The 72089-nt window shown below is 32.6% G+C and overlaps 1 protein-coding gene and 1 long non-coding RNA gene across 2 annotated transcripts; one reads left to right on the top strand and one right to left on the bottom strand.

The window, feature by feature from the left end:
• Window positions 1–12910: 12910 nt before the first annotated feature.
• LOC128200742 (lysozyme-like) lies at window positions 12911–39786 on the bottom strand. The gene is made up of 5 exons (XM_052895086.1): window positions 39362–39786; window positions 24555–24640; window positions 24021–24081; window positions 14660–14792; window positions 12911–14045 (listed from the first exon to the last, which is right to left on the bottom strand). The coding sequence occupies exons 1-5, from the start codon at window positions 39492–39494 to the stop codon at window positions 13910–13912; spliced, it is 549 nt and encodes a 182-aa protein (XP_052751046.1). The 5' UTR covers window positions 39495–39786; the 3' UTR covers window positions 12911–13909.
• On the top strand, window positions 35996–38944 carry LOC128200743 (uncharacterized). Its single transcript, XR_008252856.1, has 2 exons — window positions 35996–38063; window positions 38128–38944. It is a non-coding gene; the product is annotated as an uncharacterized LOC128200743 (long non-coding RNA).
• Window positions 39787–72089: the final 32303 nt, after the last annotated feature.

A 72089-nucleotide genomic window follows, 5' to 3' on the forward strand; every position in this document is an offset into this window, starting at 1 on the left:
ACGGACGAAATTTTACCAGTCATATTATGTTTACCGTAAGTAGGTAGGTGATATATCGCGTGTGCGTAAGCAATTATAATAATTGCATTTACAAACAAAAGTTATACACTAGTGGAAAAAATTAAGAGATCAGAAAAAAATGCAAATTTTTGAGATTTTTCAAGTATCTATATTTCCTTTAAAAATGGTCGTATTGGATTTTAAATAGAAAGGATTTTAAAGCTCAAAGTTTCTAGTTTTGAGATCTTATGATGAAAAAAATTTTTAAGCAACGTGTTCTGCTTAATCCTAATGATTACCGAAACGAAAATTTAAAAAAAATTTTTTTAGTTCTTTTTTTGGTCTATGAACTTGGACAAAAATTTCTAACTTAACCACTATATGGATCGGATAGCCTAGAGAGATATAGATAGTTATAAAAACTATTAATAATAGTAGGTTTTTTTTGTCGTCGTTAAATGTACATGTGTGTATGTACGTGTGCATGTGCGAACGTGTGTTTTTTTAACGGATGATAATGGAATGGTAACATCACCCGCGCTATCGGTATACACCGGCAGGGCACCAGTGAAGGATGATAGGTGAGGATGAAGTAGGTCAGTTAGCCCATCGTAACGAATTCAACAAGAATTGTTCACGATGGTTTCCAGGGGGAACCACGTGGAGGTCAACCTATTAAGGCATATTACTAGCAAAGGGGCTGTGAAACTCCATTGCTAACAATCCCTTTCACCCTGCGAGCGTGTGTAAGACTCAAATCTCTGTTTTTTTTTTGCTAAAGTAAATATACCTATTTCGATAGAATATTTAAAATACACTATCAGGACGTAACGCAACGAAAAATGCAGGTAAATAGTACCTACATATTTGATTTTTATTGCCAACATTTCGACGTGGATTGAACTGCTGTACAGGTAATAGTGCTACTATATACCTGCAACTTCTCATCGCATTAAATCCCAATAGAGTATTTAAAATAAGTGTCAACAACGCGAAAGTTTAAAATTAACAAAATATCCACAGCTATGGAAAATGTTTCGAGATCAGTCGCGATTAGAAAAAAAAAACTAAAATATTTTATAATAAAAACAGTGGAACTAAGTACTTTTAATACCATAATAATTGTTTACAATAGATTTTCTTTTGTTTCCCAGTTAAATCTTGCCGAATGTTGTAATTATATAGTATTTCTTAGAAATAAGTCTTCGAAACACCACCGTCGGAAAGGTTACTCTCAGCTTTTGTTCACTAACGTAACTGAGCTACAATAAGTTATTCAAATTACTTCAATTTGCATACAAAATTAAGTCGAGCTCTAAAAATACAAAGTAAATACGACATTGTTCAAATGTTCTATTGTTTTACCGTTTCGTAGAATCAACTAAATTAAATATATATGTATATATAAATGAAACATTCGTGTGAAATTTTCTATGTTTTCTCGCGTTTTCACTTTTTTTTTCCTTAAAATACGTTAATTAAACTGTATATTTAAAAAAGTCATTCAAAATCCATATATATATATATATATATATATATATATATATATATTGTATTATTAGAATATTTAAAATTACAGAAAGGCAGTTATATCTACACTGAGCAACCATGTAGAGTCAATATTGAGAATATACTCAACATATATTTATGGGAGTATTTTATCTGTAAAACTTAATATTCTCAAAGAAACATGGGTGTAAAATTTACAAAAAGAAATATGAATACTAACACGGCTTTTTTAATTATGCTGCAACTAGCTTTTACCCACGACTTCTTCCATGTGACCGAAATATTGACTGCAATAAAAACTAGACTACGCCATTCTTAATCCCATACTCGTATAATACCTGTACATCAAATTTCAACGTGATTGATTAGTCAGTTAAGGGGCTAAGAGATAATAAACAAACAAACTTACTTTCACGCTTATAATATAAATAAGGACTAAGAATTTAAACACCGCTCTGTACTGATAAGTTTTATCCTAATTCACACAGGCAAAGACGCGAGGCGTAATTAGTATAACATCTTAACGCGTATATACGCATTAATTACTATAAATACCATAATGTGTTTATACTATTATCTTCATAATAGTAATGTCTTAATTTCATTTATTTCATCCCCGTCATTGAAAGATACCATATTTCACCTCATTAAACATGCGAAGGTAACAGATGCAAAAGGAAATTCACGCAGGCAAAGCCGGGAGACGTATGTAGTATTACATCTTAACGTGTATGTACGCATTAATTACTATAAATACTATAATGTGTTTATACCATTATCTTTATAATAGCAATGTCTTAATTTCATTTATTTCATCCCCGTCATTGAGAGATACCATATTTCACCTCATTAAATATGCGAAGGTAACAGGTGCAAAAGGAAATTCACACAGTCAAAGCCGCGAGACATATCTAGTATTACATCCTAACGCGTATGTACGCATTAATTACTATAAATACCATAATGTATTTATATCATTATCTTTATAATAGCAATGTCTTAATTTCATTTATTTCATCCCCGTCATTAAGAGATACCATATTTCATCTCATTAAACATGCGAAGGTAACAGGTGCAAAAGGAAATTTTCTCTTCCGCTTCAATTAACTTCATAATGATGATAAAAAGACAAACTCGATCACAGTTAATTTTAACACGAACACTGTGATTCGATAGTATAATTTATTATCTAGTTTTTGACCTCGGCTTCGTCCGCGTGTCTTGACCTGAGATATAAAATAAAATGATAACTATTTCACCTAAGTGAGACATAACAGAGTATATTTTGTACCAGACATTTTTTTTGTAATGTGGTCAATAAAGCATAAATAAATAAATAAATAACAGAGTATACTGTTTTGCCCATGATACCCCCCATGCCCGTTGCCTTTCCTGAGGACTCAGGTGTTATTCCTTCGTACCCAGTAAATTCACGCCATATCCCACCCTTCAAACCGAAACACAGCCATGCAAACACAACTGTTTCACGGTAGAAACACGAATGGGACAGAAGTACCCAAGCAATCGACTTTTGTACAAAGCCTCCCTCTGGTGAGGGAGGTACTCGTAATTTTAATGTTTTTTTTTTTTAAATATTAATTTTAAATATTAAAATTAATAATACAGGGACCGTTATAAATTTTGCCATTATAAGGGTGGGATCACTCTGCATTTATTAATTTCATGTTCCAACTCCAAACACTTCCACCCTAAGACAAGCAGTAATCTATAATCAATAATTCCTTGACACCGAGGCGTTAGTCCTTTGAATTTACGTAAGCTCGACCACGCAATAATGAAAATATGAAAGGACCTATCTGCTTTTTGTTGGATAACTTCATTAAGAGACTTTAAAGCGAGTTCCCGACGTTGATGGATAGAGGGTTCGCGAATGATGCAGTAGTGTTGTCTGATAATCGATTATCAGTTGATCGATAGTGGTCACTCGGATTATTCCAATATCGTTTCTCTTATCAATCGTATCGATACTATCGTTCATAGTGACAATTTAAAGTTTCACGCAATTTAATCGATTATAATCAATAGTGAGTTCAGAAACAATACTATCAGAAACAATACTATCAGTTACATTATATTACAATTGATAGAATTTTTCTGGTATCTACTATTGATATTATCGATTTATATTAATAATTAATAGTATCTTAGTCAATTATAAACAATATAACTTTTATAATCAACTATATATTTAAAGTTTCAAGCAATTTAATCTTTTATTATCAATAGTAATTAATAAAATTGTTCTGATATCTATTATTGATATTATCGATTTATATCAATCGATTAATATTATCTTAGCCAATTATAAACGATGTAACTTTTAAAATCAACTATAATATTGTAATTTCATATTGGATTAGTAGATTTATAATGAATATAAAAGAATGGTAATGGAGTAGTAAATAGTAACCAATAAGAATTGATTAATTTACTAAAATTTGTCATAATGCCTTCATGGAGACTGCATAAAGATCGACCGGACCTCGAACAATCAATCAAAATCGAATACAATCGAACAATCGATTAAAACCGATTCTCAACGATTACTAGGCAACACTAATATCCATGGAGTTCGTTTTTGGATTCTCTTATTTTATGAATTATGAGTGGTCGCATTGACGTTGATGGTAATTTATTGAAATGTTATATACAAGACGTAATCGCGGTTTTAAAACGATATCTATGGACAAGTTTTGACCCAATCGAATAGGATTCAAATTGATCCTTTTCAGTACCAAAAATAGTAACCCTCGCCGTATTTAGTAATAGTTATTGTAAATAGCAGGATGCAGTAATAAAACCTCGTGCCGATAACCAATTTTTAATAATAATAAGCTCAGTTCGATAAATAATAAAATGTTTGTATTTTGTGAAGTTTCGAAGAGAATAGAAAACTGTCAGATAAATTATTACATTGTTATATTTTTGTATTTGATATTTTGATAGAACATTAATAAAAATGATTATAGAGTTTTTACAAGAATAGTGCCTCAGTGGGACAAAGGTACCTAAACAACCTAGGTAACCTAAACAGACGTTTATGTAAGTACAGATTTTCCCTCTGGTAAATATTTTAAACTCTGATTTTTTTTATACAACTTAGAATGGCAAACAAGCTGACGGCCCACCTAATGGAAAGCGGTAACCATCGCCTTTAGACATGAGCAGTACCTAGAACATAATAGACTATACTGTTTCGCCCATGATACCCTCCATGCGTTGCCATTCCTGAGGACTCAGATATTATTCCTCTAAATTCACTATAAATTCACTGCCATATCCCACCCTTCAAACCGAAACACAGCCACATGAACACAACTGTTTCACGGTTGAAACAAGAATGGGACAGAGGTACCCATGTAAACGACTTGTATACAAAGTCTCCCTCTGGTGATGCACGTAGATAAATACGTACAGTTCTATGCAATTGCTGCTTAGGAATATCGTGATGTTAGAACAAAAAACTTGTTTAAAAATGGGAAATTAAAAAAGGATTTATCTAACCATTGGAAATTTAATAAATAACCTCATTGCCTTCCAACAAAGTTTAAATTGCTTGTTTACGCATGCGTTGCCGTGAAGCGTGAGTCCAGGCATGCACGTCATGTAATTTGGTATTTATGCAAATTCAATGAAGTTTTCATTGTTTTAAAATAATTTCGAACATTTCTAATATCGCCCAGTGTTGTTTTTAATTTATTTACTACGTTTATCCGCGAATTCGTATTGTGATTGGAATATAAGTATAAATATTGGCCTCGATAAAAAGAAGTCTATGTCCTATTTCGATTCAAATAGTACATCTGTATTATTTCTATTTATATTTTTCCGAATATTTTTCTTTACGTAACTTACTTACTTACTTAACTAATTAACTACAAACAAACTGACGAGCCAGCTGATGAAAAGTAGTAACGGTCGCCTATAAACATGAACAGAACCATGAAGATAAGCGAGTATACTATTTTACACATGATACTCTTTATACGTTACCATTCCTGGAGACCAAGGTGTTATGCCTCTGTACCCTATATATAGTAAATACACCTATAACGGCCTTAAGCTTTAGATATTTTGCATAACTTAAAAATTAAACTTTTTTTTTAATCTGTATTCAATTAAAAAAATATTATTAGTTGATTAAAAATTAATACTGAACTTTAAGTGCCTTACGCTAACAAGTCATATGATTCTAACACCCTACAACTTGGCATCAAAGGGCTAATCTGTTAATAGCATTACCGCATGAATTATTATAATAAAAAGAATCCCATAATCTTAATCCAGGGTAAGTATGACAGATGCGTCATGCCAAATCCGTTCAGGCTTTAAGCGTGCTCCGGACACATCATATAAAAATAGGCATGATCGATGGCTGTCGCTACCACATAAACAGATTACATTCATACGCACAAATGTATATACGTACCAAACAAGACGCATTCTTTTTGAACCAACTTAAAAAATTATGTTCTTCATTCGGTTTTTTTAGAATTTTGATATGTTTCTTATCTCACAACTCTATCTACACTAATATTATAAAGAGGAAAGATTTGTATTTTTGTGTGTATATTTGTAATGAATAAACTCAAAAACTGCTTTGCCGATTTTAAAAATTCTTTCACCATTAGAAAGCTACATTCACCCTGAGTAATATAGGCTATGTTTTTTGCTAGAAAAGATTAGGGGTCCTTACTAAATCTTTAATAATGTAACTCAAGGTGTAAAAAAAATATTAAAAAATATCTTTTATCCGAGCAGTAAGTGCTTTATATTATTGTCAATTTTGTGTATTATATTTAGTATATGTCATATATGTGTAAGTATATTTGCTATTCATATATATTTGTTCGTTTACATATGTAATTTTAGTATGTATGTATATCAATAATTAGTAGTACCGCATTCAAGTATTCTTCCCTATGGTTGACTGGGAGAGAATGCTTTTAGCATTAAGTTCGCCATATACACATATTTGTACTAATGAATAAATAAAAAATATCTTTCGTCACCTGCGCTGCGGAAACTATTGGTGATAGAACAAAAGTGTTCTACAATATTGAAGAAAATATCAATTACTACAAAAAACTTCGCGATACTATATGTCCAATTATTATCGTTATGTCACGATAACCACTTTTTAAAATGTCGTAAAAATGTCCACCTGTGGGAAGCCGGGACGGGCCGCTAGTCAATTATAAACTGATTTTGAACATTCTTTTTCTTTTTATCTGAAAGGATGTACTTACAGATTGGTCTTATTGAAATTTTATAAAAAATGATTCAAAAGTTTAGTTTTTAAATGGGAACAACTGGTTTTGCTACAATTTAAGTCGGCTTTTTTAAATAACGTAATGTTATTCAAACGGTCTGTGACAGTCACAGAGGGAGGAATTAAGTCTGCTCATGAGAAAAGTAAACAGAAGTAGGTAAGTAATACTTTCTAATATTAATGCAGATTGCCAGTCCCATTGCTACCAATATACCCTGTCAGGTCGCCCCCCACGTGGTCCACCTTGAAAACCATTGTACTGAATCCCAGGTGTATTCACCATAATGAGCTAGCTAACTTGCCTTTTTATTCTCACTTATCATTCCTTACTGGCGGGGCATCAGCTATACAGCCACCAGCGTATACCGTTAGCGCAGGCAAGGTTACCATTTCGTTATCATCTTTTAAAAAAGACTATTCCTCACTATTTATGAGGCATTCACATACTCACTCTGTTCTATGAGAAACCAGATAACGAATATCTGGTACAATTAAGAATTTAATAAAGTTTATTTCCTGAATTGGGCCAACCAGATATCAAAAATGATACGTCATATATCAGCATCATCATCATATCAGCCTTTAACTATCAACTGCTAAACATAAGCCTCCCCCTTGGGGGGTTTTTCTAGTAATTGCCATGTTTGCCAGGAGGATTGGCAATCGCAGTTAAGCTTTGGAGATGTTTTAAGAGGGACGCTGCTGCCCATCTCTCGCCCTTCCTTAGCCATCTCTTGGCTAAGGGAGGGCATGGGTATCCTCCCATGAGAAAGGAAGGGGTGGCCTATTTTATGCCAGGACCACACGGCCACCTCATACATACAAAGCAATATATGTATACATACCACAACGTCACTGAGATCTTCAGAATATTTCAAGTTTTCCAAGGTTCATATTATTCTTATTTATAGTCAATTGAAAGCTGCGTTCTTGATAAATCTGCGAAAATCTAATCTATACGGTGAGAAGGGATTATAAAGAAACCAGGAAAATAACACGTGGAGTCACTCTTGTCGCGTACCTTTTACACGAAATTTGTGTCGTTTTTATCAAAATACCGTATACCAAAATATCCTAGAGCAATAAATTTATTTCTCGGCGAAGGCACTCGGTTCAAATGTTTCCCCATATTTATACAATACGCCATTGTTTGGATTTCCCTGATGGGAAATCAAAGAATAATAATGGAAAAAATATATTTGGCGTACAACCAAACTAAAGTGCGTGGTATTATTTAATTAAAAATATAAAAATGTCATGTTTTTTTTTTTTTATTTTATATCCTATTGATCTTAAAAGTATAAAGTATTAATAATTTGGATTTACGTTTGATACTAAAGACAGTAAATCGTATGAAATTTGTAACTTTATTTTTATTTCGATTTTTACTTTCATTATATTGATGTGTGAAGGCGTCAGCCCTGCTAATAACAGTATAGTATGGGGTGACGTTCTCCACGCCGGGTCTACTATTATAGGGACTCAATGGTAGCAGGTGGTGCAGGACTGTTACTTATGAGAGTCTATGGGAGATGTCATATAGGAGATGGGTTCATGTTCAGCAGTGGATATGATAAATAGCATCATAAATTTTGAGAAGAATAAGAAGAATTTTGGGTAGCAATAAAATGTCAATATCGAAAAAATGGCTATTAATTTATCATAAAATACAGCCCTGCATAACTTATGTCCATCGAAATTTTAACTACAGTTATATTATTGTTCATTAATATATAAGTTAACACATTTTAGCAAAAATTAAAAATTTATAGTCAAACATCTAATCTACTACAATCATAAATCTAAAATTATAAATATGGCCTCACTATCGCAAACCCTTGTGCACTGCCATACCCACATAAAGTTACTCAAATTGCCGCCATTAAAATAAGCATTACTTTAAAATAATCCTCTCAACGCTCTCGGAGATATAGTGGCATGAGGTTTCGAACGTACATGTGCAGTGTTCTCGCTGGAAAATTCACCAATTAACTAGTTTAGTAGGCTGACTCTATAACAAATAGAAATAAAACACATGCTGAGAGCTAAAGGCATTGATTGTTACATCTTTGGTGTATTATTACAGTATTATTTCTGTATTAAATATATATATATATATATATATATATATATATATATATATATATTTATGACTGTAATATCTATTGGAGTAGTCAAAGACATTTGTCGATTGTTATTGTCGTGTGGTATATAATACCCACTGAATCGAAATCTTTTTTTCTATACTACCGACATGGCAAACAAGCATACGGTCCACCTGATAGTAAACGATTACTATTTTTTTAACAGACCAACACTTGCAACGTATTAGCAACTAGAGTACAGTTTTTGGATTGAAAATGAATCCTTCCAAAACTAGCAGGTAGTCCTAAACTTATCCAATAGATCCAGACGTTAGTGCTAATAACTTTTAATGGTGTAGTTATCCCTTTCAGTGCATCAGTGAAAGACCTGGTTATGATCATTGACAATTCTCTAACTTTGCGGCCACAAATTGAAACGATCAGTAGGAAAGTTTTCGGATCCATTAACTTACTGCGAAGATTGCGTAATTTCTTACCTACACCTACTAAAGTTGTACTATTCCAATCCCCACTTCTTTCAATTTTTGAGTTTACCGACACTTGTTATGTGGATATTACGGAAGACCAGCTTAATAAACTTGAGCATTTTTAAAACGTGTTTGTCAGGTTTATTTTCATTCTTATAAAATATGATCATATTTCTCTGTTTCGTACTAAGCTCAAGTGACTTCCCATTAGTTTTCGCCGGTACACTCACATTCTGTCACTGTTCCATAATATCCTTTTTAATGCTTCTTCTCCTTGTTATTATATTTGTATTATATCTTAATTTAAAATATAGATATATAGCAATTACATGAACAAAGCTGCAGGAAATATTTTACGTAACATTCACAAAAAAATCAAACGAATTAAAAGCCTCATACTTTTTAAAGTCGTTTTTCCAATAACTCGCCTCCAAATTTCCAGAATGTTCTTGAGTATTTCAATTTGCAATGGTATTTGAAGAAAATATATAGGTAAAAGGAGGCGAATTAAATAGGAAGCGTATTATCTTAAGGTAACGGGTGTTTCCCCCGGGAGCTTGTAGACACAGCGACACGAGTCACACCTGCGTCACAACACTCCCGTTTTATTGAAGTACCTACTTACAAACAAGAGATTCTCACAACCTATTCTGCTTTTTAGAAGCAAATGCCCAAGATATAAAGTCGATGTAATATATTTTTATGAGAAATCAATAAAGCCCTTATATAAATTAATGTTATAAAACAATTTTGAAAGTAGCATTGTTCGTACAATAACATACAAAACAAGCAAAAGGTTGTTTTGTTTGATATTATTTCTTAGTGCATTAACCCTCTGACCGCATTTCTTTCACAACAACAAAACACATCACTTTGACAACAAATAACAGTACGAGTATTTAACCATCCAGCGATATTCTGAGGAACAATATCAATCTACCAAAACAAAAATCGCGGGATAACAACATTAAAAAATATAAAAAACTGTCAGTACGTTGAAATCGCGGGATGTGTAAAATTGAACTAGTAGATACTGCACGCGGAAATCGCGGGATGCCCGGTCAGAGGGTTAACGGCTTAATCCATCGTGTAATTATAAAAATGACAGAAGTTTTATTGTGTCTTCGATCAAACTGTTTATAATAACTCCTCTCAATCGAAAGGTTGCCTGGAAGAGATCGCTTTTAGCAATAAGGTCACCCGTTATTTTCTCACTGTGATCATTTCTTGAAATTGTTTTTATCTAAAATAAGTTTGCTATTATAATCTTTTGGAGGAAACAATATGACGTATCTATCTATCTACCTAATTTTGATATATGCATTTGTAATATTTAAATAGAAAAACGAAAATTACTTCATATCTCAATCTGTCAATACATTCAATCGATCGACAAATGAATTTTAAACGAACAAACGAAATGGACAGTACACCAATCACGGCTTAGTTCGTGTGACTAGGTAATTTTTTTTTTTTATATATTTATATTTACATAATATTAACACGAACAATAACAAGTAGATGACTTAATGGAGAAAAGTTAAACATCGCTTACAGATATGAACAGTTTTAGCTAGTAAGTCCACCTTTCAAACAGAGTTGCTTATCGACAGAAATGCGAGTGGGACAGAGATATCCATGTGGATGATATGAAAAACAAAACCTCAGAAGGTTTCATACAATATTTATTTATTTGATCAACTGAGTAAGTAGTCTCTCAATATGCTCACGCAAGAAAACATCAGTACAATAACAAATGCTTCAAATAACAATAGGAATAAATACTATATAAAAAAGACTATCTTTATCCACCTCATGAGTAAAGGTAAGAACGTGAATTAAAAATATATATCTTGAGAAAGAACAAATATTTATTCTAACATAAATACTTTTTCTCAAGGTTATCGGCGTAACAATGAACACACCTGTGTCACTACAGACCTTATTCAGTGCCTAACAAAACGTTCTTACAGATATGACATTTCATCAGTACATATTTATTAAGTAACACAAAGCAAAGGGAAAAAATAAATTGTACTTTTTTATTATTTATAAATTATATTTATACATCCCCTTCCTTTCCCGTAGATGTCGTAAGAGGCGACTAAAGTAACTTACTGTTTAAACATTATCAAAGCCTGTTTAATCATTGCAGTTGCCAACCCGCCCGCCAAGTGTGGCAACTACTAGCAAAATCCTTTAATAAGCAGAGGTCTATGTTCAGCAGTAGACAGTTAACAGCTTATATGGTATACTTATAAATAAAAAATATTATTTATCCATAAACAAAATTTTATTTATTTAAATAAATAATATTTTTGATAAATTTTGACAACATTTTGGTATTTTAAAAACAAGGAGATTCTCATTTCGATTGTTTTTTTTTTTATGTTTGTTACCTCATAACTTCGTCAGTTCTAAACCGATTCGGAAAATTCTTTTTTTATCTGAAAAGATATAACTTACAGATTAGACCTATAGAAATTTATTTGAAGCGGTTCAGTAGTTTAGTTTTTAGATCAGATCAAGTTCTTTTTTTTGTTTAGCACAATCTATAATAAAGCACGCGATGGTTTTTTATTTTTATACAACTTAAAATGGCAAACAAGCTGACGGTCCACCTGATTGAAAGTGGTAACCGTCGCCTATAGATATAAGCAGTACCATGGACATAACAGAGTATACTGTCTCGCCCATGATACCCCCCATGCGTTGCTATTGCTGAGGACTCAGGTGTTATTCCTCTGAAAAACCCAGTAAATTCACGCCATATCCCACCCTTCAAACCGAAACTAAACACAGAACTAAAAAACCGAAACACAGCCATGCAAACACAACTGCTTCACGGTTGAAACACGAATGGGACAGAGGTACCCAAGCAATCGACTTTTGTACAAAGTCTCCCTCTGGTCCATTTATCAAATCACATTTAGAAAACTCAATTGTAATCAGGTTATGGAGATAAGCGTGAACAATTATTACACATTCACATTTCGCACTAAAATTATTTTCCACTTATTTAGACAAAGAAAAAAATTGTAATTAATTTTGAAACTAGAATAACTGAATTATTTAATCCTCCACCTACGCCGATGATATGCTCGTGGACCTAATTATTCTTGAAACGTATCACTTGATGCGTAAACGCGCAGATGTGTCCCCGGCAGCTGGCTGCATCCTCTTAAACTCTTCGCTGTTCTGCTCGAAGCTATTTTGAAATGGCTATTTCAAACACGACTTCCACGTCTAGGCAAACTTCGTCAATTGTAATAATGTCAAATAGAAAAACAAAACCTAAAAACCTAATAATATCAATACGACATTTAGGTATTATTTGCCATCAGGTATATCAAATAGTCTGCCATTTCAATAGCAAAAAAAAATATTTTGTCAATAAAAATACGTCGTATACATAAACAATAAACAGCGAAACCGGCCAGGTTTTTATTTATTATGAAACCTTCTAGGTTGTATATAAAATAAAAACTTTTTTTGTAAAAATATACAAGTGTTTTTCTAATAATATCAATATACAAATTTCCACCAAATGCCGTCAGTCACAATCAATAAATTTAATAATAACTGATAACCCAATAGTATCCATTTATTATAGACATGAGTTTTTTCAAGTAGATGCTGGCCAGATGGCAAGGCATAAAGTTTCATATAAATTGCCTTCATACAAATTTTATCATTATCGTTGCAATAGTTTAGTTTTCAAATCTAAATGACTAGTTTTATAACAATTGAAGTAGGTTTTTTTTTTTTGTGAAACACAATCAATTACGAAAAATATTAACTATTGGATATTATATTCTCACCTGATCTAAAGATCTATGTAAAATTTCAACCCAATCGGACTATCAAGAAATATGTCAAATATAGCTTGCAACAAACTAACATATATTGCAAGTTTAAAGCTTGCAAAAATTCTGTTTTCGTTACACAATCTGTTTATGAGAAATTTTATATTATTCCTTACTAGTTCGTCGTACTCTTTACAAATAATATTATAGTTTCCTGCTTCGTGAACTATCCGTCTTTCCGAAGAAATATCGAACAGGGGGCAACAGAAGTTTATTGTTTCCAAGTTGGGAAGTGTTGACGCCTGCAATTATTATATTTTGCATACAGAGACCGTACGTTACTTAAATTCGTTACAAATTTTATATTCGTGATAAACCTTTTTTTATTTTTTAATATAGAATACCACTTGTATCACGTATTGTACAGATTAATGGAAGTGCTAATCTTAGACTTTATTAACATAAAAATATATTTATTACTATTATTTTATATTTACCGATAGAACATTACACTTTACTTCAATCTCAAGTTATTAGTGGTGACTATGGGAACAAAAATTATTATACCAGTACAAGAAAAGGAATATTGAAGGTTCTGTAAAATCTATGGTATTATTTATGTACTCGTATGTAGAGGCCAAACAAAGCGTAACAAAGTGTAACAATATACACGCTTTGTTACACAGTAAAAAATATATTTATCTAAAAAATATATTAAAAACTTTTAAATTAAAAGAACCAATTTATTCCGTAATAAGTCCTCAAGTCGGAGTGATTTCTCATTTTGTCTCGTTGTTCTTTTAGCTTCAGAATTTCTTCAAGATCGTTTTCTCTGCTAATCCGTGGCGAAATTAAGTCTGGACATCTGAAGTAGATAATCAAGATTGATATGAGTACCTACAAGTTGAAAACTGAAATATACATGCATCTTCGTAACATAAAAATATATTTATTTTCATCCAAATGTAACTTAGAAAAATAAGAATATATATATATATATATAATTGGCGAATTTATAGGGAAATCTTTAAGAATAATTAAAAAAATTTGCTACAAAATCTTTACAATATAAATACAATAAAAGGATATTGTGAGGGTGTTTTAATAAGAATATATCGTCATAGCCGTAGAATACTGACGGATATAACAAATATTATATATATATATATCCGTCAGCATTCTACGACTATGACGATTTGAAAAGGAAGTCCTTTTGTGACTTATTTATATTCAATCATTTCCATTGTAATATGTGCGAACTAATAATATGTAAAACTATTCCAAATTTAAAATAATTAGCATTAATATTTGCTAAAATATAACACTGTGACAGACAAACGGACGTGACCATAACATGACGTGACAAAAGGATATCTTTGTACCTCTTTGCTAAGGAACCTTAAAAATAAGTACAATAAACAAAAAAATCATAGATTGGGACGAGGTATTAAGGAAGACCTATAGTTTTGTTACACTTACTTGTAAATTTCACCAGTAATGAAATTGTCATTCTTACACCTCACCATCCACTGTGACCAATACTTGAAGCCTTCCTTCTCATAGATATGAACTGCGCACTCTGTATCATCACGGATATCATCGTCTAAGAGAGCTGTAATTATTATGCAACAATGTAAAATTTGTGAAAAAAATTATGTTGAGATGTTTGTTACTATGTATATCACGCTTAAATTAATGTCGTCCGTAGCAGTACCATGGACATAACAGAGTATACTGTTTTGCCCGTGATACCCCTCATACGTTGCCATTCTTGAGGACTAAGGTGTTATTCCTTTGTACCCTGTAAATTCACTTTATTGATTGAAAACAACGTTACAACAATCGCTAAACTTGAAAAGGAAAATGCAGAATTGAAAACTACTGCAAGAGATCTATCATCAAGACTTTGTTTGGCTGAACAGCACCTTCGTGAGAGTAATATTGAGATAGGGGGCTTAGTCGAGCACAGATCTGAACATCTCCCAAACACAGTGGTCCAATTGGCAAAAATCGTGGGCAGTCCTATTGAGGACGTCGATGTCATGCAGGCGGTACGGGTAGCAAAAATCAATAAAAACAGTGATAAACCTCGTAGTGTTGTCGCAAAATTTCGTAGTCCACGAATTCGTGACGCAATCCTGGCTGCTGTTATCAGATACAACAAGGCAAATCCTAATGACAAGCTTAGTTCTCAACATTTAGGCTTGGGTGGGCCTCGTGTCCCCATATTTATATCAGAACACCTGACCCCCTCAAATAAGCAACTTCACGCTGCCACACGAAAAAAAGCTAAAGATCTGGGATACAGATTTGTATGGATTCGTAACGGACGTATTTATGTCCGTAAAGATGAGTCCTGCCAAGCACTTTTGGTGCGTAACTACGACAGCTTAAATCTAATGATGTAACTTATTATTACTATATTATTCTAATAAACTTTCTGGTAAATACGCTTCTCAACTTGCTATATTATCTTTTGGATTTTTTGTTTATTTTTTTGTTTTGTGTTTTGTATTTCTTTTTTTTTTATGGATATATATTATCAAAATACTAGAGGTCTAAGAACCAAAGTAAATGAATTGTATCATAATATTTTGTTATGTAATTATAATGTAATTGTATTGACGGAGACTTGGTTAAATTCTAACATTCGCAGTGGGGAAATAATCGATCAGCGATACCAAGTGTATCGTAGGGATCGTGTGATAGCTGCGGAGAGCTCGAAAAAAGATGGTGGCGGTGTACTTATTGCAGTGGATAAAACTATTAAATCAAATCGTATGCAAAGCTGGGAAAGCGATGTCGAAGATATGTGGATTGTAATGGAAATTATGAAAAATAACTCATTAAAGAAGGTCGCAGTCTGTGTGGTATATTTGCCTCCCCCTGTCAAATTGGAATCTCTCTCGAATTTTCTGAACGGTGCTAGTGATGTCTTGAATCAGGTTGACGATGTAATAATCCTAGGTGATTTCAATCTTGGTTTTGTTAGTTGGACCACTAATTCAGATAACACCCACTTGGTCCCCCAGAATTATCAAACACCATTGGGGTATGCTTTGACCGATTTTATCTCCATAAATTGTCTCCGGCAAGTCAATGGCATTTGTAACGATGAAGGCAAGATTTTGGATCTTGTCCTTACAAATATAGAAAGTTCAAATAGTGAAATCTCGGATAATGTATTGAGTAGGCTAGATCCAAGACATCCGTGTTTAATGCTACATATATCATTTGGTAAATCGGACAAGTTAGTTCCGAGGTATCGTAATACTTTTAACTTTTTTAAAGCAAATTACACTGGAATCGTTGGGGAACTGGGAGGGATTGATTGGCAGAAAGAGTTTAAACATTGTAAAGATGTCAATGAAATGGTCTCAGTATTTTACAGCGTTTTAAATCATACAATAGGGAAGCATGTCACTAAATATTCACCAAAAAAACAAAAATATCCACAATGGTTTACTAAGAAACTTATCAAACTTCTATCTGAAAAGGAAAGAAAACGTTTTATATATCGGAAATTTAAAAATCCCCGAGATGAGATCGAGTACAAGCTTCTCCGCGATCGTTGTCATAAGTTATTGCGAAAATGTTACAGTAACTATCGACACCGCACTGAAATTAATGTAGTTAAAGATCCAAAATCGTTCTGGCGTTATGTTAATGAAAAGAGATCGAATTCAAATTCTATACCATCCTGTATGCGTCTACGGGATTCAGTGGCTGATAGCGGGGACCAAATCGTGAACCTTTTCGCTCGGCATTTTTCGTCCGTTTATGAAAATATCTCATCTAATAATACCAATTACTCTCGTTCTTTTCCTGACAACCTCGGAAAATGTACTGGTACTATTCGGATTGCTGTGAAAGAAGTCTTTAAAAAAATTAAAAAACTAAACATATTTAAAGGGTCTGGACCCGATAACATTCCTCCATTATTTATAAAACGCTGTGGGTCTGTGCTTTCTCTACCGCTCACTCTGATATTTAATCGTAGTCTAGATGACGGAGTATTTCCTGATGAATGGAAACGTGCTAGAATTGTACCCATCTACAAAAAGGGGGATCCTAACAATATAATGAACTATCGGCCTATATCGTTATTATCATGTTTCTCAAAATTGTTTGAATCTTTGGTTTGCCCAATTGTCAGTTCTCAAATTGCCAATTTTATTTCTGTTGACCAGCACGGATTTAGGAAAGGTCGCTCTGTTCAGACTAATTTGGTTACTTTTACCAACGATTTAAGCCATGAACTAGATAAAGGACACCAAATCGATGCTATATACACTGATTTTAGCAGCGCTTTTGATAGAGTTAACTATGATATTCTGCTGAAGAAGTTGGAATATTGCGGATTTCATGGGAGACTGTTAAATTGGTTTGAGTCATATCTCAAAAATAGGACTTTAAATGTAGCTGTCAAGGGATATGAGTCAGAAAGTTATCATGCTCTATCAGGAATACCACAGGGCTCCCATCTAGGACCGATATTCTTCTCTTTATTTATAGATGACATAACTACTGAAATCAAGCACTGCAAATGCTTATTATTCGCAGACGATTTAAAGCTTTATAAAGTAGTGCAATCATTGGATGATATGGCATTAATACAAAGCGATCTGATCGGGATGGAGTGTTGGTGTAAGCGCAATTGCATGTCACTTAACATCGACAAGTGCAACCACATAAAGTACACCAGAAAGAGAAAACCCCTTCAGACCTACTATACTATTGGTGATAAAGTGCTAAGAGAAGTAAACGAGGTCAGGGATTTGGGTGTACTAATGGACAGTAAATTAACGTTCACATCCCATATTGAGTCTGCAGTACGGAAATCGACTCAAATGTTAGGCTTCGTAAAACGCACTTCCAGGGGATTTAAAGCAAAAACTAAAATTAGCTTATACAACTCCTTAGTCCGAAGTCAGCTAGAGTACTGCAGTGTGGTTTGGAGTCCATTCTACTCGTGTCATTCACAGCGAATAGAAAGTGTACAGCGTGCTTTTACTAGGCACCTGGCTTGGTTTGCACAGAACATATCGCATAGATGCCCATACAACCAGCGTCTTAAATTCTTTACTATGCGGACCCTGTTCGATCGTCGCCGCCTGCATGATTTGGTATTTCTTCATAGGATTACGCATCATGATATGGACTGTCCTGAGCTTTTGAGTGAAATTAAATATGTAGTTCCTCACGGTATCCCTAGGTATCCCATCAATAAGATATTTTATGTGCCACTGTGCAAAACTAATTTGGGATTGAGTGCTCCTCTTGCAAGAATATGCAATAACTACAATCATATATGCGGTATAAATCCGGATATAGACGTAAGCCATGACTCGTTGGCAGTGTTTCGCGGTAAGATACTGAAGACCATGTGGATTTGATGATATTGTCCAGTCTTGATTTATATTTAATTGAATTGAATTTTTTTAATAAAGAATATGTAATTGTAAATTTAATTTATTATATTAATTATATTATGACATTTATATACATATAATCTGTAGTCAATGTTGTGTACGCCTGCTATAGGTATGCATATCAGCATACTACATAAGAAATGTTTTTTAATTTATGTATAATATGTATACTGTTGGTGTGCCTAATTCAGAATAAATAAATAAATAAAAAATAAATAAATAATTCACTGCTATATCAATAATAGTGCCCAAAAGGAAGATTTTACCAGAGGGAGACTTTGTACAAAAGTCGATTGCTTGGGTACCTCTGTCCCATTCGTGTTTAAACCGTGAAGCAGTTGTGCTTGCATGGCTGTGTTTCGGTTTGAAGGGTGGGATGTGGCGTGAATTTACTGGGTACAGAGGAATAACACTTGAGTCGTCAGGAATGGCAACACATGGGGGTATCATGGGCGAAACAGTATACTCTGTTATGTCCATGGTACAGCTCATGTCTATAGGCGACGGTTACCACTTTCCATCAGGTGAACCGTCAGCTTGTTTGCCATCCTAAACTGTATAAAAAAAAGTACGTATATCAGTATTGTGAAAGGCTAATAATAGTTACAATAATTTAAAAAATGTGTAAACAATGTGAATGTTTAAAATTAACTAATAAACCTCTTTAATAAAAGCGTCTAGAGGTAATAGAAACATCGTACGGCACTCCGATTGAGCATTCGACCGATTCGGTACTAAACTAGTGAGTGGAAAACGCAGAAATAGATCAATATAGAATGAATATAATATTTAAAAATCCAATTATTGAAATAAATTACCTTTCAAAGTTTATTAACGCGATTATTTAGGTAAACTATAATAAATTACTTGGGTTATCTCGACGTTTCGACGTATCTCGACGTTTCGACGTATCTCGACGTTTCGACGTATCTCGACGTATAAGAGAATATACTTCAAATTAAACCATGTAAATTCTATCAAAATCAATTCAAAATCGGTTTTTTTTATGGATGATAATGGAATGGTAACCTCGCCTATGTTAGCACAGGCGAGGTTACCTGGCTGGTATAGTGCTACTGGCGGGGTACCAGTGAGGGATGGTAGATGACAATGACAAAGCAGGTCAGTTAGACCATCGTGATGAATACACCCGGAATTCAGCACTATAATTTCCAGAGAGACCCCGTGGAGGACGACCTGACAGAGTATATTGCTAGCAATGAGAAAGTCTGCATAACAACCAAGTTATATAGTTTTCTGTCTTCATCTACACATTATCCATCTACAATTTTTCATAATAATAACTTGTAAAGGAATTCAGTATATCGAAATTCTAAAGTAGTTCTTTTTTCTTTTGATATAAAATTCAATAAATAAAATATATCAAGAGGTGAAGAGACTCGCTGAAAATCGTAGTGAATGGCAAGAGCTCCACTGACAAGAGCGCAGCTCTTAAATAGGATAGATAGATAGATAAAATTTAACTATATTAATATCATTACTTATAAAGAGAAAAGATTTGTTTGTTTGTAATAATAAACTCAAAAACAACTAAACCAATTTTAAAAATTCTTTCACCTATAGAACGCTACATTAATAGCGAGTAATTTAAATAATTTTCTCACCCAGTACAGAAGCAATTGCTTCATAATACGAACTTCTACTATTTTTAACGACGTATGTAGTAGGAATAATTAAATGGATATATTTAATAGAAGCAGCAGTTATATAAGAAAAATCGTCGCAAATTATTCATTTTGTGATTTAAATGATGTTTAGTTTGTGTTTGCACACTTATTAATTATCTAGACTGTAACTAATTCAATTTTCTTTAACTATATGTGGTACTTTTAATTAGCTTGACGTTGTCATGTATATTTAATTATTAATTTATTATATCTGTAAGCTTCCTTCAAAAATAATAAATAAATAAGATTATTTCTTTATTTTTTATGCAACTTAGAATGGCAAACAAGCCTACGGCCCACCTGATATAAAGTGGTAACCGTCACCTATAGACGTGAGCAGTACCATGAACATAATAGAGTATACTGTTTCACCCATGATACCCCTATGCGTTGCCATTCCTGAGGACTCAGATGTTATTCCTCTGTACCCTGTAAATTCACTCCCATATCCCACGCTTTAAACCGAAACACAGCCATGCGAAACTATCATTACATATATTTAATTATTAACTTATTATAGCTGTAAACTTCTTTCAAACATAATAAATAAATAAATACGATTATGTGTATCCCCGCGAAACCAGATGGGATCTTAATTTAAATATAAAATTATTGTATCGCATTAAGTTATATGCATGAGTACCTGTGTCCCTCGTGTTCAACAAACAGCTGTATTTGCATGCATCGCCGTATTTCAGTTTTAAATATAAAATATTATAGTGAAATTAGATACAGGGTTAATTTTAAACTTTCACGTTGTTTACACATCGTTTGAATACACAGTCGGGACTTAACACAACGAAAAAAATTTGACGTGGATTGTACCACGTTGTGTGTGAACGTGTTGAGGAGTGGTCCTGTCGTGACCACGACGTGGTGCAATCTACGTCGAAACGTCGGAAATAAAGAGCAGGTATGAAGGTACTAGTACTAGGTCCCGATTGTGTATTTTAAATATAAATACAGAGTTATAAGACCTTACTTATTAAAAATGCTAACAAAACAAATAGTAATAATAAATACCAATGAAAAATTTACAAAATGTCATCTAGTACTAACCTAAGCAGAACTAAAGTAAGTTGTATATAAAAAAAAAAAAACTAGTATTAATGAATATTAAACAACTGATGACTGAATGACATATTTATTTTATCATAAATACGTGTAGATAGATAGGTAGATAGATACTCTTTATTGTTTCCTCCAAAAGATTACAATAATAAACTTATTATAAATATAAATAATTACAAGAAATAATCACAATGAGAAAACAATGGGCGACCTTACCGCTAAGAGCGATCTCTTCCAGGCAACCTTTGGATGGAGAGGAGTAATTATAAACAATTTGGTGGGAGCCACAATGAAAAATTTTGGGAGATGCGACACATAAATGTAATAATATAAATATTATCCCTACTCATTATTATATAATACAAACCAAGTTTTTCTCCATTTTTACAATTTATTTAGAATCGTCATCATCATATCTACCATTATCCGTCCACTGCTGGACATTGGCCTCCACCATAGACTGCCGTAAGTAACGGTCCTGAGCCACCTGCATTCAGTGACTCCCTGCAACGCATTTGAGGTCATCTTTCCATCTAGTGGGGGGTCGCTACTCAAGAACCTTTATTCTCCATCGTTTTTCGAGCTATGTAACCAGCCCATTGCTATCCTATCCTAGCTTGCTTATCCTTCGGGTTATGTCAGTTACTTTGGTTCTTAAATGGGTTAATTTGGTTTCTAATACAAATCTAAGACAAAAACATATTTTGTACCATTTCAGTAACTTTAAATCTATGAAAACAGTCATAATAAAATACAACACGGCTGGCAAAATATTGCTTGTTGCCATATAAAATGCATTGTGCAACTCTCTTGTCGAATTAGAAACTTTGTTTTATTTATTTTATTGTAAATCTTAAAAACGACACGTTTATTGAGGTGTTAAATCTTTATGCAAGTGCCTTTTGTTTTATTTTTACTTTTTCATTTGTATTTACTATATCTCATGTCTCGTAGTAAAAATGTTTAAGATATTTTCGTGAAGAAATTCTTATATATAAAAATGTTTTATGAGTTCTGCTAATTTAGTAACTACCTCTCATTTTCTTCTACATATATATATATGTTGCCGTACGTGACAATTATTGGCAGAAACCCTCTCAATAGAAAGAGCCGTAGTTCAGCAATGGACAGCTGATGACTAATAAGATTGCGATGATGATATTGTTGAAGTTTTAATACTGGCTGTTGACACTGAGTTTTTTTAGAACAATGTTTTATTTTTAAGTTTGTTCGATTTTAGATTTTTATAAGACATGTCTCGTATTTTTTTCACTAAACTTATTATTTTATATCACAAATACATATATATTTTATTACTGCATCCTGCTATTTACAACAGATATCTCGTACATCTATATACAAATTAATATAGAGTTTAAGATTTTGTTCCACAAATAAACTAGACTACGAGTACATTCTTGAAAAAAATTTATAAGGGACTAAATCAAAATCATTAAATTTTTATGGTTCATTTTCGAAAAAAGATAACTAAAAAAACAATCGAATTGAGAACTTTCTTTTCAAAGTCTGCATTTCAGAAATCCACGTAGAGGAAGCTCTAACAGAGGACATTGCCAGCAATAAACAGCTAATCTCAATTACTAATAAGTCTCATCACTAACTATCCCCTCTCCTATATCAGATATTACGCGTATGCTCAATTTTACAACGACTGATAAATCGACAAACAAATAAAATTTCATATTTATAATATTAGTTAATAATAAAGAAGTAAGGATAAACATAACGAAGTTAAAAAAAATAAACACCGATATACTCGTATTTTTAATAGCTCTCCGCCAAAACTGTACGTGACTTTTTTTATTCCTTTGGGAAATTGTGTTGAATCATTAATATTTTTAAACAATATCCTGAAGAGCCACATAATTATTTGAAAAAAGATATTAATGTATTCAAATAAATCCTCGTTGCTTAAGTAGTACAAAATCACTGTTATTGAAAAATGTATATATATTTTTTTTTTCATACAACTTAGAATGGCAAACAAGCTGACGGCCCACCTGATGGAAAGTGGTAACCGTCGCCTATAGACATGACAGTACCATGGACATAACAGAGTATACTGTTTCGCCCATGATACCCCCCATGCGTTGCCATTCCTGAGGACTGAGATGCTATTCCTCTGTACCCAGTAAATTCACGCCATATCCCACCCTTCAAACCGAAACACAGCCATGCAAACACGACTGCTTCACGGTTGAAACACGAACGGGACAGAGGTACCCAAGCAAACGACTTTTGTACAAAGTCTTCCTTTGGTCTTCTTTTTTTTCAATTTCCATCACAAATTAAAAGTTATTCGACGAACTAAAATGAAAACTAAATCTTATTTCAATTATTGCAGGTGGCTCAGGACTGTTCCTTATGGCAGTCTATGGAGGAAGCCTATGTTTAGCAGTGACCAGATAAAGGCTAAGATGATGATGCCGATGATGACGACGTCTCAACAAATGGACTCACATTTTTTAACTATCATTTTAAAAACTTGTAAAATCTTTTTTTCTCATTTATTTTTCTGAATTTTCTATATTATGAGCTATACTAGTTTCTCTAATATAGTGCTTTAATAATGACGAAGCAAACAAAATGTTTCCTTTTGACAATTGTTTACAAATAAAGTGTACATACCTTCACAAGCTATGTTGCATTTGCCTCCACGTTTCCCATTTTTACACCACACTTGTGGTATCTGTAAACGTTGAATACTTTTGTTTAACGAATCGAAATTTATTAAATTAACACATGAATGATTGAACGAGATAATGAAATAACAACTGCATTAATTAATGAAAAATATCTTTGTAATAAAAATAATACATTCAACCCTTAGATTGTATAGATAGATTGTCTCCATACAAATGCTTCGAGGACAGTGGGTCAACTTTTTCATACAATTGTGCGTGATAAATAGATGTGAGTGATTCCTTCATAACTTTCATATTTATTTCGTTTTATAATTTTTGCATCTTTTTAATGCGTAAATATTCATTTCATTTATTTAATAATACGTCTAGATACATTGCATGCGTAAGTATATAGAACACTGATAAAAAAACGAGTCAGCTATTTATCAAATTAAAAGTCAAAAAGTTGTCCCATTTTTGAGGCTCAATGCTCTACCTATATAATCTATAATTCAACTGTTTGGCCTATGATATATACCTGATACAATCCATAATATTTTCTGGCACCAGACTCCCGGTATGCTGCTGTGTCACGTTGACTTTCTTTTTCAATCAGGCACACCCCTGTAAAATCACATATAATACTTAATCTTACTAATAAGTATTACAATCAATGGAACGGCTCCATTTACAACATAGATATAAAATGTATAGTAATATAATTGTGTGATGTTGTATTAAATTTAATTGTTAAGATTTATAAACATTAGCAAAAATAATGATATAAAAATTTATTTATTTAAACTTTAGTGCACAGTAAAATTCTACATATATTTGGCGGATTTAACGCCGGAAGGTGTTCTCTACCAGTCAATCATTGGGCAAACTGAGAAATAAGCGGGCAGTATTGAATAGAGAAAAAATAAAACAGTACTTGATATATTCATATATTCATAATTATGTACATGATTCAGCCGATGATATTAGTAATAGATCAGTTTATGGTAAACTACTTCACCTTTCGATATTTGTAAGTTCGATCCATGCACTATGCAGATATAATATTGTATTTAAAATACCAATCTATATAAAATATAAAACTTATATTTTCGCGATTATCTTTACATAATTATGTATATTAAATACATAATTGAGCCCCTCCATTAAATATGCACACTTTTTTAAATTGGTGAAAATGGAATGGTAGTACCGCTTGGTCTATTTGTATGCGCTGGCGGGGCACTAGTGATAGATGATAGGTGAGGATGTGGGCAGGTCAGTCAGCCCATCGTGAATAATTCGACAAGAATTAACCATAATATTTTCCAGGTAGAATTGCGTGACGGTCGACCTAATAGGGTATATTGCTAGCAATAGGGCTGTTAGAACCCATTAGTAGTAATCTTTTTTCCCCCCAAAATGCACACTTACGTACAAACAGAAAAAAAATATTCATATTAGTTAAATGTCTCGACCTACAGACCCCAAAAGCCATGAGTACAAATCTGGTTGATAGCAAACTTTACATATAACAATTCTAAATATTTAAATTACATAAAATAATCTCTAACATACTAGACTCCCCAGGCATAAGAAGTAAGGATTTATAAAGAAAATGTAGTCTTTGCAATGTATTCTAAGACATTCATCATAATTATCACCAAATAAAAAAAGAGAGTACTGAGTACCCATTATTTTTACAGTTTTATCCTACAATTTTATCGACTAAGTAAACAAATTAGCTAACAGCATTCTTAATTTAAATAAATAATAATTTTAAGTAAGCATTTATTAAATATGAAGAGCATAAGAAGCTTATTATTTAAGACAAGGATTACACCCAATTAGGTACTTCTTCTTGAAATCCTTTTAACAAATGTATTTAGTATAAATTCTTGTTTATTATTTTATAAATACAATTTCTATATTGTTACAGTAATTTTAAATTAATCATTGTTTTGTGTGTTTTATCAGCTGAATACCGAATAGATATATTATTATTCGAGTCCCATTCGGTACTCACTGAAGTGCGTGTAATATCAAATGGTTTATTAACCATGTTTTTCTATTTTATATTCACATGTAAAATACCGAATAAATGTTTTTCGATTTCTATTTTTATAAATAAATATGAATTTTCATATATATGTTATAATATTTATACCTATTATACTCGCAGTAATATTTTTAAACATTTATTTATTAATTTTTATAACACTAATATTAATAATTTTAGGAGAGTCTGTCTCTCTAAAACAAGTGATGCATTGCCATTTGCGAGTCCTCAGGAATGGCAATGCATAGAGTATCATGGGCGAAACAATATACTCTGTTATGTCCATGGTACTCCACATGTCTATAGGCGACGGTTACCACTTTTCATCAGATCTGTCGTCAGCTTGTTTGCCATTCTAAGTTTAATAAAAAAGTCTTGTATGAAAATCGTTAAAATAAAATCTAAAGCCATTGCCACCTAAAACTATGTTAGTTGTAAAAATAATCTAAGTAATAGTAGAAGTATATAAGGGAAAAACAAATACATAAAAGAGAACAAAAATGTGGGAGCCAGCTAACCTGTATGTCTATTAACTAATTGGATTGTTATCTATTGTGTTTACCTATTCGACCGTGACCTTTGTGAATTATTTATTTTCAACTTACCCGCCTTTTACACTAAGTCCTCTGATTTCCAGATTCTTTCATCGTATCAGACTTTAACTGTCCACTGCTGGACATAAGCCTCCCTTAATAAAAGGAAGGTTTTGCTAGTAGTTGCCACAGCTAACAGGTGAATTGGCTACTACAGTTATACTGATGAGTTTTAACTGCGGTTAGGCTTTGTTAATATTTTAAGATGAACCCTGCTATCCATCCCTCGACCATTAAGTTCCCTTAGGCGTCCCTTACGACACCTACAGGAAAGTAAGGGATAGCTTATTCTATACCAGGACTACACGGCTAAGGTAATAAATTAGTAATGGTAAAGGGCAGAGACAGGCAACAATGTCTCTCTTAAAACCACCAAAAGTCAAACTGTGGTTGCCAACTCACCTACCAAGCGTGGCAACTACTGGCAAAACCCCCCGTGGGGAAGGCTATGTTCAGCACTGGACAGTTAACGACTGATGCACACTGTAACCAGGTATAGTTATTATCAATTATCAAGGAAATAAATTAATAGCATATGTATGAATACATGCACATACTTCTTTATCGAACGCAATAGCTTTTAATAGTACTTTCTGTTATCTACAGCCTAATAACATCTAACATAATAATAAATAATCAGAATACATGTGTCATTTATGTACTCCCTTTTGTGAGTGCCCCGATGCCTACAAAATGTACCCCACTTCTCCTCACTCATATAGGGTTGTCAAAAATTTATACTCATTTAATAAATTATTTTGTCAAACATAAAATAATACGAGTAAAAGGCAATCAGTTATCGTATCAATAAAGCGATATAAAATTCATAAATGGCAACCTTGTATTTTTTTTATACAACTTAGAATGGCAAACAAGCGGAAGGCCCTCCTGATGGAAAGTGGTAACCGTCGCCTATAGACATGAGCAGTACCATGGACATAACAGAGTATACTGTCTCGCCCATGATACCCTCCATGCGTTGCCATTCCTGAGGACTCAGGTGTTATTCCTCTGTACCCAGTAAATTCACGCCATATCCCACCCTTCAAACCGAAACACAACTGCTTCACGGTAGAAACACGAATGGGACAGAGGTACCCAAGCAATCGACTTTTGTACAAAGTCTCCCTCTGTTCAGCAGTGGACAGTTAATAGCTGATATGATTTTAACGAAACGTAAACAAAATACAATCGGATTCACAACTTTCTTACTTTGAAAGTCGGTTGAAAAAGAAATCGCAAAACTTCGTATTGGCCGCTAAATGAATTCAGAAAACAGGTTAACTGTTTATTTACAGAATTGTATTCTGTAGTTAGGGCAACTCGAAAGGAGGCCCGTGGGAACTAATCTATTGCTAATTGAATCCTTGTTCTCTTCGTTACACTCAATTTGACCTAAAGGTTAATTAAAGTATTAATACTGAATGTAGGTATAAAACTATATAACTAAATAGGGTTTACTAAACAAAATACTATTTTACTTATTATTTATTATATAATGAATCACTACACAAAGTTACTGGATAGATATAATATTATTTAAATTTAAACCAGATATATAGAAAATATGGAAGAAATAAGAAAAAAGTTTGTAAATAAAATATATTTTCCAAAAATCGATTTATGAATACAGCTACTAATTTAACATTGTGGGTTTGTTACAAAGTCTATGTAAAATGTCTATTATATAGAATTAATGATTGATTAAAGAATTGAAATGATTATTTGACAATTTAGCAACAAGTTTAAAGGATGACTTAAAAAGTCGTGGATGGACTTTGTGAAAGATGATATCGTCATAGTCGTAGAATACTGACGGATCTGACAAATATTACATATATAGATCCGTCAGTATTCTATGACTATGACGATATGGCCTAAATGGGAGTGAATATGAGAATAAATAGATGAGGAAAGCTTATTACGCCAACTCGAATTAAATAATTAGGTGTATGAGCTGGAAAATGATGAGGATTTTATATATTAAATAGTTCGTGTTACTGTAGTAAACTTATTTAAATACACTATCGGGACTTAACGCGATGAAAATTTTTTGCAGGTAAACAGTACCTACATACCTGCTTCTTTATTGCCGATGTAATAGACTTGCTAACTTTATGGCAAGTATATTCACTTAAAAGACAATAAAGTTACTCTGAATACCCTTTACGTGATTACGACCATTAAAATAATGTTTTACTTGGCTAATGTAACGATACAACAAGTATAACAAGTTTGTTTAATAACATTTTTAAAAGCAACATTTCATAGGTTTCACTATCAGTCTCTAGACGTTACACAAAGTTATGTAAATAGTTTTTCAACTAACATCAAAAAGAAGGAGATTCCCAATTCGTTTGTATTTTTTTTTTGTTTTTTGCGTCATAACTTCGTCAATCATAAATAAATTTGGATTTTTTTACTAGTGTTGCCATAGGTAATATCTATTCTTTTAAAACCAGTATTATGTCAAAGCAACTGAAATGAGAAAAAAAACTCGTCAATTTCCATTAAAGCATTTTGGGATGTAAGCTACGTCAATAATTAATATAACTAACATATACATATTTAACTAAATACAAAAAACATCATATTACTAGTTCTGATTAATTTTAACTTTTTACAATGACAATTTGTTGTTTTATGATCAATCGTAAATGGCAACCACATAAACTATGAGCAGAGATAAATGTTTTAGAGTAGGCAAATATTAAAATATCAAGAATTAACGCGATAATTTTAAAAACTATGATCATTTACCTATAGAACAATGAGTGAGTAGAAAAAAATACTTCTGTATCAGAAAAGGTAACAACGTTATATCAGTCTACTCGTGACCATGATCGGTGTAATCTGGTCGAAACGTAGAGATAATTCAGGTAAATTATAATAGTTTATCTAAATAATTGCATTAATTCATTTCTTTGAAAAAGTTTAAAAGTACCGCAAAAATGTTAAAATTTATACTAAGTAGCAGTCATATTCAAATTATGCAACATTATTATTGCTTTGCATTGTATTATAATGTTTTTAAACCGATATTTTTTGAAAAAGTATGTTTTAAAGCAAGTTAACTTTATAAACTAATTTGGGAAATTCTTTTTTAACTAAAAAGATATACTTACAGATTATTTTTAAATTCGCACTTGTATTCTGTATTGAAAATTAATTGCTGTTTGTAACTTATCACTTAGTGGCTTCTGTGGATTTCTAATATGTTCTTCTAGGGCCGACATAAACTCCTCATGATCACAGCTGACCCAAAGGTCCCCATGACACTTGCGGCATTTCCGCGTTCGATTGCCAGAGATATCCTTTGAGCCAGATACGAACCGGAACGACGATCATGGCTCCTATCCGTAATGCGCAGACTCAACTCTCTTATAAAGGATTTTTATATTAATTTTATCAAAATCGATTCAGTAATTTAGTTTTTAGATAAAAATAACAGATTTTTCCAAAACTGAGTAGGTTTTTTTTTTGTTTTAACGCTAAAGTATATAATAAATATGTATTTCAAATATTTTTTTACAAAGAAACATGTACGTAACAAAACTGCATTGAAGTGCCAAAATTTTAATTTAATAACTATCTACGTAATTCTCTAAAACTAAAACAATATACACTAATAATTTGCCATACATAAAACCAATGTTTAAATATAACATCAACATTCAAATCGCGTTACAAACTACAGCGACGCATTTGTTTGGAAATCACCTCTATTGTATCAACCTCGTGTTATATAAACAGTAACCCTGTATTCGAGACACGTAGGGTAAAAAAGTTAGGGTTCCAATCAACAGATTTGTTTCCTGCGTAAAGGAAAATCTCCTTTGTCTTTTTTTTCTCATAAGCACCAACCGCTAAATATATAGGCTCAGTTGTTATTGAAAATCTCAATTTTTGTTTATTTCACTTGCCAAATAAGATGTCTTTGCATTGTTTTAATTGTTTTAATATTTAAAAATATGCCGTTACATGCCTGCACAAGTTGTATTTACTGTACTCTCGTACAAATTATAGGTGCATACGTACAGGTGTATATGTGTATGTGTACGTATATATGTATGTGTATGTGTACCTATGCGTATGCGTGTGCGTGTGCATGTGAGTGTGCGTGTGCATGTATGTGTGCGTGTACGTGTGCGTGTGCGTGTGCGTGTATACAAAAAACTAATATAATTTAGCAAGAATTTAACATTAGAAACTATATTTAGCAAGTAAATGTATTTTTATTCTATTAGCAACACAGTATATAATGTAATGACAAGAATTTAAAAACAAAAACTCGACAATCAACCGACGAATAAAATTAACGGCCATATTTATTTTACACCATACTCATGCAACCTACATTATAAAATTTTTAATGTTTTCGTAAAAACAATCAAGAAAAATAACATAATGGCTAAAAAGAAAGAATTTAATATCGAAAATTACATTTCGTTGCATGCAAAACCGCGTATCATGAGTAATTATTATTTTAATAAATGTACAATTACTTCCTTACACGGACTGACTAATCGCTTTAAAAGTTTCTTAATATTTATGGTTCCGTTCATTTAAAAAATTGAAATAACGGAGGCAGCTTAGCACGAATGTTGTCTACCCGGGTATCTCTGTCCCACTCGTGTTATTGGTTTAAAACACCTGTCATCATCATCATTATTATTATGTCATCTTTTAACTGTCCACTGCTGAACACAAGTCTCTCTCTTGGAGGGTAGCCAGTAGTTGCCACGCTTAGCAGGCGAATTGACAACCGCAGTTAGACTTTAGAGATGTTTTAAGCGGAACACTGCTGCCAATCCCTCGCCTTCCCTTAGTCGCCTCTTACGACATCCACGGAAAAGGAAGGGGTGATATATTCTATACCGGGACCACACGGCAAAGCAATAAAGCATTTGTGCTTGCATGTAAACAAACAAATAGGTCTCTAATGAATATATTTATTTATTTAAAGTTTAAAGTACAGTAAAATGCTCATGTCTATAGGCGACGGTTACCAGCTTGTCTAGCAGCCGTCAGCTTGTTTACCATTCTAAGTTGCATAAAAAAAAAAAAAATCTATGTACATTTGGCGGACTTAACACCGGAAGGTACTCTCTACCAGTCAACCATTGGGCAAACAGTAGAAATGCGTAGGCGGTGCATTATTGAATAGAGGAATATTACATATCACATGCAACTATATGTTTTCTCACTATACTGAGTTGACTGGAAGAGAACTCTTTCAGAAATTAGTCCACCTTTGCTCACCATATTTATAAATAAATTTATATATATAATCTATGTAATTTTTTAATGGATAATGGAATAGTAACTCCGGTTGCGCTAACTGTATACGCTTAAGAGGCATCAGTGAGAGATGATAGATGAAAATGAAAAGGCAGGTCAGTTAGCCCATGGAGATGAATACAACTGGAATTCAGTACAATGATTTCCAGGACTACGTAGGTCGACTTGACAGGCTATATTGCTAGCAATAAAACTGGTAGTCCGCATTACTAAAAATCCCCTCCCCCCACCCTATCTATATAATTTACAAGTAGAATAAAAAATCTATATCACAGCGCCATCTTGTTGAAACTAAAGTGTGTTTATAATATCAATAATACGGGGGAAGGGATTGTTAGTAATGCGGAGGTTAGTCGCTAGTGCTATCAATACGCCCTATCAGATCGACCTCCATGCGGTTCCTCCTGGAAACCATCGTGACTAATTTGTCGTTGAATTCATCACGATGAACTAACCTACCTTTGCAGCCTCACCAACCATCCCTCATTGGTAGCCCGCCAGTATATACCGATAGCGTAGGTGGGGTTATCATTCCATTATCATCTATTAAAAAAATATATCAATAATAGTCAATTGATATATTTATATTATACACAATTACCATTCTTTTTACACACAGTTAATATAATACGGAACCCTATATATTCCAATTATTACTTTATGGTTTTTTTATTAATGTGACACGATTTTATTTAGTTCAGTTACTTACTAGGAGTCTCCCATAATAATTACTTATGGAAATGTTACATGCATTTCCATAACTGTACACGACATAACAGAGTTATACAATAATATTAAGTTACATTACCGTGTGATCCTGCCGCAGAATAAGCCACCCCTTCCTTTACCGTGGATGTCGTAGGAGGCGACTAAGGGAACTCAATAGTTGAGAGATGAATCCCTCCCTCAGGCAAAACCTCGCTTATGAGTGAGGCTATGTTTAGCAGTGGGCAATTAACGGCTGATACAACAACATCTAGTCTGTCTGACTGTATGTTTATTTGCCACCTTCTTGATATAAAAAAAATATAGACCCAACCTGCTGTACTGGTTTAAACTGATGGGATAGAAAAAGGTGGTTATTTAATAATCGAAATAACACTGTCTTAACATTATAAGTATCACCAAACTATTTAGTAGTTTTTTTTTAATTAATGATAATGAATGATGACGATAAAAGTATTCAAATATATTAATCGATCCAATAATTTATTAATATAAAAATTTATCTTTTTCTCGTTACTTCGTACGTATGAAAATCCACAATCTATTTATCTATTATCAAGTTTTGACATCAAAAATAGGAAACCAACGTAATGACCACTTCTAGTTGATACCTCAATCAAGATAAAATATATATATTTTTTAAGTTAAACTTTCAGGAATACAACTGTAAAAACAGTACCCAATTTAGCGTATATATATATATATATATATATATATATATATATATATATATATATTTTTTTTTTTTGGTAGATTGATATTAATAATAAAATTGAATTATGAATAGAGGTACTGCTCATGTCTATAGGCGACGGTTACCACCATTTCCATCAGGTGGGCCGTCAGCTTGTTTGCCATTCTAAACGCATAAAAAAAATCTAGTTATTATTTTATTATATTAGTAATAGATAAAATGATAAGGTAATGATGAAGGATATACAGAACCTACTTATGATAAAGACAGTAAAATTAATGGATAGATATCAAAATGTGATTTACACTATCATTTATGTAATAGAAATTATCCTATTATAATTAGAAACACGTTTTTAGATCTCTTTCATATATAAAAGCATATTACTAAAATGCATATTGTTAGCATCTTTACATTTAGTATACCAATATTTTATTATATTTGTATCATAACTGTTGTCAAGTGCCACTGTTGCTGATTTGATTTAACTACAAAATGGTGATTTGTCATTTCCGGAATAATTATTTACCCGCCAAAACAGTCGACATAAAAACTAGAAGTAACAACGAACAGTGAACAGTTGTGGATTGAACATTGATCAGTAAAGACGTATAATTTGGTAAGTCGCTTTAATACAAATGTATTTTAATTGCAAAGTTGTGGAACTGTTAATACATGAGTTGGATTCCCCTATAATGACACGAGTTTTATTTCATAACCACCGACCTCTTAAAGGTCAGAAGTGGGATCACATCCAGGCAATATAGCCTTGATGATAAACTTAGCGCCCAATAATATATTGAAGCTATTGACAATTATAATAAATACTGTATTCTTTATTGAGTATAGTGTAAATTAAGCAACTTATTATTAAAAAAAAATTGAATTTAAAATTACTTTTTTTATATATGACTATTCAAATAAATGTACCCCACATTTTTTTTTCTTTTGTAAGTTAATCATTTATCTTTTATTGCAAAACTTTAATCTTTGTAAATTGTTATAAGTTTGTCACTTGCATGTGACATTATTAAATATCTAATTACTAATATTTTCCTAACGAACAGTTACTTTTGTAGTATTTTTACAATTTTCCAGTATAAAATGGGCAGAGAAAAGAGATGTAAGCGAACTAAACGTCATGATGTTTCTACGAGTTCTGAATCGAGTGGAAACAATTTTCGTTCGCGACTTCGTAGTTTTGGTTCAACAAGGGAGCAGCGAACACGGCGCAGCGAAAGACGTAGCCGGAGTCCTCGGCATCGCAGTCCTCAGTGTCAGTCGCATGAGACGAAGGGCAACAGCGAGCAAGTTTCATCGACACCAGTGCCACCAGTGAGTACGTCAACGAGTGGCTCTTTAGAGTTAATAACAATATTTAAAGAAGTGTTACAAAATATGAACTATAGTAATAATGATCGTTTTCCGGTTATTAATGTTATTCCTGAATTTGATCCAGCCAAACGAAATCAGACGATAGATACTTGGATTTTAAAAGTAAACGAATGTGCTGCTATTTATAATTGGACAGAGCGCCAAATTATTCACTATGCTTTACCTAAGTTAGTAGGGTTAGCCCAAAAATGGTATCAAGGTTTACCAACATTACTTTTTACTTGGGAGGAATGGCAAAATAAGTTACATTTAGCATTTCCTAGTGCTGAAAATTATGGGCAATTGTTAACGGAAATACTTGCTTGTAAGGCGCGATTTGACGAGTCCTTAGAGGAATATTACTATGAGAAAATGGGATTATTAAATAGGTGCAATATTACTGGGAAAAATGCAATTGACTGTATTCTATTAGGTATAGAGGATATGTCTATAAGAACTAGCGCTGAAGCAGCACAGTTTTCTGAACCCGATAAATTATTAGTTTTTCTTAGAAATGTTAAAGTTATTCGGAAAATTGAAAGAAATGGAGTACCCATACAATCAAGCAATTCCGAAATTAAACGCCCTAAAATAAAATATAATTTGTCCAATGTTGAGTCTAGAGTAAACTATAAATGTTATAATTGCGGAGAGGACGGGCATTCATATTTTAAATGTAAGCAACCAATCAAACGATGCGACGTATGTCGTAAAGTTGGGCATTTGGCTAGTGATGGCTGTGATAAGAAGGAAATTACCCCTAGTACTAATAAAACCGTCTTACGCATATCTTAAGAACAAGATAATGATTCCAAATATTTTAGTAATAATTTATTTATTAATAATTTTTCACAGTTAACAGTTTCATAGTCAAATTACGATGTTAAAAGAATCAGTTGCAAATAAATTAGTAAGTTCATAGGAAACGACGGAATTACCGATATTGAGGGGTTTCCGTAATTCCATAGTAAATTGTGTAGCTAAATGTAAAGTTAACATTGAGGTAGATTCTGTAACTGCTATAGTAGAATCACTTATTGTAACAGACCATTTCATACAAGTACCCCTCCTATTAGGCCAGACCGAACAAGAACCAGAGGGAGAAGTTGTACAAAAGTCGATTGCTTGGGTACCTCTGTCCCATTCGTGTTTTTACCGTGAAGTAGTGTTTGCATGGCTGTGTTTCGGTTTGAAGGGTGGGATATAGCAGTTCGGTTTGAAGGGTACAGAGGAATAACATCTGACTCCTCAGGAGTGGCAACGCATGGGGGGGGGTATCATGGGTGACACAGTATACTCGGTTATGTCCATGGTACTGCTCATGTCTATAGACGACGGTTACCACTTTCCATCAGGTGGACCGTCAGCTTGTTTGCCATTCTAAGTTGTATAAAAACAAAATGAGTAAAAATGAGTAATCTTAATGACACTACTCCAGTAGTTTATCGTCCATATCACTTATCTTATTCCGAACGAGAAATAGTCCGCAATATAGTACATGAATTAGAGAGCGCTGGAATTGTTAGATCGTCTACGTCCTCATATGCATCCCCAGTTCTGTTGGTTCAAAAGAAAATTGGTGACTATCGTCTATGTATTGATTTCTGTGCTTTGACCAAAAAGACTATAAAAGAACACTATCCATTGCCAAGGATAGATGATCAATTAGATAATTTATCAGATTTTAAATATTATACGGTTTTAGATATGGATGATGTCATCAGCCCATTAAAAATGGGTATAGCCGGTATCTTACTCCAAAGGGCCAACAAGGATTTACCTTTAATGCCGTATCCTATTATAGCAGACATACATCTCCTGAAGAAACCCGGTTTAGTTTTTATGATCTAGAGACCTTGGCCGTAGTAACCTCTTTGCAGAAATTTAGAGTATGTCTATTGGGCATCCCCTTTACTGTAGTTACCGACTGTTATTCTCTTCGTGCTATGTTCGAAAAACGCGATATATTACCTAGGGTTGCCAGATGGTAGAGTGCCATGCAGGGATATAATTTTAAGATCATTTATAAGCCAGGTACAACAATGTCCCATGTTGACGCCCTCAGCCGTAATCCTATTGAGGTCCCATTGAATTGTTCCGAAGTTCGAAATATTAGCACAGATTGGATAACTACCGTTTAACAAGGTGATTCAGAATTAATGCGTATTATAAACATATTAAATGATAACGAGACTAATAGTAATTTAGATTCAAAAAAAAAAAAAAAGAAAAAAAAATGGTGGTAAAGAAAAAAGGGGGTTACTTTGTAGGAAAACGGCTGACGGTGATCGTTGGGTTGTCCCTAAGGGGGTAAGATGGCAGATACTAAAAGCTAATCATGATGATATGGGTCACTTTGGATTTGATAAGACTTATGATAAAATACATCCATGGCTCGTTTAAACAGAACCGGGAATGATACAGATTCAAATAGTGCGGACGACAACTAGTCTGATCGTTTGATTGATTGCATATTGTTTAAATTAGTTTATATACATATATGTACATATTGTTAAGTTATATAACTATCAAAATAATGGTACTTATAGTGATTTAAGTAGTCAATTTATATATCAAATGTCATTGAAATTAGTTGTTTAATTGATTGAATTCTGTACACTATATATATAAATGAGATTATCAATTAATTTATATAAAGGATTAATATTTTTTGGAAGAGTTTAAGTATTGTTTAATTATATTAACCTGTATACTGGTTTTACCAAGTTTCAGAAGGACACGTTGAAGATATGTATGAGGCTTTAACGTGATATTGTTGTAGACATGAAGGGGCTACAACAATTAGTATAGTGATTTAATTAGATAATTAGAGACACATTGAAGACATGAAGGGGCTTCAATGTGATATTGTTGTAGACATGAAGGGGCTACAACAATTAGTATAGTGATTTAATTAGATAATTAGAGACACATTGAAGACATGAAGGGGCTTCAATGTGATATTGTTGTAGACATGAAGGGGCTACAACAATTAGTATAGTAATTTAATTAGATAAGTTAGAGACACATTGAAGACATGAAGGGGCTTCAATGTGATATTGTTGTAGACATGAAGGGGCTACAACAATTAGTATAGTGATTTAATTAGATAATTAGAGACACATTGAAGACATGAAGGGGCTTCAATGTGATATTGTTGTAGACATGAAGGGGCTACAACAATTAGTATAGTGATTTAATTAGATAATTAGAGATACATTGAAGACATGAAGGGGCTTCAATGTGATATTGTTGTAGACATGAAGGGGCTACAACAATTAGTATAGTAATTTAATTAGATAAGTTAGAGACACATTGAAGACATGAAGGGGCTACAACAATTAGCATAGTGATTTATTTAGATAAGTTAGAGACACATTGAAGACATGAAGGGGCTTCAATGTGATATTGTTGTAGACATGAAGGGGCTACAACAATTAGTATAGTGATTTAATTAGATAAGTTAGAGACACATTGAAGATATGAAGGGGCTTCAATGTGTTATTGTTGTAGACATGAAGGGGCTACAACAATTAGTATAGTAACTTAATTAGATAAGTTAGAGACACATTGAAGACATGAAGGGGCTTCAATGTGATATTGTTGTAGACATGAAGGGGCTACAACAATTAGTATAGTAATTTAATTAGATATTTCAGAGACACATTGAAGACATGAAGGGGCGTCAATGTGATATTGTTGTAGACATGAAGGGGCTACAACAATTAGTATCGTAATGTAATTAGATAATTTAGAGACACATTGAAGACATGAAGGAGCTACATATATCAATAATTCAAGACATATAATATGAATAGCATTATATAATATACTTTTTTTTTCCCTATTCTATTTCACGAGACGTGAAAATGTCAGGAAAGGCCGATTGTTAGCATCTTTACATTTAGTATACCAATATTTTATTATATTTGTATCATAACTGTTGTCAAGTGCCACTGTTGCTGATTTGATTTAACTACAAAATGGTGATTTGTCATTTCCGGAATAATTATTTACCCGCCAAAACAGTCGACATAAAAACTAGAAGTAACAACGAACAGTGAACAGTTGTGGATTGAACATTGATCAGTAAAGACGTATAATTTGGTAAGTCGCTTTAATACAAATGTATTTTAATTGCAAAGTTGTGGAACTGTTAATACATGAGTTGGATTCCCCTATAATGACACGAGTTTTATTTCATAACCACCGACCTCTTAAAATATGTTAAACATTAATCGTGCACTCCTGAGCATAGACCTCTCCTATAGACTGCCATAAACTATGGTATTGAGTCACCTTTATCTACCGATTCACTATAACATATTTGAGATCATCGCTCCATTTAGCGTTATTTAACAATTTCAATTCAATTCTTTACTTTATTTTTTAAATTCTTATATTTTTAACTAGTTTACCGGCGATTTTGTCCACGTCACGAGGATCAGAATTACTCTATCTCTTTCTTTATCTCAAAAAGTAAATGTATGTCAAATATTACTAGAATTGGTTGAGCTATTAAAAAGCTAAGAGCTAACTAACAAATAAACATTTCCACATTTATAATAATACGAAATATATTAGTTCCAGTACATACTTACAGCTTCCAAGAAAAGTTTTTTCAATTGATTTTATTTTCAACAATTCCCTCACGAGTTTGCATCGAGTAAATTTAACACTGTGACATTGAAACACACTTGAAACTATTAATAAAGTTAATACATACACTCTCATTTTACAAATATTTATTTAAACTTGAAAACACGACGGAAATATTGAATACCACTTATCTACATTTGAATTAACTTAAATTTAAAAATAAACAGAATACTTTATGTTGTAATCTTATAGCTTAAAACTATTAGTTTTAGCCTATATTTCTTTTTTATCTGATTACACTTTACTTTCAACTGTCCACTGACATAAATATTATGATTATTATAACAAAAATAAACTAAGACTGTATAGGTAGTTACATAAACAAATCGTTAAACACTTGTACCATCCAAAGGGTAACCGATAAGGAACTAAGATAGTGTTTATTGCTATTCTATCCAGACATGGTATTACAGTTAGATTTATTGTAAAGATATTATTTTGATAAGATAAATCGATTGCTTCTAACTAAACAAATACAACAAATTCTAGTAAATAATTATAAACGGTAGCTATACGAGTAGAATAGTTAAATATATTAGAATAATATAGATTAAAAATTATTTAAATGTACTTGTTTACATACACTTAATATGCCATCATTTTATGAATCTACCGCTGGATTTGAAATGTTGTTATTCAGAAAACCCTGCAAAAACTCAATAATCACTCTTCAAATCAATTTAAATACTTAATGTTGATTAACTGTGATTTTGATTGTTAGATTAGGTTATATTTGCTGTTAGTATTTATTTATAACTGGCTATCCACTTCAACTTTGCACGATACTCGTGCAAAGTTGCCTCAACTTTTTTATGTAGAAAATTTTTAACCCAAAATGTTTACTTTTATGAACGACATTTCGTCATAAACATTGTCCTAACAATTATAAATGCAACAAAAAAGAATTATCCAAATAGATGCAACCGTCCTGAAGTAATGGTAATAATAATATGGCATACATTCGGTAATTGATTTTTATTTATATAGATTATTTTCAATAATCAATCATAAGCAATAAATATGAACAAGCTAATCTCCAGTAGCAACCATTCAAGAGAACGACGAATAATTCAGCCATCATTTTGTTCAATCGAATTTTAGAGGGTACATACAAATATACAAATACATTTTTATTTGATAAATCAGTTACGAATATGCCCTTTTTTTTGCAGATAAATAATACCTACATACCTCTTTCTTTCTAGAGTCCTGTCATAATTATGATGTGGTGCAACGTCAAAACGTCGTCAATAAAGAAGCAGGTACGTAGATACTATTTAGTCACAAAAAAACAACACATTAACAATTACAATTGTAACAAAATTATGTAAAATGTTAGTGTTAAAAATTATCCTATTCCATATATAACATAGGAGTAAACTATTACGATTGTAAAAATTATCATCAAAATTGTAACAAAAATAATCAATTGTAATTCTTCTTATTTATTTTACACTTTATTGCCCCATTTATGAAATAGTAAATACATTTCATTGTAATGAAAAATAATACATAAAATAATACTAAACAATCTCTTCCAGACAACCTTTGGGTAGAGGACATAGAGAAAAGAAAAAAAAATTAAAATTAAAATTATTTTTTAAATTAGTTGATAACTTGAAGGAGCAAGTTACCCAATTCGACGCATATACATACATACATTTTTTTTACGTACGCCTAGGATACAGATAACTTTTTACCGGGTAATTCAATTTTGACGATTCTTTTTTTTTTATTGCCTAAAAGAACACATGCCTAAGTTATTCAAAGAAATTCCACTCATGAGAGTAGGAAAATAAGGGGTGAAATATTATACTGCACTTTTGTTTAAATAAGTTAAATAAAAAAAATGAATTTTTGTTTATGACTATAGTTGAATGCATGATTTGGTTATATGTGCTTTATTTTTGGAGCCTTTTCTTTTTATATCCTGTATTACTCTTACATTAATGACAATTTGTATTATAAACAAAACTTTGTCTGGGATTATTCAATTAGAATTATTTTGTGACCGTGTAACCGTAAAGCAGTTGTGTTTGCATGGCTGTGTTTCGGTTTGAAGGGTGGGATATGGCGTGAGTTTACAGGGTACAGAGGAATAACATCTGAGTCCACAGGAATGGCAACGCATGGGGGGTATCATGGGCGAAACAGTATACTCTGTTATGTCCATGGTACTGCTCATGTCTATAGGCGACGTTTACCACTTTCCATCAGGTGGGCCGTCAGCTTGTTTGCCATTCTAAGTTGTATAAAAAAAAGTTTCATTGTACTAACATTAGCATGTACGAGTATACGACTACTAACATTTATAAATTGACTACTATTATTATCAGTAGAAGTTCTACGACCTTCCATATTGTTCGTCAATCTCCTATCGTTATCCAATCCACGCACATGTTGCGAGAAGTGTTTTATTTCTAAACGATGCATCTTCAACCAAATTAATAGATCGTTGCTGGAAACCAAGTATTGATCGTTCGGCGCCCAAACTATAAATATAAGACTAATCGGCTAACCAGCGATGTGGACTTTCGCAAAATAATACCTAGTACAGTAAAACACTATTTATCTATATAAAATCACAATTTCTAAAGGAACAGGCAGCCTGCCTTTCCAATTTATTTTTTTAAAATATCGTTGCCAGTTTTCAAACGAAGATGCTTTTTTGTTATATTAAATTGTTTTTATTAAATTTAAATCTTGAACAAATAAATATTTCAATCTGTATTTGTTACTGTATTTCGCTTAAATTATTCACTTGTCATTGTATATTTTTATTTATGGTGCAATAAAGAGTTAAATAAATAATAAATATTTTTTGTTACATTTTTACCTTTTAGTTTCATTATACTGAAAGGTAAAAATGTTCCGTTCATTAAAATTTCACTATCATATCCACCCTTCACACTAAAATACAGACATGCAAACACGGCTGCTGTAAGATAGAAACACGAATGGGACAGAGTTACCCAATGTTTATTACAACTTAGTGTCTTAACAACTCAATCATCATTATTATATTGGCAAAAAAATAGTACTTGGGAGGGAACTATAAAGGTAACTTTTTATTCTTATCACACGATCGGAGTCGTGATTAAAACTAGTAATGTTATTTAATAAAATAGGAATATATGTAATGACTGTAGGAGATTAGGTCCGTCCATACACAGTTTTATTACTATTGCCTTATGATTAATGAGAGCTATAAAAGAAATAGTGTATAATTTCTTTTAGGTAAACACGAGTGGGCTATTAGTGGGGCGTGGGACCGGATATTAATAATGTGTCTCGCACAGAACCCTAACCGTCTTTACTTGTCATATATTCAGGCATGTAGCCCCGAAATTCATTGATATATATTGATATAGATAGTCAAAGATATCCAACCAGAAATTAAGAAGCGAAATTAGCGCACATTCAACCAAATTATGCACTTTTTTTGTGAACTATTTGTTGCTGTTGGACGCAGATGGCTTTTACAGCTTCCCCGGAAGAATATTTTTATTTAATTTATATAGTTTGTTATGAAACGTGCTAAATATTCTTGTACACTAAGAATACTAGCTTTTATCCGCGACTTCTTCCATGTTACCGGGATATGTTCACTAAATGGAATAGAAAGATGCTAATGTCCTTCCGCATTTCATATAACACCTGTATACTACAAAGTGATTGGTTACGTTAAAGCACCAAGAGGTAACAAACAAATAAACACATTCAAAATATTAGTACAGATAACGTCTCGACATATAATTATATATATTTACTATATAAAAATATGTAAAAAATGTAATCTATCTATTATATACATACTATGTAATTTAATATTTTCAGTAAATATTCATATTATACGTATGTTCTACTATGAGAACTTATTTTTAAAATTCCTTTGAATAGGAGGAAGTATTTTGTAATTGATATGGTGTTCCCCTGTGTTTATTTCATAGTAACTTTTGTGACGATTGAAGTATTTTTCTTAAATTTTATAAAAAAATAGTAACTACAATAAAAAAAATCATTGTTCTCAAATTACTATTAGTATTAATTTTAACTACTCGTGTAAGTTTTGTATAAAAATGTGCATCTTGAATTTATCTTCATATCGATGATTATATTAAAAATATTTTTATTCGCATAGAAGTATATGAAATGAAAAATTATAATAATTAGCGGTATTCTTATTTTAATTCTATGTAATACAGTATTTGTTATATGACGTACTCTGTAGTATATACTAAATTCTATTCTCTGTTGAACCACGTTACAATAATAACAAAATGTACAACAACAAACCTGTTAGACTGCAGACATGAAAACATGGTATAAATAATATAATGAATTCTTAAAATATATTAAAGCAGCATTAAACTAATGTCTATATTTTTTTCTAAAAATGAAGACTGCTTTTAATTAAATGTACAACATATACAACCACGCTTTAGAATCAACTTCCAGTAGCAGTATTTCCGAACCGATACGACAACATAATCTTCATGAAAAGAGCATATTCCTTTTTAAAAGACCGGCAACTCACCTACAATGCCTTTAATGTTGCGGGTATTCATGGGCGGCGGTAGTCACTTACCATCAGATGAGCCACATGCTTGTTTGCCCTCTGTGTTATAAAAAAAAAGGAATTACATGACAATTCGGGATGCTTATTTTCACAATGACTCAGTCTGCACAACGAAACGAAACGAGGGGTCTTCAAATTATAGTATAAAGTACAAGACAGTGAAAAAAGAGATTGACATTAATTGACAATAATATTGAGTTAAAAAGTCCTGTTGCTAGCAATTCATAGTATATCTGACGACTTCCATACGGTTCTCCTTGAAAACTATCCTAGTTAACACATTAAAGGCGGGGATCTTGACGAAAGTATGCTAGGTAACGCTCCGACCGCTTCGTTTCATTTTTCGTCTTAAAGCGAATGATATCTTGTGTAATCATAAAAAAATTCTGACTTAATAAAGTTAATTTAAATTCTTAAAATTAAATCGTAATTAACTAAATCATATTACTACGACTCCCGCCTTTAATGTGTTAATTCTTGTAGAATTCGTCACACTGAACTGACCTGCTTTTGTCCTCACCAATCATCTCTTGCTGGTGCCCACAACAGCGTATATAGATAGCGCAAGCAGGATTACTACCCTCCCAAAATTAATTGTATGATTTATGTTATAATGCATAATTTACAAATGTGTGCATTTTGTGTTTATTTTATGATTATAATTAATAAGTTACATCATGTAATGTAAGTTTTTATGTTGTGTAGAATTATAGATACTTGTATCTCTATTTTAAATGTTCGAAGGAGTGTATAATACTCGCCAAACGATTTATGGCTAATTGTAAATTCTAGGCTTATGTACACTGGAATTTATTATATTTGTAATCACTTATGATAAATAAAGAACTTTTGAAAACAAAACTAACAATCATCTCTCGCTGGTGCTCTTAATAGCGTATATAGATAGCGCAAACAGGTTTACCATTCCATTTTTACTCATTAAAAAAAGTACAAAATACTATTCTTTCTACCTGCAACTAAACGTCAAACAGGAATAAAATAAACCAACAATCCGAGTACAACAAAACTGAAAATACACGTGTAGTGAAAAGTTTAACAATGATCGCGTCATAACGACTGCGGCGGAACTGAAAACTATTCCGCCGTACAATGTTAGTCCGCTATCCACTTTTCAAATTGACGTCGGACGAAGAATGCGATATTCGGCAGCGGATCGGACAAAGTTGAATAGGGTTGATACACACTTTAGAAACGTAATTAAAAATTTATATTAAAATTTCCTGATGATTCAAAATAAATCCATAATTGATTGATTTATTTATTTCATCAACTTGGTGAGTTTAATAATATGTTTATCGTAAAAAGTCACATGACTTCTCTTTTCTTTTAGTTCACAGACTCTTACTTCAAGGCGACAGTAAAATTATTTCTTTTAATACATTCATTAATTAACTAGCGCTCCGTCCATTCATTGTGCGAATTATATTATTTATTTATCGTATCACATAAGGTATTAACTATCCACTGCTGACTTTCTCCTTAATAGAGGTTTTAGCAGTAGTCGCCACGCTTGACAAGCGGTTTGGTAACCGCATTTAGACTTATAGATTTGTCCCTTAAAAATTTTATCGAAATCTGTTTAGTGGTTTATATTTAAATCAAAATAACTGGTTTTATCCAATTGAAGTCGGTATTTTTTCTAGGATACAATCTTTAGTTATTTAAAACGTTTAAAATATTGATAAATCAAAGTGCATTTAAGAAAATTTCATCAGAGGTTATATTTACTATAATAGATAGATACATTACTTATTTACCATTACAAGCATATAATTACTACCTAATATAAAATAAAGTCGTTTTTCGTCTGTCTGTCCATATGTATGCTTAGATCTTTAAAACTAAGCAACAGATTTTGATACGTTTTTTTTATAGATAGAGTAATTCAAGAGGAAGGTTTATATGTATATATATTATACAAGTAAAGAAACACTAATAATTTTAGAGATTTCTAATGTGATGTGATGTAGTGTGCACCCATTCAAAGCCGGGGCGGGTCGCTAGTTTATAGATAAATGAAAAAAAAATTTAGGTAGTTTGAAGATACCGCGGTGAAAAGGCGCTCAACATTACATTGTGGAGTACTCGCAGCGCTATTATTGCTGGTACCCTTTATATAATACTACTTACGATTGAAATAATAAACAACATTTTCCAAATTGTCATATAAGAATACTTAATGCATTTTTGTTAATTAGTTTCAAATATATTAAAAATTTTTTTCGCTTCTGTGACAGCCCTACAGTGCGAGTATAACCCGAAGTCAAAGAGATAACTTTTAAGCCTCGTCCTGTCGATGCTTCTGAAACAGGGTTTTAGAGCACGAGTTGATCTGACTTGCTTACCGGTTGATTTATTATCTTAAAGTGTACTGTTCATGCAACTTTTCAGTATAAATACACAGTAAAATTAGTTTCTCTGTAGGTAATCTATATTTTCTAGTTTCAACCAAAGCTCTTATAAAAGGAATTCAGTGTTGAAACTATGTACTTTATAGATGCATTGATGCATGAAGGATATCGTGGACGACACGATGTACTTTGCTACGAGTATGTTCATGGTACTGTTCATTTCTATAAGCGGTGATTGCCACTTGCCATCAATTGTACCGTCAGCTTTTTTTGTATTGTATTTGTATTGCCATTGTAAAATATATAAAAAATTTAAAAAATGTAAATAATCTATGAATGAACGATGAACGAATGAGTATACTTTATTTGCATTATACAATATAGGAAATAAGCAAGACAATTAACAAATATAACGATACAACTGTATAAGTACAGCAAGGCGGTCTTATTGCTAAGAACAATACATATCAAACTAGCGACCCGCTCCGGCTTCGCACGGGTGCAATGCTGCACCGCTAAGTCCCTGTATTTTAAATCTGTAATGTCTTCGGAAATAATCATTTAAATTACACACTGTAAAAGGCCATATTGATCAATATTAAACATTGGACAATGCATTTAAGGTACCTAATTGGATAAAAATTAATAATAAGCTATTTTTTTCCCGTAAAATGTAAAGGATAAAAAATGGTTATTGTGCTTCAAAATCCGTTGCGTAGTTTTAAAGATTTAAGCATACATAGGAACAGACAGACAGCGACAGCGACTTTCTTTTATACTATGTAGTGATAATGACAACTACATACTTCAACAACAATTTCATTTTTCTCCGCAAAAAATATAAATGTCATCATATTATATCAACTATTAACTGTCCACTGGTGAACATAAGCCTACCCCATTATGGAGGCTTGCTAGTAGTTGCCATGCTTGGCAACTGCGACCGCAGTTAGGCTTTGATAATTTATAAAGAGAATTCCACCTCTCGATCATTAAGTTTCCTTATTTGCATTTTAAGAATGGGCTATCTCTTCCATTCCCGTGGGTGTCGTAAGAGGCTACTAAGGAGAGGCTGCAGCGTCCCTCTTAAAACATAACTAAAACCCTAACTGCAGTTGTCAACCTTCCTGCAAAGTGTGGCAACTACTGGCAAAACCATCTTTTTGGAGAATACCTTTATTTAGCAGTAGATAGTTAATGGCTGATATGATGATATATATCATGGTCAAATAAATAAATAAAATAAATATATGTGTACATATTCACATCAAAGGTTTTACAAGCTCCGATAAATTTTTACATCTGATTACCTCTGTCATACTTTTATGTATAATTAGTGTGTACAATAAAGTTTTTAATAAAAATAAATAAAATAAATATTTACTTTTATCTTTGTATGTTTTTTCTCCTTTGAACTGCATGCAATTATGAGTGAAGACATTTCACTAGACTGAGTATTAATTTGACCATTCAATAATAAGAAATATAATATTCACAGAATATTGACATTAACAAGATAATAATAAATCATAATTTAAAATTGTATGCCATAAAAAAAACTACTTCAGTTATGACCAAACGAGTTATTTTGATTTACATTTTTTTTATTAATTATAATAAAATTCTCGTAGGACCTTTTAGATAAAAAAAAAAATTCCAAAATGGTTTAGAACTGACAGAGTTATAATGTAATAAACCTAAAAAGAATACAATCGAATTAAGAATCGCCTTTTTTTACGGAAGTCTGAAGGCCCACCATGAAATGTTTTCTGAAATTTCGGAGCTAAACGAACCACAAATTTGATGTTAAAATTACATAATACATGCCGTTTGGATATATTAAAAATGTTAAAATATTGTTCCTTTGGACTTTTATGATAGGATGTATGACGAACGAAATGTTAAATTCCATTTATTGGTCCGATTTTGGTATAAACAAAAACACAAAATTGAGTCCGAAATTTCGGAATTTTCATTTCATGGTAGACCCGCTGTTTGAAAAGAAAATACAAACATTATCTACTCGTACATACACACATATCTACATACACATAAGAAACGAAAAAAGGTCAACACTCAATTCGATATCGCTCATACAAGTCCAAAATTTATATTAATTTAGATGGGGTTCTTCATTTCATTGTTATATATTACATAAGCGATATTTCATGTACCCGTTATTTAGCCAATATATAGATATTCTAATTAAAATATAAAAATTAGATACAGGACATAAAAACAATAGAACAATAAATTAAAGTTAATATAAAATTCCTTAAATACTAATAACAATTAAAAGTAATCCCCCAACGCACCACACCGAGGCAGCGTACCCAGGATACTGGCAGCATTACCTCTTTGGATTGCCAAACTTATCTTTTGGGCAAAGTAGCTACCAGCTCTTGGGTTTTTTTTTTTTATATTTTTTTATAGAACTTAGAATGACAAACAAGCTGACGGTCCACCTGATGGAAAGTGGTAACCGTCGCCTATAGACATGAGCAGTACCATGAACATAACAGAGTATACTGTCTCGCCCATGATACCCCGCATGCGTTGCCATTCCTGAGGACTGAGGTGTTATTCCTCTGTACCCAGTAAATTCACGGCATGTCCCACCCTTCAAACCGAAACACAGCCATGCAAACAAAGCAATCGACTTTTGTACAAAGTCTCCCTCTGGTAAATATATATGTTAACTACCCTTATAACAAACATCCATCTCTTCATATGTGAAGATCTCACAATAATTCGCCTCCTTTGATATTAATAGGATTATTAAAAATAATATCCATACTAATACAAAAAAATATATACTTGTGAAATAACACGTTTACTTTACAAGTATTTTTTTTTTATTTTTCATTTAAGAAGAGAACTTAAGACAGAATGATAGATATTTAAAAAGCAGATGAAAGTTTTAATTAATCTAAGAGCCGGACTACACCTGTACGCTCATTTATTTCTTTTTCTTAATGAAATTCCTCCATTTGTCTCAAAATATTTCTGAATTACTGTGTCGTAGTCGTTTGAACATTTTATTAATATTTAGTATTTATTTAACTTATGTATGAGTATATATTTAGTATTTATAATTTACTGGCGATCTGTTTAGCTTCGCACAAGTAGGTGGAAAATAATATATAGCCTATATTACTTGCTGACTTATGTAGCTTATGTAGCTTAATATTGGTGAATGAATTATCAAAATCGATAGAATAGTTTTTGAGTTTATCCATTACAAACAAGCAAATCTTTACTCTTTATTGTATTGGTATAAAAATAATCGTTTGAACTAATCTCCACCAAATATCATTCAAAACTTTTACTAAATTGTGTATTTACGAAAGTCCATATTATTCGTAAAATAATTACAAAATTTTTAAATCCGCTGTTATTTTGCTTTACAATGACAGTCGCACGCATACTAATGGTAGCGAAATTAGACAAATCCGTAAAATAAGTTTGTAATATAATATAATATCCAAATATCAAAAAATTTTTATAAATTTTCAGATTTACTATATTAGTAGTCATATTAGAATAACAACTGTAGTGAATACAAATCTAGAAAGTACCTATTGCTTCTAGTGTTAATCTCGTAGCGGTATAGTTCGTATTCAAATTTACCCACAGCTGCAGGAATTATTTTGTATATTGCCTACCTACTAGTTGCACTAATCTGTCTGATTTCACAATAAAATAGTCACCATACTTACATTAAATAAGCGGACATTATTGATATGTAAGAGCCATCTCAATTTGATGCAGATGAAAATTAAAACAATATGTTTATCATTTCATTTATATTCTAAAACTAATATACAATAAAATTAAAAATATTGATTGATCATAAAACAATTTTACATAAAAAGTACAATAATCATAGCTTATGAATAAAAAATTACCAAAGGATTCTTATTCGTATAAATGTTGCATTAATATTGCAACAGCAGACACATTACTACTGTCAATAGCAGCATTGATAGTGACTGAATTCTAACAAGCATCATGGCTAATGTCATTTACTTATGTTACAATAAGTAAATTGTCGAATAAATTGTCTATAATTGAAGAAAAAATATAAAAAAGAGCAAAAGAATTTTATATGTCAGTGTCACAGTAAAAAGAAGTGTAAAAATAAAATATCGATCGAAACCGAGGATACAGAGCCAGCAAATCTAATTAATCATTATCAACAACCTATAATTGTAAATTATTATAAAAAAAAAAAATATATTTTAAATTTAATTCATTTATGTGTCAAATTTCATTTAATCTACTCAGATATTTAAGTGTGTTTAAATAAAAGAATGAAAATAATTTATAACATAAAAACAGCATTACAAAATACAACTATTAAATCACTAACATCTGGAGAAATCTTTAAAACACCCTCATGATTTTTGATTATTTTATATACAAACATTTACGTTCATACGTTATGTAAGATGTTTATTTTTTAGCCATTCAGCTGTCCGCTGACGTAATAGTATAAATGTATTTAACATACAAAACATCTTTTAAAATTTTTCTTATTACAAAAAATATTCTTTCAATCAATAATTAAATTACAATTTCATTATTAACAAATTTATATACAAAGTTACATATTTATAATTTTACTAAAATTTATTATCAAAAAAATTTATTCGAAATAAAGACATCCTACAGTTTTGAAAACGATGGTTAACCTATAATCCTTTAATGGTAAGTCGGACGTAAACTGGTGTTAAGTCAGCCCAAGATTTATGTACGCTCGGACGCCACTATTTCAATATGAATACGTAATATATTGCAAAGCCAATATTATGATATCTGTCGTACATTCTCCTTACTAATATTTCCTTTTAAAGAAAAATAAAACTATGGAAAATGTGTAGAAAAAAATAACATTAAAAAGACAACCATAAACTGTCGTCTCACTAAATTGCGATAGATGGAATTGAAGAAAGCAAAAGAATTTATTTATAGAATTATACTACTCACACAGTAGCATAAATGAAATAGACTAAGTATAACAACATAGGTAAAAAATAAAACAAACAAAAAAACAATAAGTACAAGTGTGTACTCGTGTGCGTGCGTGTGACGCAATGTTCTGTGACAAATTATATTCCAACTACATCACCATGGAGAAAGTCTTTTAATTTTTTTTATTACAATAAAAAATGTAAATATTGTTCCTAGAAATATATTTTAGAATTACATAAATTTTCTAAGAAACATTAATTATTTCAAAACATTGTAATTTCATGTTTTTATTTCGACATCTTATAATGAACTCTTCAACGTTTATGTACGTATATTATTTGGACATAATTAAATGAAATATCCTGAGGCTGAATACGCCCTTTTATTCTATAATTATCTCGTCCAATTATAAAAAGAAATACAACACAGTTCTTCATTCACACACTTCACTTGAATGAAAGATTTTGTACAAAAGTCGTCTGCATCGACACTTCTATTTGACTGGTGTTTCTAGCACAAGTTGTTTGCATGACTGCATTTCAATTTGAAGGGGTATGGCAGTGAAATTACAGTGTACAAAGGCATAACACCTTAGTTCTCATGAATGCCAACGCATGTGACATACCACAGACATCACAATTCTCGTATACCGGAGTCCATGGTGTGTTTATGTTTGTACACGACGTTTACATGCCACTTCATCAGGTGGCTCGCTGCTTATTGGTATATACAATACCAGGGTATATTAAACTAGCTATATGACCTACATATTTATATATATTAAAATATAAAATTATATATTTAAAACCACTGAGATACAGGTGAGGTGAGGTGGCTAATAGATGTAACTAGGTGTAATTTATTATTCAATAAAAACTATTATTACTAAATTCCAAAAATAAAATCGATCGATCGATTGCCTCTTTATAATGTGTTAAAAAAATTAAAAATGTTTTCATGTCAATGACATAACATATCGCAATATAATTAAACTATTGCAATTCAACGTCATTTCTCTACTGCTTCATTTGGGTCTTCTGAGATTTTGAACTATAAATTAACAACATATTGTCAGTGAAGATCAGTCAAAGGGGCACACAGATGCAGTACTAGTAATTATGTAATACTATTTGAACACTAAAGGAGACGGAATGAGGAAATGGAATATCTTAGCACTCTCCTTTGAAGCATTTTGCTTGTGCTGTGAAGCAGCCAAACGTATTTGCCATGTACTCCGTATGCATTGTCTTTTATTGTTCTAGTAAATATGTTTCTTATTGAAAGATATTTTTTTTTAAATAAAAACACGATTTCGTGTTCTAAATTCAAAATATTTCTTCATATTGGGTTTTTAAACAAAATGTTTTAAAATAAGAACATTAAAATGATTAGAAAGATAACTTAGTCGTAGACGCTTCTTCGCAGAACGTAGTATAACTACAGTATAACTTTAAATATAACTTTATCTACAAATATAACTTTTAATATTTCTTCTATACTGAAAATGTTATAATTACTATTGTCAATTTCTGCACCAACCAAAGTATCTCTGTTTTATTCATAACTAATTTTTATTAGTGACTTCGTCCATTATACATTCAATGATCAGGATAAAAAAATAACCTATCCCCTTCTCCATCTAATATAGTACGTTTATACCAAATTCCATAGTGTTGAGCGGTTAGGCTTTTTTATGTATAAAATGGAATAGTAACCCCACCTAGTCTATTAGGTATACGCTCCTGGGGTACCAACGATAGATGGTAGCTGAGAATGAAGGTTGGGCAGTCGGCCTATCGTAAAGAATTAGATAAGAATTAACCACGATGATTTCCAGGGAGAACCGCGTAAAGATCGATTGGGGCTGATTGCTAGCAATATGCCCTATATTGCTAGCAATGAGGCTGTTAGAACCCGTTACTTACAATCCCTATTTCCCCAAGCCCTCAGGTTAAGCCGTTTAAGCGCCAACTGATAACCGGCTAAAATTTACTTTCACATTTATAATATAAGTAAGGATACTTTGATTTCTTTTTACTTTTACGAAATAATTTGTTCATATTGTATATTAAATAAATCAGTTTTATATGTCTGTAATATGTATAATACGAGTACAATGTATAATTTTCCTAAAAAAAAGTATCCAATTGATAGTAAAATAATGTTATATATCTAAATATTTATCCTTATCAAACTGACGTTTAACAAAGGTTGACGTCTGTTCACACCAATAGCTTTCACAAAAACACATTTTAATTAGATTTCTCTGAAAACAATTACGTTGTACCTACGTCGCCGTAAGGTGCAATGCACATTGCACGGTAACGGAATATACGACTTTTTTAATTTTATTTATTTTATTTCCAAATTAAATCGTTCATCATTATCATACTAACTTTTAACTGTCTATTGCTGTACAATGACCTCCTCTTATTAGGGGTTTTGCTAGTAGTTGCCATGCTTGACAGACTGTGTGGCAATCGGAGTTAGCCGTTGATGATGTTTTAAGAGAAACGCTGCTGCCCATACTTTGACCATTAATTTCGCTTATTCACGTCTTGTTGTAAGAGGCGAATAAGGGAATACAGGAAATAAAAGTGTTGTTTATTTTATGCCACAACCACTTATAACCTTTTCTATCCTAAATATAACGTGCAGGTGGAAGGGATTGTTGAATGATGAAGACTATGAACTCAATTGTTAGTAATATATCCAACCAGGTCTACCTCCACGTGATTCTCCCTGGAAACCATAGTGGATAATTCTTGATGAACTAGACTTCATGTTCACCTATCGCCGATCAGGTACCCCGTATACCGATAACGCAGGCGCATGCACCATTCCTTCATCATTTGTTTAAATAAAAATACTTCGTGCATGCATATCAAATATATTTGATAATGCGAGACGAAGTAACTATATAAAAAGTAAATAAATAGATAGATACTCATTAAAGATTACAGCAGTAAACTTATTATAAATACAAACAATTACAAGAAATTATAACACTGAGAAAATAAAGTATTGCAAGGAGTCGCTCGACGCAAGTAGCGTAAGATAGTACTTTATGGCGTAATATGAGGGAAACCTATGTTCAACAGTGAGTAATGGATGTTTTTTTTTATGGGTGTAAATGGAATGGTAACCCCGCCTGCGCTATCAGTATATGCTGGCGGGGCACCAGTGAGGGGTGATAAGTGACGATGAAAGCAAGTCAGTTAGCCCATCGTGACAAATTCCACCAGAATTAACCACGTCTCTTTCCAAGGAGAACCACGTGGAGGTCGACCTGATAGGGTGTATTGCTAGTAATGGGAAAATTAGACCCCATAACAATCCCTTTTCCCCCGGCAATGGATGGTTGTGGTAAAGCCAAATTTCATTATACTTGCTTGAGTCGTAACAATGATAAAGAGTAACTAACAAGCTCATTTTTATATTTATATTTATCAGTAGAAATGTGAAGTTATATTTTTACAATTTTTATTATCAATATCGTATAGGTGTGTTCCAAAACGCTGCAGCTCGGATCCATATAATTCCTTTTATCTCATAAGATGTTAGTAACACATTAGTTTACATTTAAAATTCAGTAGAATAGCAGACTAAATCCCAAAGGGAATCTCCTCCAGTCAACCTTTGAATATATGATATAAAATAAAGAAGCGGAAATAATATGTTATAAGAAGAAATGTATGGAAACTGAGGATTCTAAGGAGTTATATCAAAATATGAGTAAGTAGCCGTCTGTGGTCTTTGCTTACTTTAAAATTAAAAATCCTATTTTTTTTTATACAACTTAGAATGGCAAACAAGCTGACGGCCAATCTGATGGAAAGTGGTAACCGTCGCCTATAGACATGAGCAGTACCATGGACATAACAGAGTATACTGTTTCGCCCATGATGCCCCCCATGCGTTGTCATTCCTGAGGAGGATTAATATTATGAATGCAAAAGTTTTTAACAATGAATGTATGGATAAATTTTTGTTACATTTTCGTGCAAAAACTATTAATTGAATAAATTTGAATGAAATTTTGGTACTTGTTTATTACATAGAACTCCTTTTTTTTTACAGACGATTAACACCTGAGTCCTCAGGAATGGCAACGTATAGGGAGTATCAAGGGCGAAACGGAATACTCTGTTGTGTCCTTGGTACTGCTCATGTCTATAGACGATAGTTACAACTTTCGATCAGATGGGCCGTCAACTTATTTGCCATTATATTATTAGAAAAACACATACATACATATCTGTCACGCTTGTCTCTCAAAACATATGTACCTACTCAATAATATAATAAACATGTAATTATTTTATTTTAATGAGCAACCATCGTGACTACTAAACTACTTAAGGGTTGTCCCTTACCATATTCTCCATAGCTTGTTCGAACACCAAATACGGTTCCTGTAAATTGACACACACCACATGAATATTACCTGGAAACATGTCCCAACGACGCGTCCCCCGTCTCGCTTGTCCCTTCGCGTACGATGTGAATTGCCCCTTAGTGTCACAACGGAGGGATGAAGTGGTGAAATTAAATTGGAGCCAAATAAATAGTGCTCGGTCGGCAATTCTAATTACGAAGGCACCCAGAAGTTGCGACTTTGTATTAGGTTAAGAGCTTTAGTACTTATTTGAGACGTCTAGTGTGCTTTGAAGGATATTGCAGTGCGCCATATAGATGTTAGTATTTTACTTTAAAAACACTCGATTCTTTTTTTTTTATACAACTTAGAATGGTAAACTAGCTGACGGCCCACCTGATGGAAAGTGGTAACCGTCGCCTATAGACATAAGCTGTACCATGGACATAACAGAGTATACTGTTTCGCCCATGATACCCCCCATGCGTTGCCATTCCTGAGGACTCAGGTGTTATTCCTCTGTACCCTGTAAATTCACGGCATATTCCTTCATTCCTCTCTTTCCGTAAGTAGACAAAATAGAGAAAATCTTATCTAAAAAATCAGTTCACGATACGATAGGGTGATTTACCTGAAAGTCCCCCCCCCCCCAGATCGACCTCCACGTGGTCCCCCGTGGAAACTATCGTGCTGAGACTCCCAGGTGTATTCATCACGATGGGCTAACTGATCTGCCTTTTCACTCTCACCTGTCGTTCCTCACTGGTGCCCCGCTAGCATATACTGTTAGTGTAGGCGAAACTGCCACTTTATTATCATCCATTAAAAAATATATATCTGAAGGTAAAAGCCGATGTAGAAAAGTCGTGAAATTAATTATTTATTATAGAAAGTTCACTCTCTGAATTGACTCGTCCGAGAATCGAACCCGGGACCTCATTAAGACAAAACAATGAGCTCACCATTGCTCCACGGTCGTCTCTATATTTTTAATACGTTAAACTTCCTTAAAAGGTCCATTTCAATAAACAACATATTACTTTTATAATAAACAAAAATGGAATTTTTACTTAGCTACGTGACGAAGTGAAACTCAATTATATTTATAACCGTGCCCGAAAATAACTTTCTCGTTTCACTTTTATTATTCAAAATTACACAATATTTTTAATAGGGAAATAAAATTCAAAATGGCTTATGAAAGTCAAATCAATGTATTATAAATAATTAGGAAAAAATCATTTTTAATTTAGCACACGGGGAAGTGTGGACTTTTTGATGTAAATTCGCAGGTCGGGGAGCCATCAAGGATCCGGCGGCCGTTGAATATGTAAATTACAGCTTAAATTGAAAATTCTCTTCGGCGATTAGTTCCAGCTTTTTGGGTTTTCGACGTTGAAGATTACTCAGTAAGGTCAAAGGTCAGATATTCACTCGAAATTTTATATTATTTTAACTAATAATTCGATTGTAAATTGAGTTTATGCAGACTCATCAGCATGCAACGAACTTTGTATAATTTTGGTCTATTTTTTTAAACTATCGTATATACATACATACATACATATCTGTCACGCCTGTCTCCCATTAGGGTAGGCAGAAACAATGGAACGCCAAATGCTTCGATTCAAACAAACCTCTTTCGCTTCTTCCACATTCATCAATCTTGTCATACACGCTCGTCGGTTACGGGTACTTTTAATTTGGCCCTTCTTCAGCACGTCGCACTATCGTATATAATCCTTGAATTAACCATATGAATTCATTACGATAGTTTAACTGACCTGAATTCATCTTCACCTGTTATCACTCATTGATACCCCGTCAATGCGAGATTATCAAAAGAATGCATGCATTTACGTCTCATTTAAAAAAATAGTGTTTTAACTGCCTCTATTAGTATTATAAAACTAATTATCGTAAGTCAGAAATGTTAAAAAACTGAGTACAATGTAAAATTAACGGTTTGAATTATACGCTACAACCATGAGAACTACTATAAAACTAAATGGAAGGTTAAAAGAAAGCTATACGACCTTATTATATCTACATTTCTAACCTAGGTAATTATAATTAATATAATGTTTAATAAAACATTAAAATATATTATTTAAATTAAAAAAGTTTTTTGAAAGTACTGCCTACTGGTAGGATACCTAGGAGACTGGTCGTATACGCTGAATAGCGATAGAGATATGTTGGCCAAAATACAGGCCAGCTTTCTAATCGAAATTGCAACAAACTATTATAATAATTTTTAGCAATATAATTAAACTGAGTTCTAAATAACCGACTACAGTTATGGCAAAACCAGTTATTTGATTTAAAAACTAAACTACTCAACAGATTTAAATAAAATTTCTCAGACACCAACCTGTTAGTATTTGTTTCAGATAAAAAATAATTTTCTAAATCGATTTACAGTTGACGGGGTCGTGAAATAACAAACATAAAAATTACAACCGAATTAAGAACCTCCTTCTTTTTGTAGTCGGTTAAAAAAATTTATTATTATTATAAGCTACATTGACCTACCATATGGATGATGCGTAATTAGAAAATTGTTATTCAACCACATGTAACGCAAATAAAATAAATCGTAAAAAAATGTCACGATGTTGGATTTAATTACAGTGATGTACAAAAAACAAATGAAATAACACGCGTTGACAAGTTTGCATTTTTATTGCGCTAGATGCGGCAAGCGCAACGAGCTGGGGTAATATACAAGATATAGCGTAAACAGAAATAGCCAAATTATTCGAATCTGAAAAAAAATCGATATCGGCCAAATTAGAATGGATAACACAAGAATAAGTCATAAACAAAAACAGATAAAATTTATTTGTAAAATGTCACGTAATTTACACATACATAAACAAATTCATTCAAAAATATATTTATGATTTATATGACCATATACACAATACAAATTATGTATACACGAAGATTTACGTTAATACTTCTAAATTAATATTATGAGAAGGAAAGATTTTATTTTTTGTTTGTAATAGATAAATTTAAAATATACTTCGATCATAAAATCAATTTTATAATTTCTTTTGACAATAGAAAGCAACATTATCGGCTAGTAATATGGACTGTTTTTTTTTTTTTTTTTAATATTGATCTTCTCTTAAATGATACGAATCCAGGGCCAGAAAATTAGAGATTTTCTACCTATCTACCCGTGGGAAGAACTAATTAATCATAAACTGTTCAACTTCATTAATATTAAATAACAAAAAACTAAAGATTACAACGCTCTTGTACTTGGGAAAAAACAACGACCCTATTGAAATTGTCATCCCTCGTGACCCAATCTTATTCACGACACGACACCTCTGTTGCGACCCTTTCCAGTCAACGATTGTCTTTGTACAAAGCCATCAAGTGGAAATAATTAGGAGAGGCACAAAAACAATTAGTGACCCGCGACGGAAGCTGGCCGCTTGTTTTATCTCAGCGTGCTGCTCCGTTCTGACGTCACCCACAAATTAATGGTAACGAGCACCTAATTTTGTTGTCACTTTGCTATGTTACAATACCTCTAATCGTATCGTTATAAAGGTGGTAGTGTTTTGTGTAACTTACCTAAATAGTTATTTTCCGAGTATATTACACAAAACGCTACGGTACTAGTCCATAGCGTAGCACATATCGTCGTAGCATATAACATATGGACTTTGCCGCCTACGCTACGATCCATCTATCAATGTACATAAAAACATATAATACAAGCGATGACAGGAATTATACATTTATGTGTACATTATAAGTTATTATATCCAGTGTATTGCTAGGTTCTGACTTTACCAACAAATTAATGGTAACAAGCATTTAATTTTGTTGTTACTTTGCTCTGTTACAATACCTCTAATCGTATCGTTATAAAGGTGATAGTGTTTTGTGTCACTTACCTAAATAGACTAAATAGATTTGACTATATTACACAATACGCTACAGTACTAGTCCATAGCGTAGCGGATATCGTTGTCGCATACAGCATATGGACAATGCCGCTTACGCTACGAATGTACATAAAAGCATATAATACAAGGCGATAACAGGAATTACATAATTGTGTCTAATTTATAGGTTATTATATCCCACGTCTTGCTCGGTTCTAACATCACATACTAATTAATACGAACAAACACTAATTTCATTGTCACTTTGCTGTATTACAATACCTCTAATCGTTATAAAAATGGTAGTGTTTTGTACTACTTTAGTACTAGTCTAAAGCGTAGCGCATATCGTCGTAGCACATAATGCATGGATGTTGCCGCCTACGCTACGACCCATCTATTAATATATATAAAAACATATAGTTCAAAACGATGACAGGAATTACATAAATATGTCTATTTTGTAGGTAATTATATCCCACGTATTACTTGGTTCTAACGTCACATACTAATTAATTGGAACAACCGCTTAATTTTGTTATCACTACGCTCTGTCACAATACCTCCGGCTGTGTCGTTATAAAGATGGTAGCGTTTTGTTACTATCTGAGCGTGTTATATAAAACGATACGGTGCCCCATAGCACAGTACATATCGTCATAGCGCATATAAATTATACTATACTATCCCTATGCTATAACGCATGTTTAAACTTGAATTGGTGATCAGTAGACAGCGGAGGCCGTCAATTCAAAGGCTGATTACTTACTTATTTGTTGCAATTTCTGACTGTCCACCAACCTTCTTTATACTCCTCAAATAACGCACTTAAATTGCTAATTAACACACTATGTACCTACTACAGATATCTCATCACCAGTATCCAGTACCGAAAACGGGAAGCCTTAAATATTGTATCGCAAAGTACAAAAAGAAAACCTAACATGGTTTTCTTTTTGTACCATAATAGAAACACGCAGTAAGAGGTGATGACAAGAATTATATATTATGTATATTTTGTATTTCGTGTTGTCGTAAAACTGATAGTGATCTATGTAACTTGCCATGATAGATCGGTACTATCAAAACCCTACGGTTGTCTATAGGGTAGTGCATATTATCATAGCGCCTACTGCGGGGACGATTATGCCTACGACACTAGGACCCGTCTATGGGCATACATAGCAGTATCGTACTATAAAGTACGAGACGATTTTTTTATTCTACTTAGAATGGCAAACAAGCTGACGTTCCACCTGATTTAAAGTGGTAACCGTCACCTATAGACAAAAGCTGTAACGTGGACATAACAGAGTATACTGTTTCACTCATGATACCCCCCATACGTTGGCATTCCTGTGGACTCAGGTGTTATTCCTGTGTACCCTGTAAATTCAGTGCCATATCCCACCTTTTAAACTGAAACATAGTCATGCAAACACAACTGCTGGACGGTAGAAATACGAATAGGACAGAGATGCCCAAGCCTACGACTTTTGTACAAAGTCTCCCTCTGATAATGACAGGAGTTACACAATTATATATATTTTATAAGTTTTTATATCCAACCTATTGCTTGAGTCTGACGCCACCCAAAAAATAATGGTAAGAAACGCTTAATTTCGATGTCATTATGCTCTGTTAAAATACCTCTAATAATATCGTTGTAAAAGTGATAGAATTTCGTGTAACTTAACTAAATAGGTTGGTACTGAATTTGTTACACAAAATGTTACAATAGTTCTTAACGTTATGGCACTACACTACAGACTACTATAGCGTTTTATAGCGTTGCGTTGAAGAGTCTTAGCTGTAACGCACTGAAACTGCACTGGCTACAATTTCTCGCACAAGAGTACCAGTAACCCACTAACGTCGAGCATTCACATGTACATATAAACACATAAATGTAAATCGGCCATACCACTGCTACCACCGCCGTCGACCACCGCATGCAGCAACATAGAGCGTGCTGGTCGTGCAATGATACTCGCGCCATAAACCCAACTCATGAATAAGGGTTCCTATTGAGTTTGAAACCAGTCACGAAATGTCTTCCGAAATTTAAAACGTGAGTGAATCTGACCTAAATAATTACAATACAGTATGACTCACGATAGTTCTTGTTCAATAAAAAATAGATTAATATTCTAAATAAACGCCTATATGTTCAGCCATTTCTAATTGATAATAATTTGTTGATTATATCTGATTTCTAAATAATAAGGACCTATCCTCTTACCAAGAAAATGACGTATTTTTAATACGGCCAAGGTGACTTTTCGAAATTCAAATTTATTTTATAATTGTTAGATATCTTTTTAAAATATTTGATGTTGATTCATTTTCCCGCCATTATTTATTTTCGATATTATTTTCTGTAGATAAATTTGTCCATAATAAATATAGTTATGAGAAATAATTATCACATTAAAAGGTATCAAAAATAGGACAAATAAGTTCCATAAACTATCTGTCAAATTAAAAATTACTTTGAAAGCCACGATCTAATACTTTTCACTTATTTATATATGAGGTTTGGCGTTAAAGTGAAAAGGGTCTACTCAATTTCCGGTCGTTTCGATGCCTTTTTGATTATATACACCTGACTCTTTCCCACACTAATATTTTCCCCTTAGTTGAATAGGGACGGATACAAATCAAGTTTGAAGCAAAAGATAGAACGTCAGGAACATTCTCCATTAAAATAGTTTTGTTAAAGTTCGTTCAATAAAATGTGGAAGTTGTTACCTAATTATTTTACTTTGCTCTCTCGAAGTATGCTTCGATGGATTTATTGGGTTAGGTATTGAAATTAGCATTTTGTAGTAGTTACCTCAACTACTAATTTATAACTTTTATCACTGTCGGTAACTCGTGTCTTTTTTATGCTATCTAGAATAGCAAACAAGCTGACAATCCACATATTGGAAAGTAGTAACCGTTGGTATATACATAAGCTATACAATAGACATAACAGAGTATACTGTTTCGCCCATGATACCCCCCAAGCGTTGCCATTCCTGAGGACTCAGGTGTTATTCCTCTGTACCCTGTAGGTAAATTCAACGCCATATACCACCCTTCAAACCAAAACACAGCCATGCAAACACAACTGCTTCTCGGTAGAACTTTCGTATAAAGTCTCCTATTAGTTATATTTATATTTAATATAATATTTTGCCACGATTGTAGTTTTTTTTTTTTTTGTAGAGCAATCTTATATTGTTTACAAGTATATTTAAATTCAAATTTCGACTTACCACAGTTAGATAACTAGATCTGGGTTAGAATGTAAGCGTCAATGAGCAGTATGATGAAAGTATGAAGTAATAAGTTTGAAAGTCATTCATATGTGAATGCCTAACTTATAACATAATGGAAATGTTACAAAGCCAAACTTCCTAGACTACCTATTTTCTGGACGAAGAACAGAATACAATTGTTTGGCACTATATATCTCTACTATTTCTAATTATATAGATATATTAGCTATAGTAATTTTTTTAATGGGTGATAATGGAATGGTAACCCCGTCTGCGCTATCGGTATACGCTGGCGAGGCACCAGTAAGTGATGATAGGTGACAATGAAAGCAGATGGTTTCCAGGGGGAACCGCGTGGAGGTCGACCTGATAGGGTGTTTTGCTAACAATGGATTCATTAGACCCTATTACTAATAATCTCTTACCCCCTGATTATAGTAGTATCACAATATGAATGGTCATATTATAATCCATCTATGTATGTAATTTTGTCAAGTTTGCTATCTAGTATAATATAGTGTTTTCCATGGGTTCAATATTTTTCTATGACAATACTGTTGTCGATAGTGAAGAGTAACTTGGAGTTTTTGCTTGGAGATAATGAATTACCTAACATAATATATATTATATATGCATAGACTTACCTCCTATTGGCTAAGACATGGTCACATACAGCGCGGTTTTAGAGATGTTTTCTCCCATGAACGCTCAGATTACGGAATGAGTCGAGGTTTTTACAGCATGGGATTCTTAAAAAAAAGGGGTAAAGAGATTTCTTAAGGTTTGTTAACATGCGCGTAGTATTGCAAGTGTTCATATACTACGGTAACCGCTTACCATCAGGTGAGCCGTATGCTTACGGCTCACCTGATGGTAAACGGAGTTGTCACCTCAGTGGCTATGAAAAAAATATGGATCAATCTAAAGCGTAGCGAATCAACACATACATTTTTTCATATCCTATCGAATATCCTAGTTTATATGTTCTATTAATATTATCAATGTGAAAGTTTGTAAGAATGGATGGATAAATAGATGATTGGATTCATTCATCTATCCATCCATCCATTTATTACTCTTTCACGCAAAAACTATTGAACAGTTTTGAAGTAGGTTACCTACATCCTAACTTGGCACATAGGATACTTTGTGTACTGATTTACGCGAACAAAGGCCCAGAAAATAGCTAGCAAAAGGATAAACGAGAAAAAGGAGACATCTTCATATTTATAATATTAATAAGATGGTAAGACTAGTTAGGACCGATTTTGACCGAGTCGGTCAAAATCGGTCCAGAATCGAATTACACCCACACGTGTCCACTCATCTCAAATTCGGTCGGTGATCCCTAATTACCATTCATAGGGTCATAAACTCAGCATTTGCAATCAGGACATTCCGACTTCATCTAACAAAATGCAATTAAGTTAATTGAGACAGGCTTTATTTGGTTTTACGTCTTTTTCCCTTTTTTTCGGTTGGCCGGATAAATTGGGTGTTTGGAATCATGTGGAAACTCGCCGGTGGTTGGCAATAAAGAGTGACTACATATTAATGGATTTTCAAGTATATCTCTTTAGTATAAAACAAATCATGCCCGTCTATCTCTCGACTTATTTCTTCTAAATCACACAATCAATTTTGATACTGCCATTTACTCATAGATATTTTTTTTTACGAAAGGTTTAACTTTTTACGTAAGTAGATAAATTCATTATCTTGTAACGAACCTTCTTGTTTTCTTCTTCTTTCATTCTTCGTCTTGCACCTGTACGAAGCCATTTATTGATTTGCTATTACAAAAAGAATGTTTTTATATCAAAGAGTGTCACATAGGTATACAGCTCACCTGATGGTAAATGATTACCGTCACCTTACAAATAACAGAAAGGTCTCAGATGTGTTATTTGCCTTAAAAATTTTTTTGACAGTCATTGTCGATTTGTTGATTATTAAATTAATGCACGGGTAAAACTATTGAATTAATAAACATAAATACTTGCTATAGATATAACAAGCTATGCATGCATATTAAGGTTTTCTGAATATCCATCTAGATTTTAGTCTATGTTTGTAGTATTCAAATTCGTTCGGCCAAACATACAGACAACTAAACATTCACATATACTATATTAGTAGGATAGTATAATACCATTAATTACTATTGTAAATGCGTTCACTCACATAAAACCACTTAACTTTCTTCAATTCACATTTCCAACCCAGTAAGCGGAAAATTACCCTAATGACCTATTACATAATGGGAGTTAGAGTCCTTAATTGTTTGCATACGAATTAATACTTGACCCTTTTTAGTAACTAAAAAACAATCCCTATAACCTTTTGCTTTAAATTTTCATCTTTTTAAAATAGTGTGAATAATTTAAGTAAAATTTACCTACTACAAATTCTTTTACTTTTTCTCCTTCTTTCTCCAGGCCGGTATCCCAGTTAATTTGGGGTCTGCCCTCCTAGTAGTCCTACGCTATATATTTCGGTTATGGATTGTCTGTTCGCTCGTGTTTGCATATTTCATGTCATTCCTTATTGTTTGCAACCAGGTCATTGGTGAACACACACAGAACTTCTTTCCTTCCTCCATTGCTATCACACTCTTAGTCACATGGTCATCATCCCATCTCATCACATGTCCGTACCAGCGTAGGCAGCTTTCTCTTAATTCTTAATTCTTCCACTGCCACAAATGTACTCATTTTTAATTTTGTCCGTTCTGGATACACTGCCAGCATAGCATTCTCATCATATAAATTCTTTTGAATAACAAAAATTTTTTAATACGATCTAATTGGCAAAAATATTGTTTAATACATATAATAAATATTGCTACAAAATCACAACAAATACCTAGTCCCTAAGCTAGGATGCCCTATATTATAAGGATCCAGGAGACATGTCCACTATTATTTGTGTACTTGTTGAATCCCTTGTGGGGTAAGCAGAGTAATCTGAGTACCGAATCCCTAAATACTATCCCAACATATTTATATCTCGTCTCAACCACTCATGCCAGTTCCTAAAACTTTCACACAAACATAAAAAATGTTCTTTTTTGAAATCGGCTAAAAACAAATAAAAAGAAAACAACCCAAAACACCACGTAATGAAAACGTCTGTAGCGATAATATATCGGCCCGCTCAGTACCACCCGTCCTCAATTTTAAGAGGTCGGCTCGACGCCTTGATAAATTACATTACAGTATGACAACTTGACTGAATGGGGCCGAGACAAAGGCGAGTGAGTTGTAATAGCGAATGAATGGATCCCTTGTATCATTCATCGGCCTTTGCCTTCAGTGTGTTAAATCTTTTATCGTTCTATTCATTCGTTCATTAGTGCCTTTAATATACATAGACTGAAACTAAATATTTCCCGCCTTTTTTTTGCGATTTTAGGCCTAATCAGATTGAAATTGTTTTGTTTTATACAACTTAGAATGGCAAACAAGCTGACGGTCCACCTGATGGAAAGTGGTAACCGTCGCCTATAGACATAACAGAGTATACTGTTTTGCCCATGATACCCCCCATGCAAATTAAACCAAATCACATCAAATGGTAAAGGAATGTCATTAGATTAACTTTTTATTTACAATTCTATATACGTGAGTTCTCAGCATAGAATATGCCACCCCTTCATTTCCTGTGAGTATCGTAAGAGGTGGCTAAAGGAACTTAATGGTAGAGGGATGGGCAGCAGTGTCGCTTTTAACATCACTTAAAGCCTAACTGCGGTTGCCAACTTACCGTACAGTACTAGCAAAACTTCTCTTATGGGAAAGGCTTATGTTCAACAGTGGACAGTTAATAGCTGAAATGATGATTAAATGACATGACTAAATGTGTCTGTGACAAAGGCGAGTGAGTTGTAATAACAAATTAATGACTCTCTTGTTTCATTCACCGGCTTTTGTCTTCAGTGTGTCAAATCTTTTATCGTTCTATTCAATTGTTTATTAACGTTTGTAATATAGACTGACACTAGATGTCTCTCGTCGCTTTATGCGCTGTGAATCTGCAGTCTCAGTCTGCACTCTATCGTATTGAAATCAAATTAAAATTGCATCGAATAGATATCAAATTTACATTTTTTTATTATTTCTATTTCTTTATTCTATCGTTGTTATCGAGAATGTAACTAAACAAGACCGAGACAAAGCAAGTAAGTTGTGTAATAGCAAATAAATAGCTTCGTTGTATTAGTTTCGATATATTAGTTTTTTTTTTTATCATTCTACGTATTAATTCATACAGCAGCGGCGTCCCTCTTAAAACATATCTAAAACCTGACTACGGTTGCCAATTCGCCTACCAAGTATGGCAACTACTGGCAAAATCCTCTAAGGGGTAGCTTATATTCAGCAGTGGATAATTAAAAGCTGATATGATGATGATGAAATAAATTTGAATTAATGAAAAATATAAATTTTTGGTGTTTTGTTACTTTTATATTCCGTCATTGTTTACGACGCTCCATAGCTCTTACACTCATATACTACATCCTCTCACATTTACAATAAGTTTTTTTTTTCTACTAAAATAATCCCTAGAAATAAGGTAGTGGGCCCGTACCCACTTCTTTCTCTTACGTTCTCGCAGTTTCGAACATGGATTCGTTAAAGATCCGCTGACATAAAAAAACCAAATATGGATGCAGGCTACTGATTGCAAACAATCAAAATTAACCGTTCCAACATTGAACTAACAACTATCAAAACGTTTTTTTTATATCTAGATAAAAAAAAACCTTAAAACAACGATAGGAACTATAACGGGTCATTGCTCATTAAACAAACATTTATACACAATAGGAGCCACAGATGTCGAGGCTGTTTTGATGCCAAAGAAACGGTTGCTCACGTAATCTTAGAATGTGAAGCTCTGGCTCCTCAAGGTTTCGAAGTCCTCTGAACGGTGAGGTCGCTCTATGCGGCCTGTAAAGATCCAAGGAAGCTTCTGTGCTTCCAGGGAGAACTAGGTTGGCTGTACTAGCCACAACTCATACGGCCTAAATGAGAGGCTAAGCGCGGAAAAGAGAGTCCATTATATTACAATCCCTAGAAATAATTACATGGGACAGATAAAAGAAACACTAGGCGTCATGTCGTATAGTGAGATAAAGGATATGGCCTGGGATAGAGCTGACTGGAGGAAGATGCATGAATTAGTTGCACCGACAAGAGGAAACTCTTAAATGAAAAGAAGAAATAATTTATATGGCAAAACAACCTTTGCTGGATTAGTTGCGAGTACTAAGAATACATAAATGCATTAAATGACAGTATTATACAGTCTATAATACCTAAAAGTGCGTTCATATTAATGAACGTTTGGTAATCTGTGGATTATCCAGAGCATTAGCGCAATAACTAAATAATCTGTGTAACAAACAATTTTGATTACATGGGCGCGGTTGTTGGGCTTAGTTCCTAATCTGGATATCAACTGGATAATCCGTGTATCGTGTGATGATGGTACTGGAATATAACGTGTCATTACTTCTTTTTAAGTTCGTAATATCTTAAAAATACGTATAAAGGAATAGACTGCAATACCACAAAATATGTGCGAAAAAAATTTACAATTGAAAGGCTAGAATTCGATCTAAGATTCTTTGGACTCCAGTCAAGTTTTGTCTGACTAAACTGTCAACTTTTTTGTAGATAAAAAAATACTCATAATTCCATGTAAATCCAATAATTAGCTTTTGTAAAAATTGTAAATAAAAACTATTAATATGCGAGTTTCCAACTAGAAATAAAAAATGTCAGACATATGTAATAAAATGTCCTATTTTATAGGTCGCTCAAGTGGTCTCAGTTGTTTAGAGCTCATCTGACATAGAGGTAAACTATAAATCGAGGTTGGTTGACCATTCGGTTTTTAAAAGTGTTTATTTTAAAATATGCTTTATAAAATTGTCATGATAGCTTTTTATAGTACACACTAGTACATATATATGTATATATATATCAAAGTCGCAAGTTTTTTTTAAAGGGTGGCGATGGAATAGTAACTCCGTCTGCGCTATGCCGGCATGCGTATACGCTGGCATGGCGGGGCACCAGTGAGTGATGATAGGTGAGAATGAAAAGACAGGTCAGTTAGCCCTTCGTGTTGAATATACTTGGAATTCAGCACAATGGTTTCCAGGGGGGACCACGTGGAGGTCGACCTGTTTGGGTATATTACTAGCAATGGGGTCCTTAGTAAATTATTAACGTTAAACATTGTTGTATAAGGCAAAACCTGCATTAATTCATTTACTCATTGCAACGATTGCATGAATTAATTAATTGTTTTTATCTTTGTTAATGCAAGCAAAACCTCGGACTATTACGAGTAGAAAATAATAAATACTAGGCAGGAGTAATATAACGTTCATCGCATAAGTTGTTCAAGTGGCCTTAGTTGTTTAGAGCTCGCCTGGTCTCAACTCGAGGCGAGCTAAAAAGGCGAGGGCGGTTGAGTGCGCTCTCGAGTTGTATATTGCGCTCTTTGCACCCAACAAAAAATAGAAACCGGCCTTTATTGCGAAAAGATTCTTTTTTCGAATAATTAACGAATCGAGTTTCTAATTACTACGGTTGCATAATTATGTTAAATGGAATATATAGATATATATTTCCCTATGAAATGAAAGATATAAACTAGTACTAGACATTTTAATGTAACAAACTACCGGTTTAACTTACATGTAATTAGATCGTGAACGCTCGACTAGTTTCGGGACCAATTCGGGACCCTTAATAACTAGTCCAGCTTTCTCCATCTAATTAAATGTAAGTTAAACTGGTAGTTATTACATTAAAGTATAATGTGCGCTTATGAAACTTAAGAATTGAATACTGGATATAGCTAATTATTATAAATTTCTTTATTTAATTTTATTTATTTTTATCTGAATTCATATATTTTCCCGAATAAGAATAAAATAAAAATTTTGTTATCAGTAAGCTATGAAAGTATTATATATATGTACGATCGAAAATAGCAAAGAGAAATTTATTTATGGCAAAAAAAAATAAACGAAACGAATCAATCATTTTGACATTACGATCAAGATGTTCTTGAACGAGTATATTTATTCATATTTTAAATCCACCTTTTATCTATATCATAAAACATGTTATATCTAACGATAATTTACCAATACAGTAAAATTGTAACTATTTACACGACGTCTGTACGTGGAATATATTTAAGAACAAAAAATATTTTAGAGATTTTAGTAGAAGTCATAGTCTGTTTCGACTTGAAACAGAAATCCGTCTATCCATCCGTCCATTTGTCTGTCTGTCTGTGCTACGAGATCATGAAAATTGCCTTGTTTTTTTTTTAATTGAATTGAATTGATTGCCTAGCGATAAGACTGCCTTTTGTATATGTTTATGTCTACAATTTAATTTATACTTTGTTCTACTATTATGATTGTTTTTTTTTAACATTCATTGTATATTTTTATGTATTACATTTGCTATAAAGAGTTGAATTATATTTCTTTTATTATATTACTTTTATCTTTTAAAATAATAAATAAACATTTTAATAGAATAAAATAAATAAATAAAATATTGTATTTAACATTATATTCATAGGATTAATGTAAAACTAACACAGCAATAGATCTTGTAGGTTATAAAAAATATATATACTCGCGTAACATAGTCACAAAAAAAGTTACATTAACCGAGCCTCCTTCTTTATAAAGAAATTTCCACTTAATAAAAATTTCTTTTTTTTTATTTGTCTTAATTACACGGCCGTAATAAAACGATGGACTCTTTTATATCGCTAATAAAGGAGATAATTAATTAATGCGATATTAATTAGAAGACATTTTTATAGAGCCACAAAATCGCTGAAACCTCACAGATTCTTATAAGTATCAGGTCCCGTCAAAATAATGTTCATTTACATTTTTCTTAAGGATATTTTGAATTTAGTTTTTATTCTTCATTAACCGTATGTGGTATCGTTCACAAAAAATTATAATTATTTTAATTAGTGACACGGCAATGAGTATATTAGTACATAACTATACAGTCTATAGGCGACGGTTACCACATTCCATCAGGCGGACCGTCAGCTTGTTTGCCATTCTAAATTACATAAAAAACTATACAAATTATAGATTCGATGAATGAGAAATTATGTTTGCATTTGGAATAAAAGAATACAGGCAGGAGTCTGTATTTTTTTTTGTGTTGTATTTAATGTATTTGTAGACAAAAGTTTATATATTACCTTAAGTTTATATAAATAACAAAAAGGTTATATATATAAATTTATAATACAGTTTCGATTACATTTGCAAAATACTCCACCTTCTTACAATAAATCGAGTGTAGGTCAGGACGCTGTCTCTTTTAGGAAATTCTCAACTAAATCCGACCACTCAAATGCATTTGTATTGCAACTGTATTGTACATACGACAAATTAATGTTGCTTCATGTTTCTTGTATGTAAAAACAAACGTTCTATGTGAAATTTTGTAAATATTTTTGAATGTTTTTATATTTGTTACGAGTAAATGATATGGAAAGAAATTTACGAAACCATAAGAAATGGTCCCTATAATGCATTTGAGGTCGTCACTTTATCTAGTAGCGGTTTGTTCTACACTGCGTTTACCCGTACGGAGTCGCATTTATGAAACTTTATTCCCCATCGGTTGTCAGTTCTTCGAGCTATGTGAATAGCCAATTGTCACTTCAACTTGCTTATCCATCCCTCTTTCCCCAGCTGAGTGTGAAAGTGTACGGTATAAATGATGCCAAATTAAAGAATATATAATTTTACATTTAAAATTAATGCTACGAAGTTTTTTCTATTAATATTTACTTTGTTGCATATTTTTTTTTCTTTAATTGCCCTTATTTAAATCCTTGTCCCTAATTCATCATCATCGTATTAGCCGTTAATTGTACATTCCTAAATCCTTCCTCTATTGGGGGGTTTACTAGTAGTTACACCACTTAGTAGGTGGGTTTTTTTATGGATAATAATGGTATGGTAACCCCACCCGCGCTATCGGGATACACCGGCGGGGCACCAGTGAAGGATGATAGGTAAGAATGAACCAGGTCAGCCCATCGTGACGAATTCAACAAGAATTGTTCACAATGGTTTCCAGGGGGAATCACGGGGAGGTCGACCTAATAGGTCATT

The sequence above is a fragment of the Galleria mellonella genome, unplaced genomic scaffold (genome assembly GCF_026898425.1).
Source record: "Galleria mellonella isolate WM207_F2 unplaced genomic scaffold, CSIRO_AGI_GalMel_v1 utg264, whole genome shotgun sequence".
Taxonomy (NCBI): Eukaryota; Metazoa; Arthropoda; class Insecta; order Lepidoptera; family Pyralidae; genus Galleria; species Galleria mellonella.

Coding starts and splice junctions, on each gene's coding strand:
- LOC128200742 (XM_052895086.1), bottom strand. CDS start 39,494: ATGAGAGTGTATGTATTAACTTTATTAATAGTTTCAAGTGTGTTTCAA. Junction 14,793..24,020: donor ATGCAACATAGCTTGTGAAG/GTATGTACACTT, acceptor TAATAATTACAG/CTCTCTTAGACGATGATATC. Junction 14,046..14,659: donor ATTACTGGTGAAATTTACAA/GTAAGTGTAACA, acceptor TATCTACTTCAG/ATGTCCAGACTTAATTTCGC.